The sequence below is a fragment of the Helianthus annuus genome, chromosome 3 (assembly GCF_002127325.2).
Source record: "Helianthus annuus cultivar XRQ/B chromosome 3, HanXRQr2.0-SUNRISE, whole genome shotgun sequence".
Lineage (NCBI taxonomy): Eukaryota > Viridiplantae > Streptophyta > Magnoliopsida > Asterales > Asteraceae > Helianthus > Helianthus annuus.
In genome coordinates, this window is record NC_035435.2 from 128,331,921 (window position 1) to 128,404,009 (window position 72,089).

Sequence of the window (72,089 nt, forward strand, 5' to 3'; positions counted from 1 at the left end):
GAAAACACAGGGCGTTACACAGGTTTTATGGGTGGTGGCCTTGGGAAGGAGTTTTTCACCCTCTCAGTGGCCAGTATCTCGCTCGGTGTTTTGGTGAGAGGGGTGAAACTGTCAGAGTAAGGGGTGGGCCTCTCCCCCAAGGCCTATATGGGGAGTACGAGGGTCGGGCTCTATTGTGCAACATTCTATCAAAAGCAGGTTTTCTGGAATAGGGTGTACCTTTGTCAAGAAGTTTTGCAGTTGGGGTGACTCTTCGGGGTGTGACGTCCGTCTCCTTAGCTTTGCTGATTGTGTCTTTTCCCCTGACAAAGGCTCTGACCCTATCCATGAGGTTGTCGGACGAGTGAGGGAACTCTTCCCCCGGTTTCTCACATAGTTGTGCATGTTTTAGCCCGTTTATGAAACTGTTGATCTTCATGACCTTCGGGATATCCTTAATGTTCATGCTCTCCTTGACAAACCTCTCCATGTATTGGTCTATTCGCTCGTTGTTCCTCTGCCTTATGTGCAGAATTTCATTTGTATTTTTGACCACTTTTCGCTGCTGGCCAAAGTTTCTCAGGAACTTCTCGCTTAGCTCTTCATAGCTGTCAATTCCTCCTGGGGGAAGGCTGTCAAACCACAGCCGGGCTCCTTCCATCAGAGTTTGTACAAACATATGGCACCAAACCGGCATGGGCCACCACCCTAGTTGTCCCGCACCCCTGAAGGCATGAAGATGATCTTCAGGATCTCTTGTTCCGTCATACCGGTCAAATTTTGGAGGCAGCTTTGTTTTTGGGGGCATTGGTGCCTCGGCAATCCTCCGAGTGAACTTTGAGACCTCAGCTAAGTCCCGAGGGAGGTAGGGTTGATCTAAACCATCATCATTTTGATTTTCCTTTTCTTTTTCTTTTCCTTTCGACTTCTTTCCTGTGATGAGATCCTCTCTTTCCTCTGAAGACTTCTGTCGAAGGGCTGTCATGAATGTTTCTAGTGGGTCACTGCCACTGCTCCTGTTTTGAGGGTCTATCCCCTCTTGGTTGGAAGGTGTATCATAGGATAGCCTTTCTCTAAGGCTGCTAAGTTTTTCTTGCCTCTCCAAGTCTTCGAGGCACTTTTTTAACTTCTCCCTGTGCATGGCTACGAAATCTGGAGTGATAGGCTCCTCTCTTTCCAGATTTTCCACCTGATTCTCGTTTCCTTCTTCATGTGTTATATCTTCCACCGTGACCTTGTCATGGTCGATTTGTACCGTCTGGATGGTACGAGAGTTGGGTGGGGTCGTCATGATGTTGTTCGTGAGACAGGCTGCTCTTAACATCGGAGTTTGATGTGGAAACACCGGTCAGGCTGATGTCCCACGGATGGCACCAATGTCGAATACCCAAATTCCTGTGACGTTAGATGGATCTTCGCTGACGTCAAGATGCCTCTGTCTTCGTTACTACAAAAGAATGAACCGTTAGCCTTGTCACGGGGGACCCCGGGGGGGGGGTCTGTGACCAAGCTCCGGCGTGAGAGTAAGTAAACTTTCCGGAGAATGAAAGGAGTTTATCCCGATGAGTATGATCACCGGAATAGTTCCTCTAAGGTGTGAATCTAATAAATGCTTGAGTGTGTTTAATGTGTAAGAATTTTGGTCGGAACCAATGAAGGGAGAGTAAATGAGAGTGTGTTAAATGTATTCATACCTCTTTGTTACCGTTTTCTTCTTCTTATATAAGCATATGACCTTATCTTGCATCTGGGATATTTGTTGGAATGATCCGACGATTTCTGATAATCTTCGGGGGGCTCAGACACATGTCTGACCTCCAACGGGTGGATGATGGCCTCATTTAATACTTCCAGGTGGAGAAGTACAAAGCCAGCCAAGATGCCCTTCACATCGGGCATTAAATGCTTCCCCCTTTTCTGAATCCTAGTTTCCCACTTATATTTACATGGGCAAAGTCTTAATAGAGAAGTAAATTCATCTATGGGCCTCATGTGTTGGGCTTTTATGGTATCAGCCCAAATCGGGTAAATGGAGCGATCCATTGGCCCGTCGTCACTCACAACACCCAATCAAGTTCCGTCATGTCATCAACCATTTTTCCATCACTCACAACCTTTTTTAGTGGCAATGGTCATCACTCACCACCACACCCAACAATTTCCCCCCATCCAACAATTCCCCTCACAAAAATTAGATCATCACGCGTTACAAACTTTTTCCATGTTCCATGCGTTGAAAAATATGGTGGCAATGGAGTTGATCCATGTTCCACGCGTTATACCAAACTATCACGGAGAACAAGGCTCTCGCCCCCAGTCCCCTAAGAAAACCACATTGAATAGATACTCTATTTATATATACAAACATACATAGGATAAGGATCCGTTGGAAACCACCCTTTATTACAAGAACCACGAGAACCAATGTGAACACAACCAAAAATACCTAAAAAATCTAAAAAACACACAATTTATTTCAATAGTTTTTTTTTAAATCGCTATATTCCGTCCCTAAAAAAAATCAAGTAACAATTATCTATGCACATGTGCATATGTATCATTTCTCTGACAAATTTCTTAATACATTACCAGTATTAGACAATTGCAATTTCATTTACACTATCATCCGTAATATAATATTTTTTACATTACCAATATTAGAAATGCACATGTGCATTTATATGTATAAACATGATATAACGTGTTTTTGGAACACTAATTTGAATAAACTTTCTTTTTCATCTATCATATCATCCATGATACACTACCATTACCTCCTAATATCCATAATACACTATCATTACCTCCTACTATTCATAATGCACTACCATTACCTCCTATTATCCATAATACACTACCATTACCTCCTACTATCCATAATACACTACCATTACCTCCTATTATCCATAATACACTACCATTACCTCCTACTATCCATAACACACTACCATTACCAATATGTATAATATTTTCACTTTATGCACATGTACATCAACACCCTTCATTTTATTATATGAGGTGTGTGGATTTTAGAACTTATGATTTACGAAGTTTTTATTTTGTAACGACCATAAAAAAATATGTTACATTTTTTTAGACACGAGAATTTTTATGTAACGATGTAGCTGTCACATTTTTTGTGTCTGATGTGCGTTAGGTGTAATATATTTTTTTGATGTATACTTAAGTCCTTTTTACACTTTTAGCCAAGTTTTAAATTTATAAAACACGATATTCACTAACACTAAACACACATATGGGCAAGTGCACCCATCGTGGACGTAGTATAGTGTTGGTAAGATACCGAGGTCATCCAAGGACACAAGAGCTTTTAATACCGGTTTATCCTCAACGTCTAATCAAATCAAAAAGTGAGAAAAATGTTTTAAACTAAGAAAAATAAAAACTAACTAAATGCTGAAAAATAAAAATAAAATAAAACAGATAGACAAGATGAATCACTTGGATCTGACACGTGTATTAGTATAACCTTTGATTATTTTCGCACTGTTGCACTTATTTAAGAGATTATCTTAGTTATTGTAGTAGGCCCCTCTTTTGAAGGCGACGTTACCCTCAACCCAGTAGTTTGAGTCAGCAAGGATACAATTCTAAAGGGTCAGATTATTGAAAGATAATGAATTAAGTTATTAATGCAAATTATGGTAGGCCCCGCTTTCGGCGGTCACCTTACCCTCGGCTAAGTAGTCTGAGTCAGCAGGGATACAGTCCTAAATAGCCGGGTTATAGTATTAATAGTAGTTAAATTATGAGGGGGTCAAAGAGTTTGGATCCCCGCCATCCAATACCTATGGGCATTGAAGGAGATCCTACTAAATTTGACCCAGGTCCCAAGCAGGACCTCTAAACGCTGAACAAGGGCAAGACCCTTACCAAACCGTTCCCTTAACCCCCGACCAGGTAGCCAACATACCTCCATATAGACCGTGGAGATATGAATGGTGAAAATCTTTTATTTTATATAGACAGTAAAATAATGCCAAGACACCACGGACAAACGATAAGGAAAGATCACCTTCAACATAAGTAACTATTTATTAAAGTCATTAATACAAAACCAAATAAAAAGTGCAAAAGATTAAAAATAAAAAGTATTATACTAAACACTTGTCTTCACCAAGTGATGTAAGAGACTTAGGCAAACATGGCCTTGATTGTCAAGAACTCTTACGATCAATCTTGGATCCCGAGACGACTCACACACTCTACGATGGACAATGGATGATGGTGTTATGGTGGTGGTGGGTGGTGGATGAAGTGTGAGAGAGGTGGTGTGCCAAGGGATGAGTTGGAATGAAACCAAGCACTCCTATTTATAGGCTGAACAGAAGGCTGGGCACGGCCCCGTGTCCGCTGGACACGCCCCCGTGCCCGTCTGACACTCTCTCTCCTCATTAATTGTAATTCGCAATTACAATTAATGCGCCTGCTGTACTTTCACCACGCCCCCGTGCCTGCTGGACACGGCCCCGTGGTGGGCAATGGAAGCTTCTATAAGTTTGTCTTTTATGCTGCTTCTTAGGCACGGCCCCGTGCTGGCTGAGCACGGGGCGTGTTCAGACTTCTGCTTTCTCTTCTTTGCTTTGGAGGATGCTGTTGAGGGTCCGGGCAGTCTACTTTTATTCCTTTTCTTGTATTTATGCTAGAATTAGTTGTCTTTTTGCTTCTTTTGTGAATTTGAGCTCATTTCATCCTGAAAATACAAAAGGAAGACAAAAACACTCTTTTTCCAACATTAGTACTTAAAAAGGGTTAGTTTTATGCCTTAATTGATGTGATTTATATGTTGCATTTTACACACATCAAATACCCCCACACTTGAACTTTTGCTTGTCCTCAAGCAAAACTCTTTAAATGTGGCTTACACTCCCAAATGGAATAGGTAGAAGAGAAAGTTTTTGGCTTGTCATAGAGTGTCGGGAATCCAAGATCTTTGTAAGTTTTATTTTTATTTATTTACAATCCTATTCGTTATGATTTATTTAGAACGTTTCATAGGATAAATTACTTATTCAGGCATAGCATGCCTTATTAAAATTCCATTTATATACAAGTTCACATACCTCACGGGAGATCACTCAACACTCGGCCGAAGGTGTATTTTTTTTAGTGAATCACTCGAGAGCGGCATGGAACTTACGCCTTCCATAGGCTTGCCAAGCAATCAATCCTCCTCCTTTTTAACTTTTTACCTTTGTAAATATCAAGAGGGCTTTTTGGGTGAAGGGTTAGGCTTGGGTTAAAGGTGGGTGGTTGGGTTAGTGGTTAGTAAAAGGGCGAAAATCGTAAAAAGCGTCGGTTTTCGTGACACACCTTGTTTTTAGTGACTCTTTATTTTGAAGTATTTCTCCAAACAAGCTTTTGTATAGCTTTTGTTTGTTTTTGACTTCATCATTTTTTTTTTGGAAAGTCACATAAAATAGCGAGCTTACGAAAAACCGAGCTTGTTACTAAAATAAAGAGTGAAAAATAAAAAAGGGTTTTTGGTGGGTAAAAAGGGTTTTAGGGTAATGAAATGAAAGGTTTAGGCTCAAAGGGGCTAACTAGGGGGATTTTGGGTAGGTGGTAAAAAAAAATGAAAAATAATGGTGTAGAAAGAAAAATATGGTTAGTCCTAATGCCTCCATCACTTACTTACTTGGGTTTAAGTTGGTAAGGACCGGGAATGTATCGTCGTGGCAAGTTCTAGAGTTGTAAGAACCAAGCGGCTATTCACACAAGAAACGAAAAATGAGCATTTAGTCTAAAGATGTATATTTGTATGCTCAATAAAGGCTGAAAACTCACTTTTGTGGGAATGGGTTTTTAATGCGATCAAGTATATATAATCGAATTTTTAACTAGACTTGTTATGCCGTTTCGTAATTTTCTTATGTTGGTTCTTTGTTATCACGACGCTATCGGTTGTAAATTTGTAAAAATATAACCTTTTTAGAACTTGTTATTCCCAAATTAAACCAAGACAAGTAAAAACGAAAAGTTTTTGAAAAAAATTTGGGGTGTTTAGCGGTTCCAATAGAGTTTTGTGTAAGGCTTGTAATTAGGATTTGCAAAATTCAAGGTTTTAGCATCCCCCCCACACTTAAATTACACATTGTCCTCAATGTGTCCCAAAAATAAGATTTTCGGTTGATTAGAATGTGTAAAAGTGGGTTAAAAAGCAAAGATTTATGTTACTGGCAGCCTGGACACGGCCCCGTGTCCACTGGACACGGCCCCGTGGCGAACTGCCAGTAATGAAAACTTACAGAAGATGAACACGGGGGCGTGTCCACTGGACACGGCCTCGTGTCTGGCAAATAATTGCAGGTCAGTAACCAAACAGCAGATCTGGGAGATGAACACGGGGGCGTGTCGGCTGGACACGTCCCCGTGTGGACAGTCTGTAAGCCTGAAAAACAGGTTTTGTCTCCTGGTTTCTCCATTTTGGGTCTGCAAGTGCTAAGGTTTAGCACTCTAACCCTTGCATTGTACCTGTTTAATCACTCAATACCACACCAAGCAAACATAAAACATCCTAATTTACCAACGTCAATTGTCTCCAAGCATAAAGTGAAAGTAAAACGAAAATAAAAAAAACAGTTAAAGAAAGTAAATTGTTCAACAAGCGGCACGCAGGCCGTAAATTGTTCGATAGAGAAGGGTACTTAAACCTGTGGGCTCATCACCAACCTGCCCCTTGTTCCTTCAAACCTCTTACTCCATGTCTTCATCGCTATCTCCACCTCCACCCCCATGTCCCGCCATATACTCCCGGATGCTGCCGATATCATCTTGTATATCGTTGATGTTGCGCTCAATAGCTCCGACCCGGTGGTAGGTGTTGTTGGCGAGATTATAGGCGTTCCTGGTGCACATGAGGTTTTCCTGCAAAAGATCATGTAAACTTTGAAAGTTAGGAAAACCGCCTCCTTGTGAGGAGGATTGACCCGGATCGCCATGGGGTTGGTATTGGTATTGGGGAGGTGGTGCATGAAGAACTAAAGCCTCCTGCGGGTTCCATGCATAACCTTGCGTCCTTTGAAAGCTCACCGTCCCGTCTTCTGCCTCATAAAGCAAGTTCATGGCCGGGCAAATGTGGTAGTCGACTCGTCCCGACCATGGACTTCTTTGAAAGGACCTTGGAATGTTCGTGAAGTGCTTGAAAAGACGGTACACCCATCCCCCAAAGAAGATAGGTGTTGGAGCTCTAGCAAGGCGGTTGAGATGCATGTTTCGCAGTAGGAGATATGGAACATCGAGAGGGTTTTGGTTGTGGACGCAGTGAAGGACAACCAAATCTTTCAACCCCACAACGCCACTACTGTCGTGACGCTGGTTCAGCAAGTAAGTGAGGAGCCTGTGAATGTAGCGGTATAGCGGGTCCCTCAGTTTGGTGCTTTTAGTGCTGCTAGGGTTGTAGATTCCTTCACCTATTTGAGCCCATGCGGCTTGGCGTTCGGTTTCATCCAAGTCTCGTAGCCCCCCAGTATTCTCTTCATTTCCCGATTCTTCTTCACCATATAGCCCTATGATAGATCCAAACTGTGCCATGGAGATTGAGTACGTTGTCCCTCCACATCGAAATGTGACCCCCACATTGTCAAACGGGTCACACCTTGAGTTGAAACAAAAGTACTGTAAAACTCCATTGTGCATTGATGCACCGACCGAAGTCGGGTGTTTAATGCAACTGCAAGTGGCCCTCTCACGATGTTGTTGAATCGGTCAAGTTGATTCACCATGGTTAACAAGTTGGTACATGCCCGCCTAGGGTACTCCTCCGGTCTTGTTTGTAGTATCTCATACCGCGCCCTAGCGTCAAGTTCGCTTGCGTTGAACCTTGTGAATTTTGACATCTGAAAGAATACATTAGAAGTTAGTATGAAACAAGGATATTTGGGGTGAAACTGCAAACAGTGGGCTGGACACGGCCCCGTGTTCAGCGGACACGGCCCCGTGTCCAGGCGTCTGTAACCCAAAAAGTTCATTTTTCGTCCCGGTTTCGAAAACCTGAAAATTTTTAGCCCAATAGTAGCGGTTTCCCCCGAAAATGAAACCCTAAGTGTCGTTTTTTTCAAAACAAACCGTTTACCCTTCCAATTTCGTGTTTTTCGGTTCAAAAACAAGGGTTTGGGGTTTTAGTGGAAAATCGAACGAATCTATCAACAATACATGTTTATTTACTTTCTACTACACTAATCTAAACTAATACTAACAGATTTCATCAAAAATTTGAAGTCCGATCCGGATGAACACGAAGAACCCTAGATTTTTCCCCAATTTTTGATGTTTTAACTACATGCAAGTAACTAATCTAACTACTAAAGATGATAGAATCATACCTTGATGTTGTTAAACTCGGTAGTGACGTCGGAAATCTGCGGAAAATCGCCTGAAACCAGAGCGTTTTCGGCAATACGGGGCGTGTGGAATGAGGTAACTGTTATGAAAAGAGGGTTTTATCCCGACAGTTGCCTCGACACGGCCCCGTGTCCAGCGGACACGGCCCCGTGCCGAGCAAAGTTTTTGAAATTTTTTTTTATGTGCTCGTGTGCATTCCCCTTATTTCCGAAAATGGCTAGAAGACTTACCGGTTTTTAAACGTACACTTACCTGTTCGTAACATGTCGGGTATGAGTTTATTCGTTAACCGTTTGAAGTGAGATCTCCTCTTCCTCATCCTCAATGGATCCTCGGTAGAGTTTTAGCCGTTGGCCATTGACTTTGAATGGTATCCCATTTCGAGTTTTAATTTCTACTGCACCGTGCGGAAAAACATGGGTGACGGAAAAAGGTCCTGACCACCTAGATTTTAGCTTACCAGGAAATAATCGAAGTCGTGAATTAAACAATAGAACTTGATCTCCTACCCGAAATTCATTAGATTTAATATATTTATCATGTAAATTTTTCATTCTTTCCTTATAAATTTCGGAGTTAGAATATGCATAATTCCTTAGCTCGTCTAATTCATTTATTTGACAAAATCGATTTTTACCGGCAGTTTCTAAATCTAAGTTCACATTTTTTATTGCCCAGTAGGCTTTGTGAGCTATTTCTACTGGCAAGCTTATATGGGGTTGTGCCTATAGTGGTTTTATAAGCAGTTCGAAAAAGCCCATAAAGCATCGTCTAATTTGTCGGCCCATTCTTTTTTATTTATTCCTACGGTTTTTTCAAGTATTCGTTTTAAACCTCGATTAGTCACTTCGGCTTGCCCATTTGTTTGAGGGTGATACGCTGTTGAGACCCGGTGATAGACCCCATACCTTGTTAATATTTTTTCGAGTTGATGATTGCAAAAATGGGTACCTCTATCACTTATCAAAGCCTTTGGTGTCCCGAAGCGAGAAAACAGTTTTTTCAGAAATTTTACCACTACTCTTCCATCATTTGTTGGAAGAGCCTCGGCTTCCGCCCATTTAGACAAGTAATCGACTGTGTCACACCCCAACCGATGGCGGAATCATCGGGGCGCGGCACTAGGCGAATCAGATTGCTCAAGAGAATCCATAACAACTATACTGCGATAATATTTATTACATTTGTCATCCCATACTAACAAACAATACAATCACGTAAGTTATCACGGATTTCTTGTCATCTCGAACAATTCAAATCCGACAACCTAGATTTTAGATGCGTTTCTAGACTTCCTAGCTTGATTTGATGTAAACTTCGGCTAAACCTGCAACATACGTTAAAACTTTGTCAATACAAAAGTATTGGCGAGTATACAGGTTTGATATGTGTAGTATGATAGATTGAAAGTGCTGCGAATTTCCACATGCATAAACGTAATACACAACATATATACTCACAAAACTGATACTACCAGCTAAGTCCTCGATGCTCGACTCTTGATGGCATAACTAGACCCCGTCGGGCGAAATAGTACTATACTAGTCTTGGTGGGACGTCACGAGTATAAGTCCTAGCATACATGTACTAGCATCACGTATATCTATGCAAACAGTTATTCGCAAGTGATAAATAGTCCAATTAAATCATTCGTTTGATAAGTTTGGTTGTTATGGAACGTATGTTACACCCAAAATTCGATAAAAGGGGTCAAGTATACTCACAGGGGTTGGTTGTGGATTGAAAGGAGCACTGAGAATAGGTTAGCCTGAATAGTTTGATAACAATACAATGAGTAACGCGGAAAAAGTAAACAGTGAAAACTGGATCGGATAGACCAATCGATCGGACAGCTGTTCGATCGAGTGGGCTGTTCGATTGGTTTGAAAGTCCGTTCGAACATCCATTCGATCGGCCGGCTGGCTCGATCGGCTGGTTCCTTCAAGTGGATTGTTTCTTCCTTTGATGTGAAGGATGTGTTTGTGTATGATGGTTTGTACTACCTTTCAAGTTGGCCGATCGAACAGCTGTTCGATCGGTTAGCCCAACCGGTCGGTTAGCACTTCATTGTTTGCAAGTATGTCACTCGATCGGTTGGCATGTTCGATCGGGTGACATTCCAATGTTTCGAAAAGTCTAAGTGTTTTGAAGTATAGTATCTCATGATTCGAGTAGTAATGATTACAATCGAGTGGCGTAGTCGATCGAACAGCACCTCGTCAATACTACACTTTGTGAGTTGGTGGGTCTAAGTGCTAGTCGATCGGTTAGCCTAACCGATCGGCTGGCTTAGTCGTTCGGTTGGGCTGTTCGATCGAACAGCCTAGCCGTTCGGCCAGCTTCTCGATTCGGTTAACCTTTCACTTATCACTTGGTTATTCCCGTTAATTGTTGATGTTTTAGAGATATTTTGACTACGAGTTGAACCACAAAGCTGAAGTCCCTACTTAGCCTACTGACTCGAGCAGGAATCACCCAAGCTCGGCCAGAGGCGGTTTGGAACTTAGTTTAACGTTTAACCCGAAATCGGTACATCTCTCGGTAGAACCCGAATCTTGAACCATGTGTTTGTTTAGATTGATTTGTAAATCGGTTCAAGTCTCGTGTTCACCTTTTTGAGTGTAAAAGAGTTGAAAGATAGATGAAAACCCATCTTCCAATCCCTTTTCCACCGTGAAATGTTAAGATCTTTGGTAGATTTTAGGTTATTTATGTGGAAATCGGTTAGATCTAAGCTATTCATGGTGGAATGATGTCAAAACTTAGTGTTCTTGAAGAACACCATGATGACATCACCCAAGAACACCTAGATCTTGGTGATTTCATGGATGGAATCCAAGTTTTGAAAGATAGAAAGATGTAGAATCGATTAGTGAACAAAAACGTACAAGGATTAGAGCGAAATATTTACCGGTTTGAGAGAAATCTGAGATTTAGTGAGAAGAAGAGGCTGGTCGGTCAGAGCTTTTCCAAAGGTGGAAAGTTTGACAAGGACAGCCCTATTTATAGGCTTCCAAAAGAGGAAAGGGTTAGCTGATCGAACAGCATCCCTGATCGAGCAGCTGTCCGATCGAACAGCCTGTTCGATCGGCTAGCCTGTTCGATCAGGTTGCCCTGTTCGATCGGCTTGCCTGGTTTTGAGTGTTTCGCGACGATTTTTGATATTTCGAGTTCGATAGTTGAGGAGTAGAGTAGGATAGAGTTTCTATTCAAATTACTTTTAGTCTCAACTACTATATCTAACATACAAGCATCCTTACAACCGTTTCGGGTTCGATTTCTATTGAGTTTGATTCACCTTTGAGTCTTGATTGATTTGATTGATTCACCACACACTTTAACATAAAAGTAAACATGCACAAGTAACACATAAGGCACACACACCCGTATAAAAGTACTAAAATCCCCACACTTGAGTTTGATGATCGATTTGATTAGCTTGATTATTGATTGACTAGCTTTATTGCATTGTTACTTCCTATCATTCACAGTCGGTCGTTAATTCTCAGTTCGATGATCGAGTTACGCGTGCCTTCGAGTGCGTTCTTCGATGTGATGTGCCACAATGATTATCGGGGTACCACTTACTCATATTGCCATCATCGTCATGACGGTTAGAGTCATAGTACTCACCCGATAACCCTCGTTAGCGTTGATTACTCACATTTTGACATCTCACGCTCATCGAGAAGGGTAGTTTAGGCCCTTATTCGACATTGTCGCGAGTGTTATGCCAAAAATAGGTTTGTAATAGCGATAGAATATGCGTAATTATTCGATTGTGCTTCGATTTAGCGATATAATTGATATAGTTACATTATGATCCGAATCTCCGGTGCTAGGCGTAACGAGTGTATCGAGTAGTAACAACGCACAAAGGTGCGGGTTGTTACAGTATCCCCTCCTTTAGGAAATTTCGTCCCGAAATTAATCCAATAGTAGGGTCGTAAGAGTTGATGCGATTGAGAGTAGAGATTATTAGCGTCTAGATAACGAGCGATCGATTATGATTTGACGAGTGAAAACGGAGAGAAGATACGATTCGATTAGTTAAAAGTGATAACACACACAAAAAGCAATTCCATAGCGTTTTAAACTTACCAATACTCGATTAATCTTCGAAGTTATTTAGGAAAATCTCCTCATGGCGCGGCGTTGACTGTATCGATGTCCACCCCAGCGCTATGGGGAGGGTTTTTGTTGGTTGATAATAGGTTGTGAGTTATACGTCTTAAAAGAATCAGGTGGCAAAATAAGTTTTAAGAAAACTTTCCTACAACGTGGGTTCGAGCGGAACTCGACTGCCGAACCCTCGTTCTCGGGAAGATTCCTGTCGGTCATTGCAAAGGTTTTTAAGAAAAGAATTGGACTTATGAAATTTTCATTGGGCACGGAGCCAAACTGATTCAATGTTTTCTCCATGTTGTAAGGAATTTCATTTGTCCAACGGTTTTAGTAAAAATTTTATAGAAATAGGTTTTCCTTAATACTATGGAAAAATAACTTACATCGGGCCCCACGTGGCACCTTCCCACAAAAGTTCGTTAATATGGTTAAAACACTTATATATAGGAAGTACCAGCGGCGTATCCACCATGCTTTACCCATATTAACTCTGTTTCATGAGGCAGTGTCATGCGTGCCGATAAGACACAGATAGAATTTCGATTCCTTTGATCCTAGCGATGAGGTGCTAGACCTAGTTTTGGATAGAAATAAGTTGGATGCAAACCAAGCGTAGGCAGCGGGTGCGAGTAGTCCGGTCGCATAACGCTGATATGGTATGCTTGGTTGGGCAACGAATGACACGATTTTGATTCGAACAAATGAGATTTCGATTTGATTACACACGAAGTTCGCATGGCACGTTTCCACAAGACTTGCTAATATGACCAACACCATGTTTCCATATTAGTTTTATCTTGTGAAGCAATGTCATGCACCCTAACATTACACCACCTGCGATGACTTCCAAGTAACTTTCGAACATCGATAGACAATAGATTTCAACAGATTGATAAGCGACGATTGTTGCGTTGCGAGTGATAGACGATTGATTGAACTGATTACACCACGAATAGTACTAAGGCTAGCCCACACGGCCTTTTTCCACAAAGTCAACTAATATGGTCAAAACATCACCATGTTTCAACCTTGTTAGTTTCGTCTCGTGAAGCGAGGTCTTGTGCGCTAACATGACACGTAGAATGCGTGCATTGATAAGTAATAGCGAACCATGATAAGAGTATCGAGTTGGTGGATTAGGTGCGAGGCGCGTTAAGAGTGGAAGGCGGCGAGTGGTTCTCGATACTCGTCTAGCGAATCCACAATAGGCGATCCACACCAGCTGATAGAAGTTCACACAATTGACAACAACTAGCGTTAAAGATTTCTAGACAAACACATGATGCGATTGCGATTTCGAGCCACTTATCGAATGATTTGATTGCGAGATTGATCCGGCAAAACTGCGATTAAGTTGCGTTCTAGACTTTACGACCAGTCTCGCGTTGCTCCAATTGCTCTTCGGGGTGAACTTACCTAAGTTCATCGATGTGGCAATTTGTGTACGCGGACTTACGAGAAGCCTCGCAGTGATGCGGTTTAGTTTTGTTACGCCTTGTGATTGATGGTAGAGTGTCAAATTAACCATAATAGTATAATAGGTCTAATAACGTCCAACTCCACATGGCACTTTCTTCACGAGGTTTCGGTAGTATGGTAAAGCGTACCCCCGCGTCACCCCTACTACTTATGCCCCGTGCTTTGGTGTCACACTTTGTTGACACGACCAAGACCCTTGACCGTGCTTTGAAACGTTATGGCACTTTCTTCACGAAGTTTCGGTAGTATGGTAAAGCGTACCCCCGCGTCACCCCTACTACTTATGCCCCGTGCTTTGGTGTCACACTTTGTTGACACGACCAAGACCCTTGACCGTGCTTTTAAACGTTATGGCACCATTAGAACTTCACTACGATCTCCGTGCACTGACCAAGGTAATCCCGTGTGCACCCGTGATTAGTTGTCCCTTGCACGTATACCGTAGCTCATTCTAAGAGTGTTATAGGGATAAAATACATAATATAGTACATAGTGCTAGCGTCTAGATAGTGCTCGATTGTAAGAGAAATAGAATCCACACACGATGATATATGAAATAAGTTCCAGAAATGATAGCGATAAGTCGGATTATTACAACAACATTAGGATCAAAATAACGTTGTTGTGGATACTTGCGGAGACGGCGGTTGCTGATGACTTCCTTCCAGGTCACGGTCTTGTACGGCACTGCAACGTATAATGCCCATACCAGTTGCAATTTGCGCAATAGCGACATTTTGCTTCTAGCGGGTGATGATACGTGCATGTGAAACACAGGGGATGAGATCCATTGTAAGCGCGCTTAGACTGAACTGGAACTGATCGGAGAGGTTCGGGTTGCGGCAGTCCAGTTGCTGAAGAGTCTGGGCTCACGGTCTTTCGTTTGCGGCTCGGTTGGGCTTCCTGAGTTGATGCGGCGTCGTCTTCGGATTCGCCTGACGATTTAGCGGAGGCATTGTCGGAGTAATTCTTAGAAGAATCCTCCGAGGAGCTGTCAGATGAACCATCGACCGATTCTCCAAGGGAATCGTCGGATGAGTTGATGAAGATTGCTTGATGAGCTCGTTTGACAGGCTTCTTGGAGAAGAATCCGTTTACGACTCGTTTGCTATTGAGCTCTGCGGCTAGACGGTAGGCTTCTTCGATGGTAGTAGGTTTTGCAACTTTGACAAAATCACCCACACACTCTGGTAAGCCACGAATATACTTCGCGATAGCTTTCTTCGGAGTGTCGACTTGACTTGGGCAGATTATGCTGAGCTGTTTGAACCTTGCTGTATAGCTCGCATTGTCACCTTCGGTTTGCTTGATTTCCCAAAATTCGTTCTCTAGCTTCTGGACTTCGTGAGGGGGACAATATTCTTCCTTCATGAGTTCCTTCAGCTCACCCCATGAGAGGGCGTAAGCTGCGGAGATCCCACGTTTGTTGCGTTCGGCGGTCCACCAATCGAGTGCTCGTGATTGGAATACTCCGGTGGCGCAAGTAGTTTGAAGGTCCTCGGGGCACCCACTCTGACGAAGGGTAACCTCGATGGCATCGAACCATTGGAGTAATTGAGAAACATCTCCTTCACCCGTAAAAGGCATCGGATCACAGGCTTTGAAGTGTTTGTAGAGGAATGCAGATTCCGTCTTGACGTCTTCCGGGGCTCGAGAGTGGCTTTGAGAGTGCACTTGCGCGACAATTTGAGGAATGAGCTTGAGCACTTCCTTGGTCACAATTGAGGAAATCCTCTTATCGGCGCGTCGTTGGGCTCTTCTCCTAGCTACTCGTCTCGAGATCGAGTTGTTGGAAGGCATCTAGACAGAAGGATTCGGAATGAGATTCGATCATAATGATTTTTGAGCTTTTGATGCGATTTGATTCGATCAAAACTCGGTATAGAATTTAATTAAACACATAGGAGCCACATAGGAAAATTCTAGGTTCCTAAATTCTCACATAGTTGATTCGTTTTGTATTTAATACATATATAGATATAGTTGTAGGTTATACATAGATATTGATTCAGAATTCGCGAGGACGCGATGAGAGAAATAGCGTAAGCGAATTCGAGTACTTAGGCGTTTGTTTTGTTGCGATCATTCGGTCTTTGTTTTAGATTGCGATGGCTGTGCAGGTTGTGCGCTTTGTAAATCGAGGTTCGTAAATTCGATAAATCGAGAAATCGGTAAATCGTAAAGCTTAAATTTGAAAACTCATAGACGTAATTGATACCATATACGTAATAGTTTAGATAGAATGCCTTGGGTGTTTAGGCGTTGACTACCCAAGTAACCCGACTATACCCAACAAGTTCGGGCATACGCGTTGACCTAGGGGACTCATGCTTCCACTGGGATGCAGCTCCTGACATTCGTCTCTCTAGTCTTCGCGTAGCCTGAGTAGTTGTTATGGTCGTGACCTTGGTGAGAGCTTTTGTAAACCATTTTATGGAGTGGAACAGTTGATTAAGGTATGGGTTTCACCCCTGTCTTAACAACTTCGTTCCCATTTGTGGTTGTGCTCATCGAATAAATCCGAGAGTTCCACCAGAATTTCGAAATGGAGACCTTTTGTCGAGATGTGGATGTCACTCCTAGCTCAACAAAGAGTTCTCGTGCTAGAAAAATACGCTGAGTGAGTGATCCTATCGAGAGTTATTGGTTTTCACACCTGGTCTCGACTAGATCACTCGGTTTTGTTGTACGAGTAGTTTTGAAAGCATGTGTATTGTGTCAGCCTTAGGAAAGGCTAAGTAACCTTCTAGCCTTAGGAAAGGCTCTTTGTGTGAAGCTGTAGTATGCGGTGTTCACACAATAGTTGTAACTTTTCAACAAATTCGATCGAGAGTAGCAAGTTGGCCCAAACAAACCCTAACGAGTTCGTAAGAGTCGGCCTGTGGGTACTTAGACTATAGACTAGGTCAATTTTCTAAGACATCGACCCGGACTAGGTCGAGTCTCAAACTTTGCCTAATTCCCTATAGTTATGGCTCTGATACCAATCTGTCACACCCCAACCGATGGCGGAATCATCGGGGCGCGGCACTAGGCGAATCAGATTGCTCAAGAGAATCCATAACAACTATACTGCGATAATATTTATTACATTTGTCATCCCATACTAACAAACAATACAATCACGTAAGTTATCACGGATTTCTTGTCCTCTCGAACAATTCAAATCCGACAACCTAGATTTTAGATGCGTTTCTAGACTTCCTAGCTTGATTTGATGTAAACTTCGGCTAAACCTGCAACATACGTTAAAACTTTGTCAATACAAAAGTATTGGCGAGTATACAGGTTTGATATGTGTAGTATGATAGATTGAAAGTGCTGCGAATTTCCACATGCATAAACGTAATACACAACATATATACTCACAAAACTGATACTACCAGCTAAGTCCTCGATGCTCGACTCTTGATGGCATAACTAGACCCCGTCGGGCGAAATAGTACTATACTAGTCTTGGTGGGACGTCACGAGTATAAGTCCTAGCATACATGTACTAGCATCACGTATATCTATGCAAACAGTTATTCGCAAGTGATAAATAGTCCAATTAAATCATTCGTTTGATAAGTTTGGTTGTTATGGAACGTATGTTACACCCAAAATTCGATAAAAGGGGTCAAGTATACTCACAGGGGTTGGTTGTGGATTGAAAGGAGCACTGAGAATAGGTTAGCCTGAATAGTTTGATAACAATACAATGAGTAACGCGGAAAAAGTAAACAGTGAAAACTGGATCGGATAGACCAATCGATCGGACAGCTGTTCGATCGAGTGGGCTGTTCGATTGGTTTGAAAGTCCGTTCGAACATCCATTCGATCGGCCGGCTGGCTCGATCGGCTGGTTCCTTCAAGTGGATTGTTTCTTCCTTTGATGTGAAGGATGTGTTTGTGTATGATGGTTTGTACTACCTTTCAAGTTGGCCGATCGAACAGTTGTTCGATCGGTTAGCCCAACCGGTCGGTTAGCACTTCATTGTTTGCAAGTATGTCACTCGATCGGTTGGCATGTTCGATCGGGTGACATTCCAATGTTTCGAAAAGTCTAAGTGTTTTGAAGTATAGTATCTCATGATTCGAGTAGTAATGATTACAATCGAGTGGCGTAGTCGATCGAACAGCACCTCGTCAATACTACACTTTGTGAGTTGGTGGGTCTAAGTGCTAGTCGATCGGTTAGCCTAACCGATCGGCTGGCTTAGTCGTTCGGTTGGGCTGTTCGATCGAACAGCCTAGCCGTTCGGCCAGCTTCTCGATTCGGTTAACCTTTCACTTATCACTTGGTTATTCCCGTTAATTGTTGATGTTTTAGAGATATTTTGACTACGAGTTGAACCACAAAGCTGAAGTCCCTACTTAGCCTACTGACTCGTGCAGGAATCACCCAAGCTCGGCCAGAGGCGGTTTGGAACTTAGTTTAACGTTTAACCCGAAATCGGTACATCTCTCGGTAGAACCCGAATCTTGAACCATGTGTTTGTTTAGATTGATTTGTAAATCGGTTCAAGTCTCGTTTTCACCTTTTTGAGTGTAAAAGAGTTGAAAGATAGATGAAAACCCATCTTCCAATCCCTTTTCCACCGTGAAATGTTAAGATCTTTGGTAGATTTTAGGTTATTTATGTGGAAATCGGTTAGATCTAAGCTATTCATGGTGGAATGATGTCAAAACTTAGTGTTCTTGAAGAACACCATGATGACATCACCCAAGAACACCTAGATCTTGGTGATTTCATGGATGGAATCCAAGTTTTGAAAGATAGAAAGATGTAGAATCGATTAGTGAACAAAAACGTACAAGGATTAGAGCGAAATATTTACCGGTTTGAGAGAAATCTGAGATTTAGTGAGAAGAAGAGGCTGGTCGGTCAGAGCTTTTCCAAAGGTGGAAAGTTTGACAAGGACAGCCCTATTTATAGGCTTCCAAAAGAGGAAAGGGTTGGCTGATCGAACAGCATCCCTGATCGAGCAGCTGTCCGATCGAACAGCCTGTTCGATCGGCTAGCCTGTTCGATCAGGTTGCCCTGTTCGATCGGCTTGCCTGGTTTTGAGTGTTTCGCGACGATTTTTGATATTTCGAGTTCGATAGTTGAGGAGTAGAGTAGGATAGAGTTTCTATTCAAATTACTTTTAGTCTCAACTACTATATCTAACATACAAGCATCCTTACAACCGTTTCGGGTTCGATTTCTATTGAGTTTGATTCACCTTTGAGTCTTGATTGATTTGATTGATTCACCACACACTTTAACATAAAAGTAAACATGCACAAGTAACACATAAGGCACACACACCCGTATAAAAGTACTAAAATCCCCACACTTGAGTTTGATGATCGATTTGATTAGCTTGATTATTGATTGACTAGCTTTATTGCATTGTTACTTCCTATCATTCACAGTCGGTCGTTAATTCTCAGTTCGATGATCGAGTTACGCGTGCCTTCGAGTGCGTTCTTCGATGTGATGTGCCACAATGATTATCGGGGTACCACTTACTCATATTGCCATCATCGTCATGACGGTTAGAGTCATAGTACTCACCCGATAACCCTCGTTAGCGTTGATTACTCACATTTTGACATCTCACGCTCATCGAGAAGGGTAGTTTAGGCCCTTATTCGACATTGTCGCGAGTGTTATGCCAAAAATAGGTTTGTAATAGCGATAGAATATGCGTAATTATTCGATTGTGCTTCGATTTAGCGATATAATTGATATAGTTACATTATGATCCGAATCTCCGGTGCTAGGCGTAACGAGTGTATCGAGTAGTAACAACGCACAAAGGTGCGGGTTGTTACAGACTGCCACAAGTATATATTTGTTTCCCTTTGAAGACGGGAAAGGTCCCATGAAATCGAGTCCCCACACATCAAAGATTTCACAAACGAGAATGCCATTTTGAGGCATTTCGTTTTTGGAAGAAATATTACCTGATCTCTGGCAGGCATCACATGTCTTTGCAAGGTTTTGTGCATCCTTGTAAATGGTTGGCCAGTAAAATCCTGAATCAAATACCTTTCGTGCGGTACTTGCAGCACCATGATGTCCTCCGTATGGACCTTCATGACAATGACGGAGAATTCTTCGTGCTTCATTACCATGGACACACCTTCGGATGAGCTGGTCGGCACACATTTTGAAAAGATAGGGGTCTTCCCAAAAGTAATGCTTTACATCAGCAAAGAATTTCTTTCTTTGATGATGTGGCCATCCTTTGGTGACTATACCGCTAGCTAGGAAATTAGCGTAGTCGGCATACCATGGCTCTTGTCTACTCTCCATCATTTCCAAGGATTCTGTGGGAAATTTCTCGTTGATTTGCTCGTCTCTGGTCGTTTCCAAAGCTGGGTCTTCTAAGCGTGAGAGATGATCTGCAGCAGTGTTTTCTGCTCCTCTTTTGTCCTTGATTTCGATGTCGAATTCTTGGAGGAGTAGAATCCATCTGATCAAACGGGGTTTTGCGTCTTGTTTCTTGAAGAGGTACCTGATGGCTGCATGGTCTGTATAGACTACAGTTTTAGAAAGAACAAGATAAGAACGGAATTTATCAAAAGCAAACACCACTGCTAGTAATTCTTTTTCTGTAGTTGTATAATTTTCTTGTGCATCATTAAGAGTTTTACTAGCATAATAGATTGGGTGGAAATGCTTTTCTTTTCTTTGTCCCAAGACTGCTCCAACAGCAAAGTCACTTGCATCACACATGATTTCGAAAGGAAATTTCCAATCGGGTGCTATCATGATAGGTGCATTGACTAGCATTTCCTTGAGGGTTAGAAATGCTTGATTGCATTCCTTGTCAAAGATGAAGGGTGCATCTTTTTCAAGTAATTTTGTTAGAGGCCTTGAAATTTTTGAAAAGTCCTTGATAAACCTTCTATAAAATCCGGCATGCCCTAGGAAACTTCTGATTGCTCTTACGGAGGATGGAGGAGGTAATCGAGAAATAGTTTCTATTTTTGCTCGATCAACTTCCATTCCTTCGCTTGAGATTTTGTGACCGAGTACTATTCCCTCTGTTACCATGAAATGGCATTTTTCCCAGTTAAGGGCGAGGTTAGTTTCCTCACATCGGGATAGCATTCGTTCAAGATTATCGAGGCATTGGTCATATGAGTCTCCAAAGATGGAAAAGTCGTCCATGAAGACTTCCATTGTCTTTTCTATCATATCATGGAAAATGGCCACCATACAACGTTGGAATGTTGCAGGCGCATTACATAGACCGAATGGCATGCGTCGATATGCGAAAGTTCCGTAGGGACATGTGAAAGTTGTCTTCTCTTGGTCTTCTGGTGCTATCGGTATTTGAAAGTAACCTGAAAAACCATCTAAGAAACAATAAAATTTATGACCGGACAGTCGTTCTAATATTTGATCAATGAAGGGTAAAGGAAAGTGGTCTTTCCTTGTTGCTTCATTTAATCGCCTATAATCTATACAAACTCTCCATCCGGTGACGGTTCTCGTTGGTATTAATTCATTTTTCTCATTAGTTATTACCGTCATACCTCCTTTCTTCGGGACTACTTGAACGGGACTTACCCACGGACTATCGGAGATAGGGTAGATTAATCCGGCGTCAAGCAGCTTGATGACTTCATTTTTAACCACTTCTTGAACATTGGGATTCACTCTTCGTTGTGGTTGAATTACTGTTTTGTAGTCATCATTCATTAAAATTTTGTGCGTGCACATGGAAGGGCTTATTCCTTTAATATCTACAAGCTTCCAAGCGATCGCGTTTTTGTGTTTTTTAAGTAGGTTGACTAATTTCTCTTTTTCTACGTTACTTAATTTAGATGAAATAATTACAGGTAAACTACCATCTTTGCCTAGAAAAGCATATTCCAAACCTTTAGGAAGTTCTTTGAGCTCAATGGGTGGGTCTTTAGAAGACACCTTATTTTGTGGCTCATCTAGATTAAGAACCTTAAAGGTTTGTTCTATGGCTATCTCTTCTTCGACAAAGTGGTCTTCTTCGTTAGTTGTATCGGGTGGTTCAGCTTCATCTTCAATTAGGGGGTCATTATTGCCAAAAGGATATTTCATTGAACGCTCAAGATCTATGCTCCTTTTGAATGCCCCTAACTGAAGAGGTAGATTGTTGAATTTCCGGTTTTTCAATGCTTTATGAGTTTGTACAAAAGGTTTTCCCAAGACTAGGGGGCGTCATCAAGGATGACGAAGTCGGTTGGGATTACCGATTGATTTGTGTGAACCAAAACATCTTCAACTACACCGATTGATTTTATCACTTTTCGATCGGATAGAAAAATGGGTATTTGAAGTGGAGTAAAATCACTAATACTTAATTTTTCAAAAATGAAGTTAGGCATTATGTTAACACAAAGATCTTTATCAATAGTGATATTACTAATAAATGAATTTTGAAAGAAACATGGAACCGGTGTAATGTTAATTTCAAAAGGGTCTTCTTTTATTAGCGAAGTTTGATCATTAGTTAACTTAACACTCACTATTTCTTTGATTTTAGCACTAGTGTTTAACTCTTTTAAAAACTTGGCATGAGGGGTTATTAAACAATGATTTTCGAAAGTAGGTGACAAGAGATTAATTTCTTCAAAATTAGACTCTTCATGAATTTTAACATTATCGGACTCACCTTTTTCATTGTTTACTCATGTGTCGGTTTTTCATTTTCTTGTTCTTCCATTTTTACATTTTCAACTATCTCTACGTTATTATTACTATTTAATTCTTCTCTTGCGCGGGATTCCTCTTCCCTTGCGCGAGATTCTTTCATGTAACGTTCGATAGTTTTAATGTGTTCTAATATCCTATTGGTCACTTCGGTGAGAGAAAAAGAATTTGGATCCTCAAAGCTTGAATCCGGTTGTTCGATCCTTGGCTCCTCATAATACTCATATGAAGTAGATGGTTCACACCATTGTTCTTCATTGTAAGTATATGACGGATAAGGGTCGAAACTTTGTTCTTCATAGTACTCATATGAGGTGGGTTGTTCACGCCATGGTTCCTCATAATAAGAGTATGAAGGTGGTGACTCATACCTTGAATCTTCAAAGTACGAGTATGAAGGCTCATACCTTGGTTCATCAAAATATGAGTATGAGGGAGGAGGTTCATACCTTTGGTCTTCATAGAATGTGTATGAAGTTGATGGCTCGTACCTGGGCTCCTCATAGTGGTTGTATGAATTGGATGGTTGACATGAGTTATTATATTGAACCGAGCGTGTGTTACGACAATTAGTGCAATAATTACCCCTATAATCATCCTCATCATAGGTGTAGTTGTAACCTCTTGAGTATTGATCCATAAGAATCACTCAACAGACCACAACTGAGTCTCGGGACCAGAAAACAAAAATAAAGATGGAAACAGAGGCTGGACACGGCCCCGTGTTCAGTGGACACGGCCCCGTGTTCAGGGTCTGTATCTGGGCGTTTTAATTAAAGTTACTGGTCACGTTGAGCACGGGGGCGTGTTCAGTGAGCACGGCCCCGTGTTCAGACTCTGTATCTGGGTATCTAACTAAAAATATGCAGCACGGGGGCGTGTTCAGTGAGCACGGCCCCGTGTTCAGGCTACTGTAAATGCAAACTAAACTAAAATGCAGAAAAATGTGCGCGCGTTTTGAAAAGGTTTTGAAAAACTGATTAGGCCGTCGATTTTAAGCTTTCTTAAAATCCTTGTGTCCCCGGCAGCGGCGCCAAAAACTTGATGTGCGTTAGGTGTAATATATTTTTTTGATGTATACTTAAGCCCTTTTTACACTTTTAGCCAAGTTTTAAATTTATAAAACACGATATTCACTAACACTAAACACACATATGGGCAAGTGCACCCATCGTGGATGTAGTATAGTGTTGGTAAGATACCGAGGTCGTCCAAGGACACAAGAGCTTTTAATACCGGTTTATCCTCAACGTCTAATCAAATCAAAAAGTGAGAAAAATGTTTTAAACTAAGAAAAATAAAAACTAACTAAATGCTGAAAAATAAAAATAAAATAAAACAGATAGACAAGATGAATCACTTGGATCCGACACGTGTATTAGTATAACCTTTGATTATTTTCGCACTTTTGCACTTGTTTAAGAGATTATCTTAGTTATTGTAGTAGGCCCCTCTTTTGAAGGCGACGTTACCCTCAACCCAGTAGTTTGAGTCAGCAAGGATACAATCCTAAAAGGTCGGATTATTGAAAGATAATGAATTAAGTTATTAATGCAAATTGTGGTAGGCCCCGCTTTCGGCGGTGACGTTACCCTCGGCTAAGTAGTCTGAGTCAGCAGGGATATAGTCCTAAATAGCCGGGTTATAGTATTAATAGTAGTTAACTTATGAGGGGGTCAAAGAGTTTGGATCCCCGCCATCCAATACCTATGGGCATTGAAGGAGATCCTACTAAATTTGACCCAGGTCCCAAGCAGGACCTCTAAACGCTGAACAAGGGCAAGACCCTTACCAAACCGTTCCCTTAACCCCCGACCAGGTAGCCAACATACCTCCATATAGACCGTGGAGATATGAATGGTGAAAATCTTTTATTTTATATAGACAGTAAAATAATGCCAAGACACCACGGACAAACGATAAGGAAAGATCACCTTCAACATAAGTAACTAGTTATTAAAGTCATTAATACAAAACCAAATAAAAAGTGCAAAAGATTAAAAATAAAAAGTATTATACTAAACACTTGTCTTCACCAAGTGATGTAAGAGACTTAGGCAAACATGGCCTTGATTGTCAAGAACTCTTACGATCAATCTTGGATCCCGAGATGACTCACACACTCTACGATGGACAATGGATGATGGTGTTATGGTGGTGGTGGGTGGTGGATGATGGTGTTATGGTGGTGGTGGGTGGTGGATGAAGTGTGAGAGAGGTGGTGTGCCAAGGGATGAGTTGGAATGAAACCAAGCACTCCTATTTATAGGCTGAACAGAAGGCTGGGCATGGCCCCGTGTCCGCTGGACACGCCCCCGTGCCCGTCTGACACTCTCTCTCCTCATTAATTGTAATTCGCAATTACAATTAATGCGCCTGCTGTACTTTCACCACGCCCCCGTGCCCGCTGGACACGGCCCCGTGGTGGGCAATGGAAGCTTCTATAAGTTTGTCTTTTATGCTGCTTCTTGGGCACGGCCCCGTGCTGGCTGAGCACGGGGCGTGTTCAGACTTCTGCTTTCTCTTCTTTGCTTTGGAGGATGCTGTTGAGGGTCCGGGCAGTCTACTTTTATTCCTTTTCTTGTATTTATGCTAGAATTAGTTGTCTTTTTGCTTTTTTTGTGAATTTGAGCTCATTTCATCCTGAAAATACAAAAGGAAGACAAAAACACTCTTTTTCCAACATTAGTACTTAAAAAGGGTTAGTTTTATGCCTTAATTGATGTGATTTATATGTTGCATTTTACACACATCAGTGTCTGAGAGAAAAGTGTAAGTTGTTACGCCTTTTGTCAGACTGCTACATCGTCTGAAAAAGTACGTTTTGTATCTTTTTAATATCCACAATTGTTCACATGAGATAGATGGTGGAGATGAATTTTTCGTGGTTTTTTAACTAAGGTAGGTTTTCGATCTATCCTTTTCATATATAGAAAAAGTTGAAAATACAAAAGTCCCTTAATGTGCGAAGCGTACGTGACCACCAAATAACGTACGTAATTATGCATATAACGTGCGTAATTAGCCCATGACATTATAGCCTATTGGCATCTTGGGGGTGAGATAAGGCCTTGGGACCATTAGGTCTTGTGTTCGATTCTCACAAGGGGGTTTTTCCCATATTTATCGGGTTTCCTCCTGAACTAGTGTATAAGCATTATTGCCTAGTGGAGATGGATATGATCAGGTGGTTTCGCTGGTGGCACGATGATACTTAAGTGGTCCGTTAGTGATCCAAATTTGCCGTTCAAAAAAACACATGCGTAATTTGATTTTACTCATGCGTGAATTGTGTGACCACATGCGTGATTAGGGGTTTCTCGTGCATGATTTTTGTGTTTGCTCATGCGTGATTTTGTGTTTAACCTATGCGTGATTAGGGTTTGAATATTTTTAATATGTATAATTAAGTTACGTACGCTTCGCACGTTAAGGGGCTATTTTATGTTGGCATATATATTACATTCATGACAAGCATTATAGATAAACAAAGAAGTCAACTGGAGCATCACTTATATGAAATAATAAGCAATCTTAATCACATCATCACATGTTTGTTAAATGATCCAATGGCTTTTTATCATCACATGTTTGTTATATGATCCAATGACTTTTTAATAGCCAAAAATGGCATTTATGATGATATCTCCAATTAAGTGATTTAAACATTTCAAACAGTCACTTTCTTAAAAAAAATAAATAAATAAAAAATTGTATTGTATGGTCTAAATTGCCAATAGCTTTTGACGATTTGTGGAGGATAGTCAGCATGAAAGTGCAATGTGTCCACATCATTCCGATCAATCAATCAAAAGAAATCCGGATGAGTGCCTTAAAACTTTTGGAGACATATGAACTACTTGTGTATTTTGTTAATTATTATATGTATATTTAACTTTCCCGTTATATATGTTAATAATTTACTTCAATTTAAAGTAGGGCTGCAAACAAACCAAACGTTCGGTGAACAGTTCGTGAACCGTTCGGCGGAAAGTTCGTTTGTGTTCGTTCGTTTATTAAACAAACGAACACGAACAAGAAATTTCGTTCGTTTAATTAAATGAACAAACATGAAATGATTTCGTGTTCGTTTGTTTATGTTCGTGAACGTTTGGTAACGTGTTCGTTTGTATTCGATAGTTCATTAGTGTTTTTAGTTTTTATATATTTAAATACTTCAAAATTCTGATAAATTAAATATCTAATAAGCGTTAGTGTATTGCGTTAGTGTATTCTATATTCTGTTCATGAACGATTGTTTGTGTTCATTTATTTCCATTTGTGTTCATGAACATTAGTTTATGCTCATTTGTGTTCGTCAATGTTCGTTTTTGTTCGTTGCCTAAAATTAACAAACAAACACAAACGAACACGAACAAGTTCATTTCCTTAACAAACGAACATGAACATAAAATCTCGTTCGATAAGTGTTCGTGAACGATTCGCGAACACATATATTTCTTAACAAACGAACACGAACAAGAACAAGGTCATGTTCGTGTTCGTTCGGTTCGTTTGCAGCCCTAGTTTAAAGGTTTGTTTCGGTTTCGATTTAAAAGTCTAACACAGCCGCGACGCCATTTTTATATGTTAGTTCTGAATACAATCCATGTACAGTTGCACTACTGCTGTTATCTGAATGACTCCCACACTCCATCCCTGTAGTTACTCTATTTCCTTCCAGAAACTTCATATTCACAGCTCCCGCGTTCTCGACCTTCAAAAAAACGTCCTAATATTATCCTGGCGTTGCAATGTACAAAATTCCCTTACGGATGTTTAAAGATTTAAAGATAATGATGTAACTACATCATGAACATACTCCGTTGTCCAGTTACTTGAGTTTATGTCATCCCACTCGGAAGTCAAAATTCTTTGCATCGCGCTTTTAAGTTTGAATAAGCAGTTAGGGCAAAACCGATACAAGCATACACCACTTGTAGTAGTAGCTGGAGATCTTGAAACAATTTATTCTATGTAAGTGTCGGAATCGAGGTTAGGATGTCGTGTATTGATGTCGGTATCAAACGATTTATTAGCCTTGAACAAACTTTCATTATTGTAAGCTTTGTGATGAATCAGCTCAACAAAATATCGAGCCACATCACATCGTTTAATAACTTTATTGCGGACGAACCAAAAACCATGTCATGGTTAAAGTTCTCATTAACATTGTTCGATACCTATTTTAACAGTTTTATTATATAACTTATTAAATAAGTATTATAAAAATCAAATTTATATCAAACTAAAAACATCAATGTAAAACTCATTTTGATGTATCTAAATTGAGCAGGAAATCCGTAAGGTATTCCGTATTAACCTAAATTTTAATATATGTCAAAACAGTTGAAATTACACATTTGTCCTACCTTAAAACCAACGGCCACTTGAAGAAGTACATGGCCTCTAGAGCACAACAACTACTTGATACGATTTTCAAAGAGAAACTCAACCTTTTCCGGAATTAAAGGGTTTCTCCTTGCAGTAATCTTCAGTTCTGCACCATCCATGAGCATACGCTGCAACACTCGCGCTATGTTCTTCGTGTCATCGATTCCAAGATGATGACTTCCTAACAACGGTATCTTCAGTTCGTTCATCATCGTACGCATTCCAGCAGCCTAAAATCGTTATATTCGCAGCAAAATCAAATCAGTCTTCAACTTATTACACTTCTAAAATTGAGGTTTAGACAGTTGCATACTCACCCGCCTCTTGTAGAAGTTGAGATATACGTCCTTTAAGTTGATCCACTCCATGAAGTATGAAGGCAGCTTCATTTTTGCAACTTTGCATTGCTGGGGTATTTTTGTCTTTATATCCCAGTTCCCACTAGTGCACGTAATCATAAATTCATAGTTAAGTTAGCATTTTAAATTCGAAAAAAAGTAATGTTTGTAGGTTTATACAGCTGTAATATTTAGCATAACAAGCTTATTGGTTCATCAGAAGAGCTATGAAAATACCAGGTTACAAATGCAGCACGACGAAGGGGGCTATCAGGTTCCTTGTTGCACAAGCTATGTTTTTGCATCCATTCTTCGAATTGTGCAATTACTTCGTCAAATGGAATAGCTGTATCATGCCAGACACTGTAGAGCCGTTAGACCAATCGATTTGTCACAGATCATTAACATTAAAGGAGGTTTTAACTTGTATTCTAATTAGTTGCAGATGAGTCATCCACAGTACGTATGATACAAACATACCGGTCAACTCCTAGCTTTCCATATTTTCCTTCAATATATTGATTAATTCTTTCTTCACTCATTTCTGAAGGCCTAACAAACCTGAAGCAGAAAGTCATTACAATTATACATATTAGTAGAAACTCAAACAATGGCAGATTTTAAGCTATGTGATGCAATCCAACATTCCCGAATTGTATAACTACAACATGAATAAGTTAGAACATCCATGTATGAGTTAAAGTTGCAGTAATGAGCAAAAGTTTTAGTCAAAGTTTGCTCACAAGCAGATCACAGCTTTGTTTTCGGTTGCCCAAATGGAGAACTGGAGACATCCCAAAAGGTCACGACAAAGCTCACAGCTTTGTTCCTACAATTACTCCCTCCGAACACACTTAACTGCAGATTTCTCCTCTCATCCACAACCAGTGCGCCAAAAACATGTTTAACTAACATTTTTTACACCTAAATACCAACTAGACCACTAGGTCATGGATTGTTGGTGGTATTTGAGGTCAGGCATCACTTATGATCTAGCATCTCTTCTGTGAACGGAATGACGTGAGATTTTCCTAAAGTGTAACAAAACTTTTGGTTTTTTCACATGGACTCTTAGGCTAATGGGTACAATAAATCCGTAGTACATAGTTTTTATAGCGAATAGCGGACTATAGCAACAAGCTAATGGGTACAATAAATCCGTAGTACATAGTTTTTATAGCGAATAGCGGACTATAGCAACAAGCCACCTATACGCTACGTAGCGATGGCGGCGCTATTTTTATGTTTAGCGATACACTAGAAGTAATTTTTAGAAATATTTTATATGTATAGTATACGCTGTTTTTATATGTATATTTATAGAACAGAAAAAAAAAACTAAAATCCCGCTATTTTATGGTAACCTATAATCCCGCTATTTTCACGCTATGGAGGCGCCAAAATCAGATTGCAGCCTACTGCCGCATCGCCAGGCTAAACGCTATAGCGGGCACTATGCTCGCTATTAACAACAAACACAATATTTTGAAAAAGAAAAATACTTAGGCTAAGGTGTAGAAAATACCTGTGAAAGAAAGCAACAACATCCATACTCCTGGCATCAATCATCAAAACAGGAAACTCAAGAATCTCAACTTTCCCCTCCAAATCAAGCACAAGAAAATAATCCAAATCCTCAGAATGCCTGTTTTTATACTCACCATCATCCACAAAATCCTCCAAACACAAACTATGATTAAACTTCTGCAGGTGACAAGAATCTTGCATCTACAGAAAACAATATTAACCATCAACTGATAATAAATAAATTAAAAAAAAAAATTAACTTAATCAAAAAAAAAAGAGGTAACTTTACCATAGTGCATTTGTCTTGAGTATAATACAAGCACATTGGCTTCCAACGAGGGTTCTTATTAGCGGATTGTTCGGTGGATGGTGAAGTAATTAACGATTCTTTTGAAGATATTGAAGCAGATGTAACGAATCTACGGGTTGGTAAGGCGGGCCGAGAAAGCATAGAGGTGGAACAAGGGGGAAACAAGGCGTTTAAGTTATGGCGGAGAAGACAAACCCTAGAATTCGCCATTTTTTCAAAACCTTCGTACGAAAAGGATAAGTGAGATGATGATTTACAGGGTTTTGTTTGTTGAACTTTTAGGGTTTATTATTAGATGTTTGTGTGGATAATGAAATGCATCAGCCCCTATAGCTCAGTGGTAGAGCGCCAGTCTTGTAAACTGGAGGTCTGTAGTTCGATCCTGCATGGGGGCAATGGTTTTTTTTTTTTTTTTTTGCATTTGTTGAGGAATCACAGAGACGAGAAAATAATAACGGATAAGTACACAGTGGAATTCTGGAATACATAAACATTATTCATTATGTGTTACAGGTGTTTTATACAATGATTAAGGCAACTTAGATAATTAGTTTGCAGAAAGTAAATAAATAAAAGCATTTGTGATTAACTGGAACCATTTTAATCATAAGGATGCCTATAGTAAAAGGACTTTAGTCTGTCAAGAGCTTCATTGAGAGAAGATGGTTCTACAACAAAAGGTATCCTCACCCAATTCTTTAGTCCCACTGTAAGGCCTTCAAAAACCAAAATACATGTTTACTTATAAACGCTTAGGTAGGGGAAGGTTCAAATGAAAACCACTAGTTATCACGAAAACTTGAAAACTAACTAAAAAAACCTAAAAAACATACAAAAAAAAATTTTTTTTTTTTTTTTGCATACCAATTTTCGCTAGTTAAATTATATAAAAAAAAAAGTTTTTTTTGTAGTGGGTAATAGTACACATGTGAATTATTACACATGTGCACTACAAAATTTTATTTATTTATTTATTATTTTTTTTTTTGAAAAGAAAATTTTATATAAAAAAAATAGCGGTTTTAATAAAAAAATTGAAAAAAAAAATTGTGTGCTTTTTAGGCTTTTTTAGTTAGTTTTCGAGTTTTCGCGATAAAAGTGGTTTTCATTTGAACCATCCCCCGCTTAGGTATAGCCGTATAGGTTATAGTTTGTATCAAACAGGTAAACAAGAAACGGGTCAAATGGATCGGCAATGTTGAATGTAGTCCAAAGTGTTTTCAAATGCTTAAAACATCTTCAATTGTTTTATGTAAAAACAATACTACAACAAGAACAACAACCATATCCAGTAAATCCCCCAAATAGCAAGTTAATAGTAGGGTCTAGGGAGGGTGGGGTGTAGGCAAACCTTACCTCCGTCCCTAGGGACAAAAAGGCCGCTTCCAGATAGACCCCCGACACAAGTAACAAGACGTAGACACGGCCACATAACAGACCTAAGGTTGTCAATGGGTAAAACAGTAAGGTGGAAACATAAAGAGAAGTCATAAGACCACAAAGAGCCATAGCTACAGAAAGATAATCACATGCAAATAGGAACTCTAAGCCCCTACACATCAATCAAATTAGGAACCCCCCCCCCATCATCTCTCTCTCTATCTCTCTCTCTCTCTTTCTCTCTCTCTCTCTCTCTCTCAAAAGTCCTTAACCTTAATCCTACGTCTCTATAGACCCCTATCATGTACGATGTCCACAGAGAGGCGCAACTCTACCAAATCATGCCTAATCCGCTCATCCCAAGTAATTTTTGGCCTATCTCTACTCCTCCCCTCCACAGTCAAGGATTCCATTGCTCTAATTGGCGCTATCAACTGTCTCCTCCTGACATGTCTAAACCATCTCAATCTCCCCTCCTGTATCTTATCTGATATACTAGTCACTCCTAACATTTCCCTAAATACTTTATTTCTTATCCGAGCCAACCTTGTATGACTACTCATCCATCTTGACATCCTCATCTCTGCTACTTCCATCTTACGCGCATGTGTCTTCTTGATGGCCCAACGGTCTGTTCCATACAACATAGCAGGTCTAACTGCAACTCCTATAGAATTTCCCCTTTAATTTAGTTGGAAACCTCTTGTCGCACAATACCCAGTGACTACTCTCCACCTACACCATCCAGCATGGATGCGACGAACTACATCACTATATATCTCCCCATCACTTTGTACAAACGATCCTAGATATTTGAACTTAGTTGTCTGCGGAACCATTTGACCGTCACTGGTAATTTGAGTATCGTCTACGTCACCTGCTTCACTAAAATCACAGTAAAGATACTCAGTCTTAGAGCGACTAATCCTTAAACCCTTGCTTCGAAAGCTGCTCGCCACTCCTCTAATCTCTCATTCAAGCACAATTTCTTCTCCACCACTAATACAATATCATCTACGAAAATCATGCACCATGGTACTGTCTCCTGAATCGATCTAGACAACTCATCCAACACTACTATAAAAAGAAACGGACTCAACACAGATCCTTGGTGGAGTCCTACATCCACAGGGGAAAAACTGGCATCCCCTACTGGCATACGAACACTAGTTTTAGTCATAAAATACATATCCCTGATTATGTCTATATACTTCCTAGGAACATTATGATAAAACAGAGCTACAAACGTTAGACGTATAAAGGTTTTCGGTTAGTTCATTTATAAAAGGGAAGCGTTAACGGTGTTAATTTTATGGGGTTAGATTTGTAATTAATAGAAACTCTAACATAAAAGAAACACCACTAACTAGGTTAGTTTATTAGGTTTAGACCGTGTTAGCACAGTTAACAAACTACAAGGGCTAAAGTGCAAAGTCCTGGAATTTATTTTAAAGTTAAAAAGAAAAGGTGGAGAGAAGATTTGAACACGGGTCAAACTTAACAACGCGTATCACAACCACTATGCCACTCACTTGTTTGTGTTATAGCAGGACTTGACTTGTATTTATGTTCATGTTAATTTCGGAGTTGTTCCCTTCATTTTCATAGAACCAGCCCTAGTCACACGAAACTTCTTTGCCAAGACTCGATTTTCGTTGTTTTATCAAGGACTTGATATCATATTATGGGTGGGAGTTGGCTACAAAGTCCATTTTTCCTACAAAGTGTAAAAAGTCATAAAACACTATAATGTCAACCATAAAACACACTCAAACCCCACAAATAACATAGTGAAGATTACTAAAACACCATATTTGTGGGTTTTGTGTTGTGTTTTGGATGATAAGGCTTTAATTATCGAATGACTAATATTAGTGTGTTTTATGTTGATTATCATGTTGTATTTTATATTCATAGTTGTACGATGGTGTGTTTGAAATTTTTAAGGACTGTTAGGGTTTGGATATTGTGTTTTAGTGATATTTACAATGTTATTTGTGGATTTTGGGTGTGTTTTATGGCTGAAATTGTGGTGTTTTATGACTTTGTACACTTTGTAGGAAAATTAACTTTGTAGCCAAACCACACCCTCATATTATACCCTAATTAATCCTAACACTAATATCTGGTGTTATAATGTCCAAATGCATTATCTATTTGCCTAATTATGTTTGAAACCCAATCTCCATTAAAATTATACAAATACCCAATTCTTATATAATGAAATCCTAATACCATAGCAATCCTAGCCGCCACTAAATGATTTATCTCTAAAATGCAAACCCTAGCTTCCAATCCGTATAAACAACCTTTACAACTCGCAAATTTAAACAAGAACGATTATAGGGCTTGTAACTTCAAGTTGTGGGGTGTATTATGTTTCATTAATGCATTATTTCTATAACAACTCTCCTAAAATTCTTAACGCACCATTATATGTCCTAAAATACACCCTGTACACGAAAAACGGCCCGAAATACCTTAATTTCTACAAAAATCAAATAAAACCAATATTATATGTCGCTCGTGGGGCGCGACATCTTCTTCCTGGTCCGTCGCGGGCCGCGACAGCTGGCCACCTGCCCGCACCCCCCTGACGCCACGTGTCGTGATGCGTGTCGAAGCTACCCCTTGAGTCAGCCAAGCTAGGGCCTACCCTAGAGGCTCTCGCGGGCCGCGAAGGCTTAGCCTTCATCTGTCGCGGGGCGCGACAAAGGGCCGAATCAGCACTATAAATAGAGGAGATCGGCTACAGTCTCAAATCGTTCACAATCGATCTCTCTCTCTAAATTCTGAATAGCAATAATAATACCCGGGTATTATACCCACTAAAATAGCGAAGCTCTGCCTCTATATAAGTATCATAACCCCCGGTTACGTATTAGATACTGTAACACCCCAAATTTCGTATGTCATATTTTAATGTTATAATAGCAATATTTTTACGAAAAGAAATGGTAAATATAGATTTTTACCATTTTGAAAGTTTTGTAAATACTAGTAAGTTTAAAACTCTTTTTATGAAAATGAAGTTAACTAAAGGAAAGTAACCAAGTTAGTATGGAAATTACTAATATGAACATACTCTAAAAGATAAAGGATGTGTAAATGAAGGTTATCTATACCTTATAATAAAACAAAACAATCTTAGGCCACATGGCATCTTCTTAAACCATTTATTGCCACCTGGCATTCTCTTAACCCTTATTGAAACAAGTTGAGCGGGATTGCACCACACCATTCATCCCTCTTTTTGGTTGACCGTGATTGATAAGAGATTGCTGGACTTTCCATATTGTTGAAATCAGTTTCCTTCCAATCTTAATTGCAATCACAATAACCACGCTTTTTGTAATAGGCCATTCAGAAAACCCTAAATCTCAAACACAAAAATTATCATCAGGTATGTTTATCTCTATCTTTGATGTTGAAATCCAACAATTTTGGATTCTTTCGCTATAATCGATCTCTAATCTATTATTTACAATCTCCAGACCCCAAGACTTCTTCATCTTCAATCGCGATTGAAAGCAACCAGTCTTTATGGATAAATTGATTGAAAAACTAATTGAATGCCGACGACGAGTTGCGGTGATCAGGTAAGTCGTGTATATCTATTATCTAATCTTAATTCCTCTCTTTCCTGTAACTACACATCATCGTTGTGCTCTCTGTTCGATTTCAAATAACGGAGCTCTTAAACCGTTTGATATCGGTGCTTTCAAAACTAGAAGATTATATGGTTTTGCCATTCTTAGATGAACACAAACGGATCAATTTGACTGTCATCTGCTCTGCTGCATCTTTTGTTATTGACTGCGATGTTACAGGGATCACTCGATATTGTTGATCTTCGTAGTGATAATGGCCACCGCCATGAGACAACTGAGGAATGATATGCTGCCATTCCTTCTGGCATAAATTTTGATATGGTTCTTCACATAATGGAAGGTATTTTTTTTGTTTCATTGTTTACGCTTTGTAATAACTATATTGAATTATTGATGGAGTCACGGAGACATGGACAGTATTATCATCCATTGATTTGTAATGCTTATAATGTACTGTCTGTGTGTTTGATGATAATATTAGGTATTAGTGTAGATTCACTCTATTTTTAAGCGTTTTAAGTTGTTTGATTGAGGTAGCTTTATGAACTTATTAGACCTAAATAATGATCAATAACTACTAACAAGCCTTAGGACATTTGTTATTGTGTCTGGTGGAGATTATCAGTTTTGGTTGCAACAATTTTATCAGGCTTTATTTGCAATGGATTATTAAAGTTTAATTGAATCATTTAAGAAACTGATTACCGATCTCTTTACTGGTTCCAAAGACCATAACTTAATACTTCCATGGTTACAAGTTCGAATGTCGGAGATATTGCAGATTTGAAATAGTAGGTTGCTGGAATCAGATGCAGAAATTTGGAGCTGAATACTTCCATGGATATATTGGTTCCAAAGACGGAACTGGTTAACTACTTGTGTGAACAATGATCTTTTCTGTTGTTGTTTGTTCTTTAATTTCTATTATGAATTTTGTTGTAGCTTTGTAGTTAGGTTATGATGGGGCTTTCTCTATGTCAAATTTTCTTTCAGGCGACAAAGTTACGGGGCTCTCTCTCTGTCATTTTTTCTTTCAGGCGAGAAAGTGAAGATGGCGGTTTGGGGCTCTAACCCTAGATCAGCGACGAAGAGACAAGTGGCGGCGACAGACGACGATGGTGTTAAGGTCGCAAATCCATGTAATCGATAGTTGAATTGGATCTTTATTCTTTAGTTGCGAGACATCTACAGAATACCAATTTGATTAATTTGATTTTTTTTAAATTGATTACGCATGATATTGATAGAGATGGTGGAAGCAAGGAAGAAAGTTGCAAAGATATGTGAGGATTTGACTACGGAAGAGAGGAATTTGTTCTGTTGGATATAAAAATGTGATCGGTGCTTGGAGAGCTTCGTGGATGATTTTGTCATTGATAGAGTAGGAAAGAAGAGTCCAGATGGAATGACCAGAATGCGAAGCGGATTAGGGAGTATCGACTGAATTTTGAATTGGAGCTTGATAATATTGAGTGGCTTATTGGATGGGTGTTTGCACAGGTATATTCACGCCTTCTCTATATGTTAGGGTTGCATTTAGGAAATTTCACTTCTTGCTTTTAGGATAGACTTTTATGCATATAAAGTTATGAACATGTAACATATTCCAATTTAATATGCTACAATTGATTTGATAATCTCATGACGTTGATATCAGTACATTCTTTTTTAAAAGAAACGATGTGCTCTGCGATGGAAGACAATTCAATCGTAGGATACTTAGGAAGAAATAAAATTAGGTGTTTTTTCTTTCATCTTTTAGCTTTAGCAAACCTTTATTTCCTATGTGTTATGTATTTAGTTTTTTTTATTGTTATAAAGAGCTAGGAACTGATACAGGGTTGCGAGTTGCGGGTACAAGACTCTGTAGCTTAAGGTAGTTTTCGCATCATTTTATTCCTAAACATATTTTACATCAGTTATAATCTTAGATTTTGCATGTTAATTTGCTTCTATTCATTTATGCAAGTTTTTGAATGTTTAGCTCTTATATTTGTTCTAATGCTGTGTTGTAGTTTCTGGATGTGGCCATGTGTTTGGTGTATATTGAATATGATTTCGTAAGCTCACGTGTATAGAAAAACAAAATTCTTTGCAATGAACACAATGTACAAATAGTGCAGTTGTCCAATTCTTAAATCCGAGGTCTTTAATCCTTCACGGGCCCATTTGACAGGCTACATTTACACTGTCAATGATTTTCTATATTATGTGTTACTTGATGATATCAATAGGCCCATTTGACTTGCTACATTTTCACTATACATGATTGAACTTCATTTAAATTTTTAATATTATTTTTAAATTCACCTTGCTAATGAAATGCTCCAAATTTGAAGTTAGAATCAGCTGCAATTGAGTTTAGTTGCACTTTCTTGGGGGATTTTTAGAATTCCAAGTCAATTTTAGAGTTGAAAATCAACAATATTGACCTTGAAAGTCAACGTTGAGGTTCTCCCTGAGCAGGTCAAAGAACATATGAGCATGCAGATGAGGATTTAGGCTCAAACACGCATTGAGGAGTTTTCTCTTCAGTTTTTTCAAAGTAGTTATGCATGTTTTGTTTCATTATTAATTCCAAGAATAGCAACTTTATAAGTACCTAATTCCTCAGTTTTTTTCTATGTTTTATTGTACTTGATTAGTCTTAGGGGCATAGCTTATAGGCCTCTTCATGGGTCGTCCGCACCCCATGAAAATTTAGGCCTTTTTCATACGATCAAAGGTTGGTTGCCTTTTTGATACAACCGGTCTTGGGTTCAAGTCCCACAGACGACAGAAGTAAAGAAATTTGTCGTTCAAAAAAAAACAAGAGGGCTCAAGTTCGAATCTAATCTAACCGGGTTTTGTCGTAGTGGGCCTTCTGGCGGCCTTTTGATAGTGGGTTTGGGCTACTTATTTATCTATAATTTTTTGATTTCAGTATCATTTTTATACGTTTGTATTGAAAAAAAAATTCATTACAAAGTTCATCTCAATGCCAGTAGATATTATATGTTTGCGTTAAGCCACCCGCGAAACTCGCAAGATCTTAAACTAGTAATTTGATAAAAAAAAAAATGCTCAGGGTTTTCCCCTGGGGTATGTGCGAACGAGAGAGGGAGAGAGAGCCAAGGGAAATTAAAACCCTAACACCCTAAAATCCATCAAATTGAAAGGGAAAATGAAGGTTAATCGAATGCATGAGCCAAGAACTTTGATTACCTAAGTGAATTTGATATCAAGTAAGTTCAATTTTATGTTTTGGTAAAGTTTGATAAAGTGGGTTGTGGAACTTGTGATTAAGTATGGAATTAAACATGTTTGCTAGATGATATGAACAACTAGGAATGTAAGTTATGCTTGAATCTGTTATGTTGATGAACTTGGGGTAAAAACCCACTTGAATGTCATGAAATGATCAAAGATTTGTGAAATCCTTTAGGCTAATTAGTATGATGTTGATGATTTAAGCAATATGTTGATGAAATTTTTATGAATAATTGATTTAGAACTATATGTTCATGATTAGGATGGTAAATTGTGGAATTAGGGATGTTTATGTTAATCAACGAATGAATTATGGAAATTGTGCTTAAGATGCTTGTACGTTATGCTAAACTAACGATACGCACACAACGTGTTCGACGAAATGCCTAAGTTGGTTTAGTTATGGTTTTATATGAATACTTGATAAGTTGAAGTAACACGTTTATAATAAAGACGTATGTGATTAGTAGACATCATAATATACGGTAAAGAATATGAAAGCAATAAAAGCTAAGTATATGAAATTATGATGTATAGGAACAAAGAAAGAAAAAGGAACAAGGCTATTCAAGGCACAAGAAACGTAAGACCCCGGTAAGTTCTTACGCTTATGTAGAAAGTAGAATTTTATGTTAGTTCTCTTGTAAATAATTATTTGATGTTTTATGTGGGAATCATTAGTAAAAATGCCTTATTACGAATTGATAGTGGAAAAAGGAGAAAAAGTATGTTGACGACCCGTGCAAATGGGTCTAAAGTATGAAAATGATGTTATTCTGGATGATGTATTAAACCTGTAGTTAAACGGGTCAAATAGGATGAAATTGTTATGAAGTTAAGGTAACTAGATGTTGACTTTTGTACGTCAAACTAGTGGAGAAAAATAAACAAGAAAGTAGTAATATGCATGATCCGTGAGAACGGGTCGGATGAAATAAGATGATTTAATGGTGATGGAAGATAAATGGCATGATATTCGTTAAAGCGGAATTGTAGTATGAAAGATTCAAGAAAGATGATGTAAAGATGAAGTGACTCGGTAAAGGGTCAAATAATGCGGTAAAAAAAACTAAATAAGAAATAATAATGTATTAGTAATAATGTTTTATCCGAACTAACATGCAAGTTTATGTTATGGATGTAGGTAAATTTCATGCTTAGAATGGCGAGCTCGGATTCGAACACACCACATCATCCATATATGCACTTCCGGTTCAAGTTATCTTTTGAAATGGGTCAAATAATTTTTGTAATGTAAATGTAAATTTTACGTTTTAGGATGTTCGTAAGTAGTTTGAATTTTAAAACCTTTTTTAGTAGTTCGGACATAACCTTTGTGTTAAGTCTTGTATGGTCACAACTTTTATTTCTTTCGAAAGTGTCGTAGAAGTTTATTTGAATGATGTTTGTTAATAGCAGGGGAATTGTTTATAGTACGAACGGGTCATGCCCAATTTTCGTTAAAAATAGTATGTCATCATTTGTATTTTCGAATGTGAAAAATGTACGCATTACAAGTTGGTATCAGAGCCGAGGTTTAAGGGATTCAAGTATTAGAGTTAAAATACTTGAACTCAAACCGAAAGCTCGAATGAAGGTGTGTTCGTTCTGAAGCGGTGTGCAAGTAAGTAAATTGTAAATTTGATTATGCTTATAGTTAAGAATAAAAAGGGAATTATAGGATTTCGTTTATAAGCTTAGTTTTAAGGTAAATGATGATGTTAAACGGGTCCGTGTTTAAATTACGGACACGTAGGAAAAAGAATTGAGTAAAACGGACTAGTAGAACTATTGATATGGAGTTTTAAAGTTAGTATTTTTAGAAAAGGTTAGAGCTGGGTAGATGCAGCAACTCAGACCGAACACTCTGTGAAAAAGGGGGCGTCACGCTGCGCGACACTCAACTGAAATCACCGTCGCATCGTGCGACAGCGGTCGCGGCCCGCGATAGCTAGAGGGCTATCATTCGCGGCCCGCGAGGAATTTAAATGCTGGCAAATTTTTTTTTTAATTTGTTTGTTTTGAATACGGGACTTGTTTTAAACGGTTTCTAAGGCCTCGTAACCAATGTTTAAGGTAATTTTGATATTAAGAATGATGAGGGAAAGTATACATGAAGGATGAAAAGGTAAATCGTTGCGATCAAAGATTTTGATCTACACGATACGACATGATCGTCGATGACGATAATGCATGAAGTATGAAATGTAAATTGATTGTAGTATGATAAAATGAGTTAATTATGATGAAGGAAAGTGTGAAAAGAAATTTAATGAATGAAATGAATGTTTTATGTAGATGACGGACAATGTAAACGTGAATGATAACGAAACCATGAATATAAGTTGACTAACACGAAGGCTATTAGTTAAAGAACAAGGAATAAGAAGTAAGTGTAAGAATGAATGTATGTTTTGATTAACATGTCTAGAATGTTCGTAATGAAGGATAGTATGGTTTTATGACCTACCGAAATGAATTATTGAAGGCAAATAATGCATGAATGATAAAGAAAAGAATGATACGGTATCTAATAAAGTATGTAATTGTAGATGGCGGGTGCAATGAGTGTAAATGATGATGATAATGATATTACCAATAATGATGGTAAAGATGATGCCCTATGATAAACGGTATGCGGTGTGGTCACGAAGTGACCGTTAGCACCGAGAATGATGAATGGTATGGTGTGGTCACGAAATGACCGTTAACACCAAGAATGATGAATGGTATACGGTGTGGTCACAAAGTGACCGTAAACACCGAGGATGATGAATGGTATGCGATGTGGGCACGAAGTAGCCGTCAACACCGAGGATGATGAAAGGAATGCGGTATGGTCACTAAGTGGCTATTAACACCCGGAATTATGAAATAAAAGCATGATAACCATAATTAAAATGACAAAGGTCAATCAGACGTAAGCATGATGGCATGAAGTAACATTTAATGAAGTGAAAAGTATATATAAAATTAACGAAAGTGTAATAAGTAAGAGAATGAAAGTCATTGAAATATATTAGGCATACTAACATGTTTCCAAAACTATGATGTAGAATATTTATTAAGGCAAATCCAATAGTTTTGTTAAAGTTTTCGAAAATGCAACCTATGATAATTAGGATCCTGTAAATGTCAACCGGGTCATGTCGAAATGTTTCGAAGTAAGAACATATATGATTGGAAGGTTGTGAATGAAGTTTTAGTTGGGTTTATCAACCCTATAATGAGAGATATGTGGTGTGGTCATAAAGGACCGTTAACACCTACCATGAAAGAAAGGAAAGTATAAAAATTTAAAATGTTAGAATGAAGTGAACATGACCACAGAATAAATTTTAATAATGATCTCGAATGATTTAGTAGATGGCTGATGAAAACAAAGAAATTGTTAATAAAATATGTTCCGAATAGCGGATGGTGCGAGAAAGTAAGTAAGAAGGATGAGGGATTCCATTCCCCTATGAACGAAAGGCATGCATGATGTGGTCTGCCGTGACCGATGTTGATGATGATGTACAAGTGGAATAAAAGTTATTGAAACATGATTATGAATACATCAATGTGACTTGAGATGACATGGAAAGTATATGAAGTAATGAATGTAGAAAATGCTTAATGTAGATGACGGACGAAGGAAATACAAACGATAACAAATGACACGGTAGAAAGGAATAAAAGCCATGATTACAGAAGGGGATGGTATGGTCCTAGAATGTAATGAAAGGTAGGAATGATAATTACGATTAAGCTTAGAAAATATTGAACATGAAAGGATGATAGAATTTCAAGAATAGTATGGTCCTAAGGATAAAAAAAATTTGTCAAACAAAAAGTAAATGTTAGTAGAATTAAAATTCTAAAGGAAGATATTTAAGGGGTAAGCATGGATAGAGCCTTAAGAAAGGGTTGAAGACGGATGAAAGTTAGAGTCGTTAGGTGGGAAGGAAAGTATGAAAGCGAATGAGGAGATGCTTTTTCTCCACGTAACTAAAAGATAAGTATAAGCATAACAAGTAAGCGACACAGATAGCCTGGTGGGTCAAGCATAATGTAGGACGAAAAGAACACATACCTATCTATACTATATTATAAAACATTTCTTTAAGGACTTCTTAAAAATTAAGAGGTACAAGAAGAAATGCTTAGGATACAACATACAAATGCATATATTAATTACGTTTTGGGGGGTGAAGTTGTCTTTCTAACACCATCATGAATGCGTTTCAGTTACATTTTGGGGGTGAAGTTTATCAGACTTTTAAAAGACACCGGAGGTAATTAGGGGATTTCAATATGTGGATGATTGAATGCGTTTCAGTTACAGAAACCCCTACAGGCGGAAATCTGACGGGTGGTCCGTAGGACAACCCTTAAGTGCCTTAAAAATATTAAAATCCCATGCTTTACACGTTTAATTGTTTGAACTTGGTAACTACTAGTTGTTTGGACGTGCAGGTGCAAATGGAACTTAAAATTGAAGGAATACGGAGAATAAATGAAAAAATCAATTTTTGGAATTGAAGAATTAAGAGGATAGCATGATAGAGGACGAAATTACGAGAACGTAGGCGAAAACGGTGAAGAAAACGGAGTTGAAACGAAAAAGTTATGCTGAAAACAAGTTTTCAGGCTGAAGCCTGCCGTAAGCTACGGCCATTGGCGTAGCTTACGGCGCTCACTGGCACTTTTTGTCACCGTATGACAGTTTAGAGCCACCGTAAGCCATTCCAAGCCACCGTAAGCTACGGTGGCCACCGTAGCTTACGGCGCTGACCTACGTAAATGTGTAACTTTCACCTTTTAATGCGGATTTATGATGCCCTTTCAAGTCCAATCATTCCCATTCGGTTACATACACTTTGGAGACGAATTTTGGGTGTTCTTGAGAGCTTGAAACAATTTCTAAACATCTTGTTAGTGTTTTTAATTCCTATGAACATTGATATGTATGTGATGATGATTGTCCAAGTCATGAGTGTCTAAACTTATGGTGATCATCTTTGGTTGAAGGTTATGTAAGACTTTGTGCTTGAATTCCTTATTTCTAGAATAACAAACTTTGTCTTTATGATTTATTTGTTATGGTGTGTGTTTGATTGTTTGTAAATTGTTGATTCTTATGTTAATCTAGTTTGAAACCATACGTTCTTGGTGCCGATGGTAATCGAGATATCATGGGTAAAATTAGACTTGGGTAAGGGTTAATTGATCATCGGGTAACAACCTCACGTTCTAGGGATCTGAGTACTTAGTTCCCTTTCATCACTACAAGTAATCACACATGAGCTATGTCTATGTAGTTCTTTCTAGTGAATGATAGCACAAATGTTGAAGCAAACCGGAAACTAAAGATGGTCATTTGTCTCCAAATTGTTTACAAACTCAACTTTCATTTCACAAATTACTTAGTATTTTTAGTTTATAAATCAACCAATCAAACCCACTCTTGAATTTATTTTTCTTTCAATTTAGTTACTTTAGTGAAGTTAGACATACATCGAGATAGCACATTTTCCACAAACTCCCTGTGTTCGATACCCACTTGCCACTATCTATTTAGTTGTTATTGGGATTAAATTTGATTGTGACCACGACATCCCCACACTTACCCGTTGCTTGTCCCAAGCAACCACTTCAAAAACTAATTTTTTAACCATAAGCGACCAATCGTGCAAACCAAACCAAAGTGCCGTCCTTTTACTAGCTTTTTATCAAACCACAAGACACACCCCTCACAAAACTCTCGGTGACAAGAAAAATTAGCAAGTTATGCTAAACCACTCAATGCGTATATGTGTGTGTGTGCGACAATAAGCTTGTATGAAAATCAAGTTGCCTCCTAACCAATATCTAACATGCTTTTGAATCAAAAGAACTTACGGGTTGTAACGGGGCTAGGTGTAAGGGTAGGAAAAGGAATATATATGTAGTGGCGAAGGACTTAACCCGGTCTTTTATTTCACAATGAAACAAACAAAAAAAAAACATGACATAACTTCTATATACAAGACAACTCAACATCACTTCTTTTTTTTTCTTCTTTTTCATTGGTTTTTTTTTTCTCACAAGATACTATAACATGTCTACATACCAATAAAACAACTACTAACATTATAAGACCGGGTTAAGTCGGGTAAACTTTTGGGAAACTAGCTAAGGGGTAACAAACAATCGGTTTTTAGGCACAAAATGGGCAACTAAATGTCCAAACCCCCGCCCCTCTCGCAACCATGCTCATATATTGTAACACCCCAAAAATATTTAGTTCGCTTAGGATAAATGGTCAAAAGTAAATGGGATAGTGTTTAAAATTAAAAAGTAAATAAAATCAAGGGGGCCAAAGTCGTTAACGCCAAAAGCTAGTGTAACATCCCAAATGTGGTTTAACACTAAATAAGCTAAGTCATGGAAGTTCAAAAATTAAACATTTTACAAGTTTCAAGGGGGTAATGTGAAATATTTTAAATTAGTAAGGATTAATTAAGGTTAAACCAAAAAACAATCCCCTGTACGTATGTTGGGATCGACCTAGGGCAGGAGAAAACAAGGGTTTTCCTTGTTCTTGCAAAAACTCACCAATTGACAAGGAGAAATCAAGATTTATTTACTGCATGTTCTAAAATTTCAGCCATCTAAGCATATCTAGTGGAATGGTAAGTCGAATTTCTGAATTTGGTGAATTTTAGAGAAAGGGGTTTCGACCCGAACATGATTCGTGATATGATTTGTGTTGTTTAGATGATAAGGATACTCCCTAGAGTAGAAATCATGCTTGATTTTAGTTAATTGAAAGAAAGCCTCTATAAACCCACTTTGTGAAATTGTGATTATGAATATGAGGATTATAGGAATGATGAACAGATGTAATTTTACATGTAAATCAGCTTGTAGTACCCAAATGCTAGTTAAGTTGATGTAGATTAAAGGAATTGTAAGAAATAGATTGAGTAATGATGATGTATAGGATGGAATAGCAAGTTATGCTTTAAACGTTGTACACTATGCTTTATTAAGGTAACGCCTACTAGGTGCTCGATGAAATGCTTGAATGAGTAGTTATGTGTAAATTGGAAAAATGATGGAATGAAAGTTTGGGTACTAAACGAATGAATGATCATGTTGATTTAGGTGTGAAGGAAGAAGGTTCGAATTCTAAGAAGCCGGAAGGATCACAAGACCGAGGTATGATCCGTTTCATACGAAAGTTTATTTTTTTATTTGTTAGTGATTATATTGAACAACCCTTGTTATAAGAATTATCCTATGTTTTAGTTATTGCGGTGTTAATAAATGAATGGTAAATCCCTTGCGGATTCGTTTATGCTAAAGAAGAATTATGCTAAGTTATGCAAACCGACCGGTTCTTGCAACTAGGTCGAGTAAGGATATGAGACCATCCGTCTAGAACGGGTGGTCATGTAAGCAAAATCGTATGCATAAAGTTCAATCCGTTATACGGATAGAACGAAAGATTTTTAAGTTAAAAGTAATTAACCCGATGTTATCGGGTCGAATGCGAAATGCTTGAATCTCATTATGAGATTGTATGCCATACCCACTAAAATGGGTAATCGAATGCGTATGAGAAATGGAAGTATATAGATGATTGCAATTACCATGTTGGTATTGTGGACTATATAAGTGCCTTTACTAACTTTTTAAAGTTTGATGTTTAATGTAGGTAAATCCTCGACTTAGGCGATTGGACGGCTTGGAACGTGCACACTTGGTTTACGCCCGCCTCACGCTTCCGTTATTAAATCTTTTGGAATGGGATAAGTCTTGGTCATATGTATTTAAGTCTATATAGTATGTTGACATCTTTGTCGTAGGGTAAAACTTGATAGTTGAAGTCATGTCGTGTCCAATGTGGACTTTGTTTGTTTTGGGTTTTTGTCAAGGATGTTTAATGTTGAAGTTTGGTGTGTAAAACAGGTTGTTAATGGTGTTAAACGAATAGGTCATGTCGAAATTTTCAAAAATTTTCCTATTTATTTTGTACGTCGAATGAAGTGGAAATTGGGGCGTAACAAGTTGGTATCAGAGCCTAGGTTTGAGGGATTCGAGCTAGAGTAATAGTGCTTGAACTCAAACCAATGGCTCGCTCGAAAGTGTGCTCGTTCCAAGGTCGCCAACGAGGTAAAACTTTAAATTTCGGTAAACGTAAGTATGCATAGTAAGCTCATAATGTAGATAATGAAGATAAGTATTTTTTTTCATGTTATGAGGGGAGGTGAAACGGGAAATTCCAGGAACCGGATAGCTGGAATCGGCCCGAAAACGCGCTTAAAAGTGCTTAAACTAAGTTGCAGCGAAATCATCCAACGGAAGGCCGTCGCCGACGGGCATCAGGCCGTCGCCGACGCCCCCCCTTTGTGCCGACGCCTTATGTTCCTGCTTACGGTAAAATGTGGCCGACGCCACTTTCCTGGATCCGTCGCCGACGGGGGACTAGACCGTCGCCGACGGCTAGCGGGAGTCTGATTTGCCAAAACTTTTTCAATTATGAAATTTTTAATATTTCGAGTCCCCGAGTTGTTTGTAAGCCTACTTTATAGCTACGTGAGGCCCATGTAAGGCCTAAAAAGGTAGATGTAATCACGGGTAGTGGTTACGAGTTAAAAAAAAAACGAATGTTGATTGCTAGTTTGAAATATATTGAAGTGAATGTAGACTAAGGTACTTGACACGATGAAAATGTTGTTAGTTAAACTCAAACCTTCCATGCTCTTGATCTTAAAAACAATTATGAACCGAGACTTGACTGACAATAAATACATGAGCTTGAAAGGAGTGATAAGGTGATATGTTAAAACTTAAAATCTTTAATTGGGATGCTATACAGTAAGGATAAGAATACTTAAGAACACTCTGTTAATTACTATGCAAGGGCCCGTGTAGTAACACATGGTGCACGTATGTATTTTCTAAGGTTGACTTTATAGCATTACAAATAACAAGATGGAAGCAATTAAGTAAATGAGGTCTTTGATTTCATAAATGTGTAAAATGAAGTGTTTGACTTCATAAGAATGTTAGACCAAGGGTAGACCATTGGATTGGGGACGGACCGCTAATGCTTTCATGGCCCGCTTTGTTTGCCTTGGAAAAAGATAAAGGCTGTCGAATTAGAGATCGGTTACCTGATTCGGGTGTCTCGGGCTCAGTTATTTGGGATTGGTTACGCCAACCGACTTCTCAGGTGGAAGTGGCAGAGCTGCAAGGTTATGAGGTTTTGTTAGCCGGCATGCATGTTTCCGAGGTGAAAGATAAGTGGAAATGGACCCAGAACGCTTCAGGTATTTACTCGACTCATTCGTTCGAGGAATTGTCTTTAGATCCGGAAACGTCGGTTTGTATTATTTCGGCCAAGGTGTGTAGGTGGGTTCCGGCTAAATGTAACATCTTCATTTGGAGGGCGAGATTGGATCGCAAACCGACTAATGTGCGTTGATCAAAAGAAACATTCCGGTGGAATCGAATCTCTGCGTTTTCTGTAATGAGGAGGCTGAATCCGTGGACCATCTTTTCACGGCATGCCCTACCGCCCATCGGGTATGGTGTAGATTAAGCGAGTGGGTCAAAATGCAGCCTATAAAGCCTTCTCTTTGCTGGACATTCTCGAACTGCATAAAAGTTTTAACGGGGATAAAAAAAAAAGCCAAGGATATTGTTCTTGGTCTGATTGTGGTTACTTGTTGGTGTCTTTGGAAAGTCAGAAATGCTAGGATTTTCTCCAATGGCAGAGGTACCGGGGCGACATTTTTAGGGATGTGAAATCTCTTAGATTCTTTTGGTTAAAGAATAGGTCTATCCATTGTAATCTGATCTGGGAAGAGTGGTGCAAGTTCCCTCTGTATATGATGTAATTGGTTGTTTTTTTGGGCGGTCCTGCGTTTTTTCGTCAGGCTGGCCATTTCGTAATAAAGTTGACCTTTAGACAAAAAAAAAGTCTTTGACTTCGTAAAGGAGTTAAAGGAAGTATTTGACTTCGTAAGAAAGTAAAACGAAGTTTGACTTCGTAAGGAAGTAAAACGAAGTTTGACTTCGTAAGGAAGTAAAACGAAGTGTATTGACTTCGTAAAGATTTACATGAAGTCTTTGACTTCATAAGTGAGAATAATGAAGTGTTTGACTTCGTAAGGAGGTTAAATGTTTGACTTATTAAAGTGTGTATGGTCTTTATGACTTACTAAAGTGTGATTTGGTCCTTATGACCTACAAAGTGTGAAAGTATGATTTGGTCTTTATGGCTTGGTAAAAGTGTGTTTTGGTCTAAAGAGTCCATTAAAAGAGAATTGGTCAAAAAAAAAATCTTTGTATAAGATGTTTAGAAGTCTTTGACTTCATAACAAGGTGTGAGTGACTATTTCGTTGTAGGAATCACAAGTGTGAGACTGTGAGTGACTATTCGATATAAGAATAACAAGATGTGGAGATCCTATGGTTGTAAGAGGCATAGTGGGTGACCATCCAGTTATGTGGATTAATCCTCCGTGGTTATTATGTGGTGGTCTTACTGTCTGTGGTGATCTATACGGGTTGAACACCGCGCACTTTGCATGGGATAGCCTACGTAATGGGAATCAAAAGATCTAAATTAAAGACGGTGACCCTAAAGAACAATAAGAAGAAATAGAGACTGTCTCATGTGGGAAAGCGCATTTCATGTGGCTTGGAGTCTCACTCGTAAGTTGAACATAACTCTTTATTTCGAATTACCTACAAATTATATTAATGGTAGATGATTATCTTAATTGATAAGTATAAGTATTTTTTTAAATGATATTAATGAGAAATTAAGTCAGTGTTGTCTGGTAATTCGAATTATGCTAATTACAAGATTGACTGATATGTGAAACGGAAATTTGATAATCTTGAGGTCCAATATACATGTGGATGTACTAAGTATATCGTGACCAAACTATTGTTGAATTTAATCTATACTAAATGAAATGTTAAGGTTTCACATTAGGTGATTGGAATCGAAATAAAGAATAACGATGGTTAAAAAAAATAGTAACAATGGAAGATCACAATTGTGTAAGTGATCTTGGTGGCTAAATATTAAAGTGGGTTCACCTTAAACAAAGGTAAACGCTCCTTGGTATTTAATTATCAAGTAATGCAAATAAGTGTTGTATTCTTACATAAGCTAAATATTTAGATTAATTTTGTTAAGAATTTTAAGGTTTGTGCGCATAGATTGGAGTTAGTATGACGTTAACATGTTACAAAAAAAAAAAAAAAAAAGTCTTATAAGTTCCATGAACCTGGTTGGATGGTTTCCACCTAAAGATTCAAAACCGATTTTTAAGATTATTGGACTTTGACCAATGTACAGTAAGAAGCAATGAATGTGAGACCTGCAAATGATTATTACAATGTGTTAATACTGAATAAAACAATAAGTGGCATGTAAGAAAATTTATTTAGGTGGAGTAAACTTTACATGATCTATATCTTGTTGTAGAATAACCTGCATGTATATTATAAAACTCCTTGTATTAATAAGCTTCAATAAAGTCGCTTAAAGCGGAAGACTTAAAGAGGGAAAGGTTAAAAGGTGTGGCCGATAAGCTAGAAGAAAACTCGACCGGACTCAAAATGAGGTTCGGCCGAATTTGGATACCACGTTTTTGCGAAGTCAAGACTGCGTTACTTGAAGAAGCTCATAAGTCACGATACTCGGTCCACCCCGGGGCTACAAAGATGTATCGAGATTTGAAGACCAATTATTGGTGGCCGGGCATGAAACGCGATATCGTCAAATATGTCGCAAAATGCTTAACGTGTTCTCAAGTGAAGGCGGAACACCAAAAGCCCTACGGAGAATCTCAACCATTGGGGATACCGTTGTGGAAATGGGAAGAACTAATGATGGATTTAGTAACCAAGCTTCCAAGAACGAAAAAGGGGCATGACACAATATGGGTAATCGTAGATCAACTTACGAAAAGCGCCCACTTTCTACCCATTAAAGAAGCCTATTCTTCCGAGAAGATGGCGGAAGTCTACATGAACGAGGTCGTGTCTCGACACGGGGTGCCCGTGTCAATCATCTCGGATCGTGATACTAGATTTACCTCTCGCTACTGGCAAAGATTTCACGAGAGTGTGGGAACGAGATTGCACATAAGTACCGCCTACCACCCTCAAACTGACGGCCAGTCAGAAAGAACCATTCAAACACTTATCGATATGTTGAGAGCGTGTGCTTTAGATTTTGGGGGAAATTGGGATGACCATTTACCACTAGTGGAATTTTCTTACAACAATAGTTACCACAGTGGCATTCAAATGGCACCATACGAATTACTATATGGGAGAAAATGTAGAACTCCCGTATGTTGGGGTGAAGTGGGGCAAAGGGAGCTCGCGCCAAGTGATTTAATAGCAATGACAAATGAAAAGATTGAATTGATTAGGGCTCGTTTGAAAGCGGCCCAGGATCGGCAAAAATGCTTATGGAGACAAGAGAAAACGTCCTATTGAATTTCAAGTTGGAGATTTCGTTCTGTTGAAGGTGTCGCCATGGAAAGGCATAATCCGTTTTCGTAAACGGGGTAAATTAGGCCCTCGGTATATTGGGCCGTTTAAAGTCTTGGCACGAATTGGAAGGGTTGCATATCGATTAGAATTACCGCCTACTCTAGACGGAATTCACAATACCTTCCACGTGTCGCAATTGAGAAAGTGCCTTGTGGATGAAACTGCATTAGTACCTCTCGATGACATTGAGTTAGACGAGGGGTTGAATTATGTCGAAAGACCAATAGCCATCAGAGATGTCAAGGTGAAAAAGCTCCGCAACAAGGCTGTCCGACAAGTGTTGGTACAATGGCAACACCGAAAGGGGTCAGAACTCAGATGGGAAGCGGAAGACGAAATGAGGAGGCACTATCCATTTCTTTTTGGTATGTACACGTTTAAGATTGATATGTCCAGGTTTCGGGGACGAAACCTCTTTTAAGGGGGGTAGACTTGTAACACCCCAAAAATATTTAGTTCGCTTAGGATAAATGGTCAAAAGTAAATGGGATAGTGTTTAAAATTAAAAAGTAAATAAAATCAAGGGGGCCAAAGTCGTTAACGCCAAAAGCTAGTGTAACATCCCAAATGTGGTTTAACACTAAATAAGCTAAGTCATGGAAGTTCAAAAATTAAACATTTTACAAGTTTCAAGGGGGTAATGTGAAATATTTTAAATTAGTAAGGATTAATTAAGGTTAAACCAAAAAACAATCCCCTGTACGTATGTTGGGATCGACCTAGGGCAGGAGAAAACAAGGGTTTTCCTTGTTCTTGCAAAAACTCACCAATTGACAAGGAGAAATCAAGATTTATTTACTGCATGTTCTAAAATTTCAGCCATCTAAGCATATCTAGTGGAATGGTAAGTCGAATTTCTGAATTTGGTGAATTTTAGAGAAAGGGGTTTCGACCCGAACATGATTCGTGATATGATTTGTGTTGTTTAGATGATAAGAATACTCCCTAGAGTAGAAATCATGCTTGATTTTAGTTAATTGAAAGAAAGCCTCTATAAACCCACTTTGTGAAATTGTGATTATGAATATGAGGATTATAGGAATGATGAACAGATGTAATTTTACATGTAAATCAGCTTGTAGTACCCAAATGCTAGTTAAGTTGATGTAGATTAAAGGAATTGTAAGAAATAGATTGAGTAATGATGATGTATAGGATGGAATAGCAAGTTATGCTTTAAACGTTGTACACTATGCTTTATTAAGGTAACGCCTACTAGGTGCTCGATGAAATGCTTGAATGAGTAGTTATGTGTAAATTGGAAAAATGATGGAATGAAAGTTTGGGTACTAAACGAATGAATGATCATGTTGATTTAGGTGTGAAGGAAGAAGGTTCGAATTCTAAGAAGCCGGAAGGATCACAAGACCGAGGTATGATCCGTTTCATACGAAAGTTTATTTTTTTATTTGTTAGTGATTATATTGAACAACCCTTGTTATAAGAATTATCCTATGTTTTAGTTATTGCGGTGTTAATAAATGAATGGTAAATCCCTTGCGGATTCGTTTATGCTAAAGAAGAATTATGCTAAGTTATGCAAACCGACCGGTTCTTGCAACTAGGTCGAGTAAGGATATGAGACCATCCGTCTAGAACGGGTGGTCATGTAAGCAAAATCGTATGCATAAAGTTCAATCCGTTATACGGATAGAACGAAAGATTTTTAAGTTAAAAGTAATTAACCCGATGTTATCGGGTCGAATGCGAAATGCTTGAATCTCATTATGAGATTGTATGCCATACCCACTAAAATGGGTAATCGAATGCGTATGAGAAATGGAAGTATATAGATGATTGCAATTACCATGTTGGTATTGTGGACTATATAAGTGCCTTTACTAACTTTTTAAAGTTTGATGTTTAATGTAGGTAAATCCTCGACTTAGGCGATTGGACGGCTTGGAACGTGCACACTTGGTTTACGCCCGCCTCACGCTTCCGTTATTAAATCTTTTGGAATGGGATAAGTCTTGGTCATATGTATTTAAGTCTATGTAGTATGTTGACATCTTTGTCGTAGGGTAAAACTTGATAGTTGAAGTCATGTCGTGTCCAATGTGGACTTTGTTTGTTTTGGGTTTTTGTCAAGGATGTTTAATGTTGAAGTTTGGTGTGTAAAACAGGTTGTTAATGGTGTTAAACGAATAGGTCATGTCGAAATTTTCAAAAATTTTCCTATTTATTTTGTACGTCGAATGAAGTGGAAATTGGGGCGTAACATATATATAATTAATGAGGTCCAACCCCCCAAATCCCACACTCGCACTCACCTAGACGAGGCATCCTAGAAGTCCCCTATCATCTTCAAAAGCATGTTGACTCTAAGATTTAACAAGTATTCACACACAAGTTCTATTAACACACAACACACACCGCCACTCAAACAATGAAATATCAATAACAATCATGCGTGGCTCAATTCTCACCAAGAAAAGATTAGAAATGGGTGTCGGTGTGTCAAATGGAACAATATCAAGTTTTCAAATTTTTACACTTTCACTTGGATTTGCAAAAAAATTTTGAATTTCTCAAAAATTTCCCCCATCCCCACACTTGGGATACATTGTCCCAATGTATGGTTTTGAGGGAAAGATCGCTTTCAACAAGAACATCCCCAATTGCTTATATATGGTGGCAATGTGGTGTAGTCCACAATGGGTGGATCTCCTACAACTGGCTGTCCCGCATGCCATTGGTCATGCATGCGTCTTTGACGATCATCCAAGTAACGGTTATTTGTTTCTTCTTCACGGGCATATCTATGAGCACGGTTCCATTGCTCATTTCTATCGTAACTTCTTTTAATAGCCCTTTCCGCACTAGCACCCATAAATGTTTGTTGATCAAATAGCACTTGGTTTTGTTCACTCCAATTACCGAATGTGGGTGGTCGCCTCTGTTGAATGATTTGACCCATATCCCCCGAATGGGCCCAATACGGGTCATAAGCTTGTTGTGCATAGTCAAATGCACTACCCACATAACCAGATTGTATGCCAGCTCCTTGAACCCCCGCTTGACCGACACCTCCTACTTGAACATCTACCGTGAAAGTGTCTTCACGATAATCATCATCCCCACTCACTTCATCATCCATTGATTCGGGTTCCTCTTCCTCTCCCGGTCTTAACGGTCTCGCATCCACTTTTAAGGCTCTTCACCTTCTACCATCCGTCTTCAACTTATGAAACCTTTCCAATTCTGTGTAAGTCCAATCCGACCCAAGATTCTTAAGGTCGAATGGTCTAAACCTCTTGTAGGACCCTTTTTCATCTCCTTTGATTGCCCCGTACTTCTTGAGCAATGCCGTAATCAACCGGCAATGAGGTATAATCTTCCTTTCCCCACTATTCTTGCTCAACCAAATGTTGTTTAGTACCAAAAATCGGAAAGGAACCTTGGGTGACCCACGCATCATCATATACAAGATTGGCACTTCTTGAAACCGTACCTCCATCTTGTCACCCCGCCTCGGCATGACATTGTACATGCACAACGTCAATAACAACTTCGCTTCCATTCTTAAATTTCTTCTATATAACTTCCCATGTGTTGTGCCCGGAAGGAAGAGGTAGTCAAGCATATTTTGCCATTGTGGATGTTTAGCGGGCTCATGGTAAAGATCTTTAAGACTTGGGTAGATGTACTCATTGGCCGGCCCATCATCAAACTTTGCTACCCGGCGCAAAGAATCATACGACATCTCTACCTTCACACCATTACACTTCCCAACTAACCGCATCTTATTCGGAGCCTTGAATGGGGGACATTCAAGTGATGCCACCCACTCTTGAATCTGCGTGTCATACATTTTTTTCTTCTCACCATCATAACATTTTGTGACCGCTCCCCAACCCAACGCATTAAACTTTGCTATGATCCCGAATGGAGCAAAATCAGCCTCCCGGATTTCTTTTTCACAAATAAATGCTTCTCCCCTTTGTTTTAGCTTGTTCATTTGTTCGTGAAATAGATCCTCTCTCCATTCCGCGGGTTGGTCTAACAATGAGCCGGTTGTCCAATCCGGCTTTGGCCCCCTTGGCGGTGCATCCTCCTCCGAGTCCGGGTCACCAATCCGAGCCAATCTCCTCCTTTTTTGTTGTGCCGCATCCCCTTGGGAAGAACTTGCAACTCCCTTTCCTTTCCTAGACGCCATGCCTACACACATTCAAAACCAAGCAAACAATTCAAGTTAGTTATTTTTATCCCATCTTCCCCACACTTGCTTCATGCTATAGGTATAGATGTGCAAAAACCCAAAATTTTATTCTTTCAAACAAAATTTTGGCATGATGTCCCCTAAAATCAGAATTTTTCCAAAGAAATCTTCATTAGACATCAACACATTTATACCTATAACACTCAATGGTTCACAAAGTTCTATCTTCTATCTCATACAAGCAAGTGTGTAAGCAAAAACATAATAAAAACTTACAAACCTCAATGTACTTCAAAAAATGAAAGAATTTGCATACCTTGGTGTTGTAGAAGATGAGAATCACTAAAGCTTGAAGTTCACACAAAAACCCCCAAAAAAGCCCCAAATTTCGGCACCTAGGGTTTGAAGTTCGGACCAGAAAACGTGATTTCCTTCCAAAAATCTACCCACAATCGGAATGCTTGTGAAATTTTAGTCACAAACGACCCAAAAATCACTAAAATCGGGCTTGATTTGAGAGATTTATGAAGGTATGAAGGTTAGGGTTCTTAGGTGAAGTGAAGAAGAAGAAGAAGAGAAAAGGTTGTGGTTGGGGATGAATGAAAGAGATGTGTGGTTGGGGTTGTAGTTTTATTATTATTTTTGTTAGATTTTCGGATTTTATATATATATTTTTTTTATATATACACAAAACGACACACAGAACAAGACCCCAAGTTCACTCGACGCCGTACGCTACGGCTCCTTGCCGTAGCTTGCGGTGATATCTGGGCAAATATGGTGTGCCGTAAGATAGGGGGTGTTTGGCGTAAGCTTGTTTTTTGGATGAGGAGCCGCCGTAAGCTACGCCCCCCCACCGTAGCTTACGGCGGGTACTGGGCATAGGGGGGCCGGCACAAACTTGTTTTAAAATTATATTTATTATTTTTTTTTATAATTTTATAATTTCTACTTTTTATGTGTTTTTTTTTTAATTTTAAGAAAAAACTTACCCTACCCCCCGTTAAAAACCCGTGTTGTCCTCAACACTATGTTCGGGAAATTAGTAAAAATTTCCCCACACTTGTTTCGAACACCGGTTTAAACGGGACTTATTCAAAACACACTAAATTAAATTAAATATTTACAAGTACCAAACCTGGGCCTCTTTCACATTTCCTCGTCATCCACCGGGTGTAAAATGTAGCCCACTTTATCTAACTCGAGATTGTTGATATCATTACCTTCCAAGTACGGTTTGAGCCGATGCCCGTTCACCGTTTGTTGCTTGTTTGTTCGTTCGTCTTGAATATCAACATCACCAAACCTTCCCACTCTTCGGACAACGTAAGGACCCATCCACTTGCTTTTTAGTTTCCCCGCAAACAGTTTCAACCTTGAATTATACAACCACACCTTTTGACCCACTTCAAAGTTCTTTTTCTTTATCTTCGCATCATGAACCTTTTTCAGTTTGTCTTTATATGCGGATGCACACTCATAGGCTTGATCCCTTATTTCCTCAATTTCATTCAATTGAAGCTTTCTCGCCCGACCCGCTTCATCGTAGTTTGCGTTTACCGTTTTAATTGCCCAATACGCCCGGTGTGCCAACTCCATAGGCAAATGACATCCTTTCCCATAAACCATCCGATAAGGAGTGGTATCAAGTGGAGTTTTGTAGGCCGTTCGGTAGGCCCACAACGCATCGTCAAGCTTGCTTGACCAATCCTTCCGATCCGTTCTCACCGTCTTCATTAAAATCTCTTTAATTTGCCGGTTGGAAACTTCGACTTGACCACTCGTTTGCGGGTGGTATGGTGTAGCAACGCGGTGGTTCACATTGTATCTCTTAAGCAACTTTCCGAAATTGAAATTTTTGAAATGCGAACCGCCATCACTTATTATCACCCTAGGTACACCAAAACGAGCAAAAATATTAGATTGCACAAACTTACATACAACGGAGTGATCATTGGTCCTTGTGGCAATAGCTTCAATCCATTTCGACACGTAATCAACCGCAACCAATATGTATAAAAACCCATTTGAGTTTGGGAAAGGACCCATGAAGTCTATTCCCCAAACATCAAATACTTCTACTACCAAAATCGGGTGTAACGGCATTTCATCACGTTTCGAAATACTTCCCATTCTTTGACAATTGATGCAATTCCGGGCATACTCACAAGAATCCTTGAAAATCGTGGGCCAATAAAACCCACTAGCTAACACCCGATAACCCGTCTTGTTCCCACTAAAATGCCCTCCACACGCCGATGAATGAGCATGAATCAAGATCTCTAGAACTTCCGTTTCGGGAACACATCTTCGTATCACTTGGTCGGCTCCAATTTTGAACAAGTCGGGTTCATCCCATATGTATTGCTTCACTTGACTAAGAAATTGTTGTCGTCTCTTCCTAGTCCAATGATTTGGCATTGCACCCTTAGCCAAATAATTAACGTAATGGGCATACCAAGGTGCAACATAAGTAGAGACGGCCAACAAGTGTTCGTCGGGAAACCGTTCATTGATTTCACTTGGGTCATCAACACCTTCCAACGGGATTCGGGACAAATGATCCGCAACAACATTTTCACATCCCTTTTTGTCCCGAATCTCAAGATCGAATTCTTGTAGCAAAAGCACCCAACGAATCAACCGGGGCTTCGCATCCTTCTTTTCCATCAAATATCGGACCGCGCTATGATCCGAATACACTATCACCTTGCTCCCCCAAATGTAAGATCTAAACTTGTCCAAGGCATACACCACCGCTAATAATTCTTTTTCGGTTGTGGTGTAGTTGAGTTGCGCCTCGGACAAAGTTTTGCTTGCATAGTATATCACCACCGGCTTCTTATCGACCCTTTGACCCAAAACCGCTCCAATGGTCGTGTCACTAGCATCACACATAATCTCGAACGGTTTTGACCAATCCGGTGGTTGCAAAATAGGAGCCTTCACCAACTGTTCCTTCAAAACATGAAACGCTTGCAAACATTCGTCAGTAAAATCAAAGGGAACATCTTTTAATAATAAGTTACATAAAGGTTTTGTAATTACACTAAAACCTTTAATAAACCTTCGATAAAACCCCGCATGTCCCAAAAAAGATCTCACCCCCTTTACATTCTTTGGTGGGGGTAAAGATGAAATTACCCGAATTTTTGCTTTATCTACCTCCATTCCCCGGTCCGAGATGACATGCCCCAAAACAATACCCTCTTGAACCATAAAATGGCTCTTTTCCCAACTTAGTACCAAGTTTGTCTCAACACACCTTTTTAAAACTTTTTCTAATTCCCTAAGACACGAGTCAAAACTTGGACCAAAAATGGAATAATCATCCATAAACACTTCAAGAGATTCCCCGACCATGTCCGAAAATATACTCATCATACATCTTTGGAATGTGGCGGGGGCGTTACATAGTCCAAATGGCATTCGCCGAAAAGCAAATGTACCATATGGACATGTAAACGTGGTTTTGTGTTGGTCGTCCGGGTGAATAGCAATTTGGTTATATCCCGAATACCCATCCAAAAAACAATAATATTTTTGACCGGAAAGTTTCTCAATTATTTGGTCAATGAAGGGTAACGGGAAATGGTCTTTTGAGGTAGCCGCGTTTAATTTCCGATAATCAATACATACTCGCCACCCGGTTACCGGACGGGTGGCGATTTGCTCACCTTGTTCATCTTTCACTACTTGGATGCCGGATTTTTTAGGCACTACCTGTGTCGGACTTACCCATGCACTATCCGAAATGGGATAAATGATCCCCGCATCCAACCACTTGATTACTTCTTTCTTCACCACCTCTCTCAAATTCGGATTTAACCTTCTTTGTGTTTCACGGGTCGGCTTTGCATCCTCACTTGTAATAATCTTGTGCATCACAATGGATGGACTAATGCCTTTTAAATCGGCTATCGTCCACCCAATCGCCGCCTTATGAGCCTTCAACACCCGCATCAATTCTTCCTCTTGAGCTACCTCCAAGTTGGAAGCAATGATCACCGGTAAAGTGTCATTCTCCCCCAAAAATGCATACTTTAAGTGCTTTGGTAGCTCCTTCAACTCCACACTTGGTGGACTTTCCAAAGAAGGCTTTGTGCCCGAATCGATTTCCACCGGTAATGTATCCGTTTGGTAAGTCCATGGTGGACTTCCTTCCTTTACCGCAAGGGCTTCTTGCTCTTTCTCTTCTACCTCTATCTCACATGTGTGAACCTGCAAAGACATATCACAAACACAAGAACCCAAAATTTCTTCTTCGAACTCCTTCGGGTCATAACCATCTATGAAATCTGCTAAGAAACACTCATCACCATACACATTAGTACCGTTAGTAAAAACATTCAACCTCATTTTTCTATTACCGAATGTCATGTCAACTGTGCCATAACGACAATCAATAATAGCATGTGCGGTGTTCAAAAATGGCCGACCCAAAATAACATTTTGTTGTTGAATTGGGTCCGCGGATGAGTAATCTAGCACAAGGAAATCAACGGGATAATAAAATTCATCAACTTTAACTATAACATCCCGTACGATACCCCGGGGAAGTTTATGAGACAAGTCGGCTAATACAACCGTTGTCTCAACCCGCTTCAATGGACCAAAATCGTATTGGTCATATAACCCCCCCCCCCGGTAGGATACTTACTCCGGCTCCAAGATCCAATAACGCCCTTGTGGTTTGAAAGTTTCCAACTTGAATGTTTATTAGAGGCGTTCCCGGATCTTGTAACTTAGGAGGAAGGTCCCCTTTTAATACCGCACTTACCCGCTCCGTCAAGTCTACCAATTTAGGCACTTTTTGTTGCCTCTTTTGAGTACACAATTCTTTAAGAAACTTGGCATAAGCGGGCACCTGTTTAATAGCTTCAAGTAAAGGAAGATTAATTTTAACTTGTTTGAAAACCTCCCACATTTCCTCTTTTTGAGGACCCCGTTTTGAAATAAAATTTTTTCTACCCGGGTCTAATAAAGCCGAAGGAAACGGTACTTCACTAGACCCCTCACCCTCATTTACTTTTTCGTTTTCTTTAATAATTTCGGGTTTTTCAAAATTGGGTTTTTTAGAAGAAACAATGGGTGGTTCATTTTCTTCCTCACTTTCTTGACCCGTTATATCCTCAACCACCCCATCAACCAAATCCGGTGAAGGATTGGTTTTGTACTCTTTCCCACTTCTCAAAACACTCACATGATGAATATTAACATTGTTACCTCTTGACGTACCATGGAATGGATTTACCTTAGTGTCGCTTGGTAATTGACCTTTACCCTTCTTCAATTCGGACACTTCGGTTGCAAGTTGACCCATTTGAGTGGTCAAAGTTTGGATTGCTTTGTCTCGCGCCTCATCCTTTTGTATGCGAGCATCATCCATTTGGTTCCTCTTTTGCATCTCCGCTTGCATACTCTTCAACATTTCCATCATTTCGTTACCACCCGAAGACCCCCCTTGTTCTTGACCCGTTCGATATTGCCTTTGGTATCCTTGGTTGTTCCCACCTTGATATCCACTTTGATTATTGTAAGGTTGGCGCGAACCATAATTCCCTTGGCTACCTTGAAAGTTCGGGTTTGATTGATTCGAAGGGTTCCCATAACGAAAATTCGGGTGGTTTCTCAACCCGGGGTGATAAGTGTTAGAATTCATATTGAAATTTCTACCACCCCCTCCTTGTCCTTGAACGGCATGAACTTCTTCAAATTGCCCTTCCTCCATTCCTTGGCAATTTTCCGCCGCATGACCTATTTCATTACACAATGCACAAACATCATAAATTTTATTAGAAGTTTGTATGTTACCATCATCAACCGCATGCACTTGTGTTCGGGTAACGGCCGGTCGTGCTCTCCTTGAAGCTTGAGCCTTTCTCTTTGAGGTGATCGCCATTTGTTCCAAAAATTCCCAATCCTCATGCTCATAGTTTGTGCCAAATGTCCCATTTGTAATGGACATCAAATCTCGTGCATCTTCGGCACACAACCCTTCATGAAAGGCGTTCATTAACTCCCAAAGCTCAATCCCATGGTGTGGACAATTTTTAATCATCATGTTCAAACGCTCGAAAGCTTCATGGAACATTTCGCCTTGTTGTTGTTGAAAGCTCCTCAACCCTTTTCTCGCATCATTGGTCTTTTGGGCGGTATAAAATTCGTCTAAAAATGTTTGTTGCATCTCCGCCCAAGTATAAATAGATGCTGAAGGCAAAGTGTAGAACCACTTCTTTGCCTTGTCCTCCAAAGAAAATTGAAATAATACCAACTTGATATCATCGGCCGAAAAACCTTGACTCCCAAGAGTATTGCAAATTGAGTCATAGGCCTCCAAATGGAAATAAGGCTCCTCCGTTGCTAGCCCCTTGTATTTCGGCAAACTTTGTAACGAATTGGTTCTTACTTCAAAAGTTCTCCCTTGGTTGTTATGAGGAATGACCACCGGTGAAGGATTGTGCGTTATCACCGGTCTAAAATGCGCTTCAATACCCCTCGCATTTTCCCTAAGATGCCTCCTTGGCACACCAAATCGGCCTCGTGGACGAACTTGACCCATTGGTCTTTGCATGGGCCCTTGTGGTACCATTGGTTGTTGAATTGGCCTTTGAATTTGCGGTTGCACCTGTTGTGGTCGAACTTGTTGCAAAGGAACCGGACGTTGCAATTGCGGCCCTTGTGGCCTTGGCCTAATATGTTGAGGTATGAGTTGTTGTTGTTGTACCCCACCAACATTTGGAATCACTTGTACTTGGCCTTGCGTATAACCGTACTCCCCTTGCTCTCCATCACCCCCATAACCGTACCCATCTTCATCAAAACCTTCAAATTCCTCATAACCTTCATCATACCCATCTCCTTGAATTCCCGATGATTGCCCAAATGGAATAGTCGAGTATTGGAAACCCGATTGATTTGGTGGTCGATACGGTGTAGCATGGACAATAGACGAAATTGGTGCCATAGTATGGCTCGAATATGACGGACCCGCACCCGGGAAAAAATGGGATAATGGTGGTATAGTAGTGGAAGGGTTAAATGTGACGGTTGGTTCTGCTTGGGTAGTAATGGGCTGTGTGGTGTTGGTTGGTGTAACATTTTGAAGTATGGTGGGTTCGGTAGTATTTGGTGGAATGGTAGTATTTGGTGAGGGTTGAGTGGATGTTGGTATGAATGATGAGGTGAATTCACCCGTAGTGGGTGGTGGTGGTGGTGGATCCATGATGTATCGAAGTGGTGTAATCGGTGTAATTGGTGTTGTTGGTGAACTACTGATTGTATTTTCTCTTAGCAAAATTCTGTTTGCTCGCAAAGTTCGCTCGATTTCCGGATCAAACACTAGTGGTGAAAGCTTGTGAGAGCTTCTAGTACGCATGCACCTGTAAATACCTGCACACTAAACACACCTCGCGTAAACCAGAAAAATAACAAACTCAAAGCAAGAACAAAAATAACACACGTTGCACACTAATCTTTGCAAATCTAATCCCAAGAACATAACGCACATTGGTTTGAGTGGCGGGAAATTTTTGAGAAATTCAAAAATTTTTTGCAAATCCAAGTGAAAGTGTAAAAATTTGAAAACTTGATATTGTTCCATTTGACACACCGACACCCATTTCTAATCTTTTCTTGGTGAGAATTGAGCCACGCATGATTGTTATTGATATTTCATTGTTTGAGTGGCAGTGTGTGTTGTGTGTTAATAGAACTTGTGTGTGAATACTTGTTAAATCTTAGAGTCAACATGCTTTTGAAGATGATAGGGGACTTCTAGGATGCCTCGTCTAGGTGAGTGCGAGTGTGGGATTTGGGGGGTTGGACCTCATTAATTATATATATGAGCATGGTTGCGAGAGGGGCGGGGGTTTGGACATTTAGTTGCCCATTTTGTGCCTAAAAACCGATTGTTTGTTACCCCTTAGCTAGTTTCCCAAAAGTTTACCCGACTTAACCCGGTCTTATAATGTTAGTAGTTGTTTTATTGGTATGTAGACATGTTATAGTATCTTGTGAGAAAAAAAAAAAAAAAAAACAATGAAAAAGAAGAAAAAAAAAAGAAGTGATGTTGAGTTGTCTTGTATATAGAAGTTATGTCATGTTTTTTTTTGTTTGTTTCATTGTGAAATAAAAGACCGGGTTAAGTCCTTCGCCACTACATATATATTCCTTTTCCTACCCTTACACCTAGCCCCGTTACAACCCGTAAGTTCTTTTGATTCAAAAGCATGTTAGATATTGGTTAGGAGGCAACTTGATTTTCATACAAGCTTATTGTCGCACACACACACATATACGCATTGAGTGGTTTAGCATAACTTGCTAATTTTTCTTGTCACCGAGAGTTTTGTGAGGGGTGTGTCTTGTGGTTTGATAAAAAGCTAGTAAAAGGACGGCACTTTGGTTTGGTTTGCACGATTGGTCGCTTATGGTTAAAAAATTAGTTTTTGAAGTGGTTGCTTGGGACAAGCAACGGGTAAGTGTGGGGATGTGACGGGTGGTCCGTAGGACAACCCTTAAAAGGCTTAACATAACGCACATTCTACATTTTATCCGTTTATTTGCGTGAATTAGGTAATCACAAGATGATGTTGATGCAGGTGTTAAAGTGTGCAAGATGCGGGTTTTAAGAAGCTTGAACGGATGCTAGAAGCTGGCATGATCAAGATGTGTGGGAACCAAGGGAAATGAAGGAAACAAGAGCAAAAGGCCACTCAGGGTCGTAACCTACGGCCTCTGCCGTAGGCTACGGTACCCTAACAATTGCCAAAATCATCACCGTAAGACAGGAAAGCAGGGGCGTAAAGGAGTGATGATCACCGTAAGCTACGGCGGCCGACCGTACCTTACGGTGCTATGTTGACCGTTTCTATTAGCTGACCGCCGTAAGCTACGGTAAGCGGCGTAGCTTACGGCGACGACTGACCCAAAAGTGTAACTTCCGCATTAATTGATGTTTTGAAGATATTTTATGGTTACTCATCATGGGTTTCGGTTACAAGCTGGTATGGGACGAATTTGGGCATAAAAGGGGAGACTTGGAAACTTGAGAGGACATCTTTGAACTATCTTTCACTAATCTTTATCTAGTTTTTGTTGGTGAAACTTATGAACACTATTTCCTTTTCAATTTCTTGCATTATGTTTGTTAAAGCCATGAGTGGCTAGTTTCTTGGATGATTATCTTGTGTTGAAGGTTGTGGTAAACTTTTGTGTCTTTTATTTATATTTCTAGAATAACAATTCCTTTCCATTTGAATTGATTGTTATGATGCATGATTGATTGTTAGTAACATGTTGATCTTTATGTTAATCTAGTTTGAAACCATACGTTCTTGGTGCCGTTGGCAATCGAGATATCATGGGTATAGTTAGGTTTGGGTAAGGGTTAATTGATCATCGGGTGATAACCTCACGTTCTCGGAATCTGAGTACTTCGTCCCCTTTCATCACTGCAATTAAACATACATGAACTATGTCTATGTAGTTCTTTCTAGTGGAATGATAGCATAAATGTCGAAGCAAACCGGAAACTAAAGATGGTCATTTGTCTCTAATTTGTTTACAAGCAAACCGGAAACTAAAGATGGTCACTCGTCTCTAATTCATTTACAACCAAAACACTTCCATTTTGCAATTAGATTAGTAGGCTTAGTTTTAAAAATCAACCAATCAAACCCACTCTTGAATTTATTTTATTTGCAATTAGATTAATTTAGTCAAGTTAGATATACACTTAGATAACACATATTCCACAAACTCCCTGTGTTCGATACCCACTTACCACTAGCTACTTAGTTGTAATTGGATTAAATTTGATTGTGACCACGACATCACGTCAAATTTTGGCGCCGTTGCCGGGGAGTAGTGCGCAACGTGTGTTATCTTGTGTATTAGTTTAAAAAAAATAAAAAAAAACCAAAAAGATTTCTTTTTTGTTCATGATTTACACTTGGTAGTTGAGTTGTGTTGTGCAGGATGATAGGGCATTACACAAATTTCAGCTTATTTATGTGTAGATTGTGCGGGGGTCCACGACATCCATGTATTGGTTGCCACGAGGCTCACTACAGGAGGGCACATGGAAAACCGGTGTCTTATGTTTCACAGCTTCCACCTCCATCATACGTTGACGATTATGAATCAGAAATGGAGGATGACTATTATTCATATGGATACGATCGGGACGAGGAAGTTTATTATGAGGCAAGGATGGATAGTCTATGTTTTTGTTGCGGTCGCGATCACACTTATGATTATGATGTGTGCACGATGTATTCAGAAAACCCAAAGTATTGGAATAAAAAGATGATGGAAGCGCGCATCTATAGACCGTATCAGGGATATCGACAATATCATCCCGAAGAATATTCTGAGCCCGAGGGTGTTTATGTTTATGAGACCGAGGAGGAAAAAGAGCTTGCTGTATTGGAAGTAACTTTGTCCCAACTCGAGCAATATTTAGCAACACCCAACCTGTCCGATGAAGACCGAATCAGCTGCTTAGTTTCTAAGTGTCATACTTTAAAATTGAAGATAGAGATAGAAGAACGCCTCTCACCATTACCTGACGATATTAGAGATTATTCTCACATGAAGGAGGTTGTGGAGGATAATACCACACCAATGGGTCCTTTATCTGATGAAGAGTCACTTGTAGATCAGATGATGTGTGCAGATTATGAGGTAGAGCAGGCTGATGGGATGGATATGTGTACCGAACCTCTTCCCATATCAATGATTCAAATTAACAAGTGTGGGGAAGAGGGTTCGAGGAATAAGATGAGAAAGGTGAAACTACCAGACATTAAGGTATATGTCATGAAGTGGACTAGCAAAGCCCGTAGGAGCAGCTTTAACATGCCAAATATACTGACAAATCTATGGAGATGGCATGTAAATTTCCGGGCATTTGTTGGAAATGCTGCGGGTAAGTGTGCATTAAGACCACCATAACGAATATCAGGTATGGTCTGGCTGAAGACCTTTAAACTTAGCGCTCTCGGGAGGCAGCCCGAGGATGTAGAGTATTGTATTTGTATTTTGTTTTGTTTTGTTTTGTTTTGCTTTGTTTGGTTTTGTTTTGGTGTTGTGTTTGTGTTTTGGCAGGTTATTACGTTTCAACCCTCGCGGATGCAATAACTCAAGTGTGGGGATGTTTGGCAACATCCCCGTTGAGATATCGGTGAATCCAAGAGATGTTTATGAACCGGTCCGATTACCGCAGCTGCATCACTACCAACACTGCTGATTTACTAATCAGGTTGTGTCTTGTTCTCATTTTGTGCACCTTTGTATATATTCATGTTTAAGTTTACGGTTGGGCGGTTGGGTGGTGTTTTGATGTGTTTAGTTTATGGGTTGTGAAGGATTGGTGGTGTTTCAAATAATTAGAAAAAAAAAGAAATTTGGGATTTGAGAGTATTAGCGAAAGCTAATGTTTTGGTTAGAAGCGATCTTTCCCTCAAAACCATACATTGGGACAATGTATCCCAAGTGTGGGGATGGGGGGTATTTTTGAGGAATTTTAAAAATTTTTGTGAAGCCAAGCGAAAATTGTCAAAATTTGAAAACTTGATGTTGTTCCACTTGACACACCGATACCCATTCCTAGTCTTTTCTTGGTGAGAATTTGAGCCACATATGATTATTAAAGATGTTTTCTTTGTTTTGAGTGGCTGTGTGTGGCTTGTGTTAATAGAACTTGTGTACGAATTCTTGCCAAATCCTAGAGTTAGCATGCTTGTGAAAATGATAGGGGACCTTTAGGTAGCCTCGTCTAGATGTGTGAGAGTATGGGATTGGTGGGTTGGACCTCATACGTTACATATATGAGCTTGGATTGTGAGGGGTGGGGGTTTGGTCTTTAGAAACCCTTGTTTGAGCCTTATACTATTCGGTTGTGACCCAAACCTACTTCTTACAAAAAAAAAAAAAAATAAATAAATAAAAAAACTTTACCTATTGAGACGACCCGGTTTAGGAATTTAGTTTGTGATTGTTGATGTTCTTGTATATATTGTTGAGTTTTATGTGTTACGAAAAAAATGAAAAAAAAAAGAAAGAAAAAGAAAGAAAGAGAAAAATATGAGAAAAATACAAAAAAAAAAGAAGTATTTAGTTGCAATAGTAGTTGAGAATGTTGAGAAGTTGTGTATATAGTTGATGTTTGCTCTGTTTAGTAGTAGAAATAAAAACCGGGTCAAATCAATTAGCTCTTGCATATATATCCCACCATTTTCCTACCTTTACACATAGCCCCATTATAACCCATAAGTCCTTTTGATTCATAAGCATGCTAGGTATTTGATAGGAGAAAACTTGATTTGTATACAAGCTTATTGTCGCACAATCACACACTTGCATTGAGCGTGTTAGCATAATGTTGCTAATATTACTTGTCACCGAGAGTTGTTGTGAGGGGTGTGTCTTGTGGTATGATAAAAAGTTAGTAAAAGGACGGTACATTTTAGCTTGGTTTGCATGTTGATCGCTTGTGGTTTTGAAATGGTTAGTGAATGAGTTGCTTGGGACAAGCAACGGGTAAGTGTGGGGATGTGACGGGTGGTCCGTAGGACAACCCTTAAGTTCCTTAAAAATATTAAAATCCCATGCTTTACACATTTAATTGTTTGAACTTGGTAACTACTAGTTGTTTGGACGTGCAGGTGCAAATGGAACTTAAAATTGAAGGAATACGGAGAATAAATGAAAAAATCAATTTTTGGAATTGAAGAATTAAGAGGATAGCATGATAGAGGACGAAATTACGAGAACGTAGGCGAAAACGGTGAAGAAAACGGAGTTGAAACGAAAAAGTTATGCTGAAAACAAGTTTTCAGGCTGAAGCCTGCCGTAAGCTACGGCCATTGGCGTAGCTTACGGCGCTCACTGGCACTTTTTGTCACCGTATGACAGTTTAGAGCCACCGTAAGCCATTCCAAGCCACCGTAAGCTACGGTGGCCACCGTAGCTTACGGCGCTGACCTACGTAAATGTGTAACTTCCACCTTTTAATGCGGATTTATGATGCCCTTTCAAGTCCAATCATTCCCATTCGGTTACATACACTTTGGAGACGAATTTTGGGTGTTCTTGAGAGCTTGAAACAATTTCTAAACATCTTGTTAGTGTTTTTAATTCCTATGAACATTGATATGTATGTGATGATGATTGTCCAAGTCATGAGTGTCTAAACTTATGGTGATCATCTTTGGTTGAAGGTTATGTAAGACTTCGTGCTTGAATTCCTTATTTCTAGAATAACAAACTTTGTCTTTATGATTTATTTGTTATGGTGTGTGTTTGATTGTTTGTAAATTGTTGATTATTATGTTAATCTAGTTTGAAACCATACGTTCTTGGTGTCGTTGGCAATCGAGATATCATGGGTAGAATTAGGATTGGGTAAGGGTTAATTGGTCATCGGGTAACAACCTCACGTTCTAGGAATCTGAGTACTTAGTTCCCTTTCATCACTGCAATTAAACATACATGAACTATGTCTATGTAGTTCTTTCTAGTGGAATGATAGCATAAATGTCGAAGCAAACCGGAAACTAAAGATGGTCATTTGTCTCTAATTTGTTTACAAGCAAACCGGAAACTAAAGATGGTCACTCGTCTCTAATTCATTTACAACCAAAACACTTCCATTTTGCAATTAGATTAGTAGGCTTAGTTTTAAAAATCAACCAATCAAACCCACTCTTGAATTTATTTTATTTGCAATTAGATTAATTTAGTCAAGTTAGATATACACTTAGATAACACATATTCCACAAACTCCCTGTGTTCGATACCCACTTACCACTAGCTACTTAGTTGTAATTGGATTAAATTTGATTGTGACCACGACATCACGTCAAAATCCCTTCTCTCTAAAAACGAAGAAAGCTTAATCGTAAAACCCTAATTCAATCTTTCATCTTTGTTGAACTCACCGATGGTGAGGAGTCACATTTGACTTTGACTTATTTTACACAACTTTGTTTGTGAGGAATCGTTGCTGGGAAACAGAAGGGTATCAACATCTCTCTCTCTCTCTGCTAAATCTAAACCCTTGTTACTTTTCTCCGGTTCATCCAGATTACCAATCGCAAAACAGGTAATTTTCAATCACCTTCAGTAATCGTTGATATATCCTTTTCAATCATCTCAGTTTTACCAACAATTTGTTCTTTGTGTTTGTATTAATCCGGTAAGATTTCTTGTAATACCACCACATCTTTTGTTTATATTTTTTGGATTATGATGATTTTAGTTCTATGGATTTATGTGATCAATTTGGGTTGGGTGTTCCATAATGGGGTTGGTCATTTGGAGCAGCAAGAGCTAACCCTAATTTCATCCCCAATTTTACTTTTGTATGCAAGGCTTTTATATACACATTTAAAGCTTATGAAGTTGATTCACATAATATCAGCCCCTAAACCCTTCTTCTTCAGTATTTTCTTGTATAACGTATCCGTTTAATCAGGTATGTAAATTTATTGGCTTATTGAACCCTCGTATATACAAACTATAAACGTACTTCAGTTCATTATGTATAGTTTTTTTAACAGAATATATTGAACAGCAATATGCATGCACTTTTTTGAACATGATATTAAAAAAAGTATTACTTACTTGCTCCGCTAGACCTTAGCATGGACAATTTATTGGCTTTTCTTGATTGATTTGGAGATTCGTTTGCTGTTAGTTGACTTTATCATTTGCTGAACTAAACCATTAAGCTTTTCATTAAAATTCTACACACATTTATGCTTGTTTTTTAACAGCAATTCTGCAGATATGTTTGTATAGGCCTTATTGAATCTTTTATAAATGGAAGAAAGCGGGAGATCTCGGGTTCGGTCGACGGTTTCATGGTAAGTCAAGTCTGATTTTTACTCTCTTTGCAAAAATTCCATCATTTCTATTAGGCGTGCTAAACGGGTCGTGTTTGCGGGTTGGTGGGTTCAACCCGAACCCGAACCGAACCCGAAAATCATATCATACATATTAACCCAAACACGACCCGAAGTTATGTGGGTTGACCCGAACACGACCCGTTCAACCCGAATTTTTTAATTTTTTATGAAAGTAATATATTAAAATTAAAATTTACTTAAAAAACACTAATGTATATAACTCAATTATATTTAAATTATAAAATCTCATGTTAATTTCTCCTTTTAAGTTATAATTATGACATAAAATACCCGCCGTGGGTTCAACCTGAAACTGACCCGAACCCGTTTAGACTAAACCTAAACCCGCGAATTTCGTGTTAGGTTCTTGTCGTGTTTTCGGGTCGTGTCAGAAATTCACACCCCTAATTTCTATCATAAATTCAAGCTAATGTAGTCACGAGAGTTCAAGATTTTGGTTTATTTAGTGTGGCTTTTAAATGTTTGTATTATACTGTCATGCTGAGTGACCTTGAAATCATATGGGGTCTGCATTTTCTGACCCGTTGGACAAGTACAAAAGAAAGGTGGCATCCATCATTGATGATTACTTTACCAATGATGATGTGGCTTTAGCAGGCATCTAAACTCAGGGAACTCGGGCCATCTGAATACAACCCTTATTTGATTAAGAGGTTTGTATCAATGACCATAGATAGGCATGACATGGAGAAAGAAAAGCTCTTTATTCATGTCATCAGTTCTACACAAATCAAGCAAGGGTGTGGATTTTCTTGATTTTTTAATAGGTAAGAGTAAAAAAGAAAAAAAGTAATCCTATGATCATTAGTTGTTTAGAAGAGGCGAATAATAGTAATGTGCAGATGCAAAACACTCATCTCCTGTTCTTTCACCTCTTCATTTTGGGAACCGTTTTCTTGTTTTATTCAGGCTTTTACGTATAGCGTCTGTGTTGGGGGGTAAATCTGACTCTTCATGTGTTTTGAATATTTGGTTCGTGGACAAAAATTAGGAACCGTTTTGTTTATTTAGTTTTTTGTTTGTGTAATACTTTTACTTGTCATGAGCAGGTTTTTCATGTTTTACTCTGTTTGTTGTATAAAGCCCCTTTTCAGGGTATTCATGTCGGGTTGGCAGGTTAAATTGGTGAACCCCGAACGCAGACCATATTATTACTGGTGTCGTAAACACCAACCCTAACCCAAGCACTTTTAATTTTGCATAACCCGTTTATCTAACCGTGCCAAATGAGTTGGCGAGTTTTTTAACGAGTTCATAGGTTAAACTGGCTGCCATATAAACCCGAGTATGATAAGCTATTTAAATTAAAGTCTACTTGACATTTTAACCGCAGATACGGTATTGTTCATTGAGTTTTGGTGATTGTTTTTTTTTGGCGTTTTTGCTGCCTTTGACTTTGTATAGTTGCGAATTATTGATTGTTTGTTGTTATTTTGTTGCAAATGTAGATGAAGTTTTACGCAATTTGCGATCCAGGTTTATTTTTTTGTTTAAATGCAGTTAAATAATTCATGTGCTTTTGAGCAATTTTATGATATAATTAGTGATCTATGTATGCTGGGAGATAAACTTCAAACACTGGTAACTAACCATGAGTTTTTTCGATCATAAACATTGTAAATTTGTAATTTATTATGTCTCCATTTCATGATAACAGTGTACATTTGATTACTTAGGAGTTAAAGGACCATGTCTTAACTTGAGTTTAGATAGAATTGTTCTTAAAAGCTGAGGTGCAGGGCGTTGCTCTATATACAACCAATCAAAGTTTAGATCGAGTTTAGATCGAATTGTTCCTATTATTATGCGTGTTAATACTAACAGGAAGCGCAAACAAGGTCACAAATGTCGATCCCGCTGCAACGCGCGGGTTCCCCACTAGTATATATATATATATATATAAGTAACTTAATAACTTGAAATGTATGGTTAGTAACTTGGAAGGCATAAGTAAATGACTCATAATGCTAGTAAATAAATTATAATATTCATATCAATACAGGAAATAATGG

General features: G+C 39.1%; 1 protein-coding gene, 4 long non-coding RNA genes and 2 other non-coding genes across 8 annotated transcripts in view; 6 read left to right on the plus strand and 1 right to left on the minus strand.

Annotated features, from left to right (window-relative positions):
* Positions 1 to 27,903: 27,903 nt before the first annotated feature.
* Positions 27,904 to 30,425, minus strand: LOC110894463 (uncharacterized exonuclease domain-containing protein At3g15140). Its single transcript, XM_022141691.2, has 6 exons — positions 30,164 to 30,425; positions 29,873 to 30,075; positions 28,828 to 28,908; positions 28,585 to 28,710; positions 28,327 to 28,450; positions 27,904 to 28,239 (listed from the first exon to the last, which is right to left on the minus strand). The coding sequence occupies exons 1-6, from the start codon at positions 30,392 to 30,394 to the stop codon at positions 28,039 to 28,041; spliced, it is 966 nt and encodes a 321-aa protein (XP_021997383.1). The 5' UTR covers positions 30,395 to 30,425; the 3' UTR covers positions 27,904 to 28,038.
* Positions 30,426 to 30,507: 82 nt separating this feature from the next.
* On the plus strand, positions 30,508 to 30,579 carry TRNAT-UGU. The gene has a single exon. It is a non-coding gene; the product is annotated as a tRNA-Thr (tRNA).
* Positions 30,580 to 38,306: 7,727 nt separating this feature from the next.
* On the plus strand, positions 38,307 to 39,755 carry LOC110896514. Of its 2 annotated transcripts, XR_002567955.2 has the most exons (3): positions 38,307 to 38,399; positions 38,962 to 39,018; positions 39,569 to 39,755. It is a non-coding gene; the product is annotated as an uncharacterized LOC110896514 (long non-coding RNA). The 2 variants fall into 2 exon arrangements; XR_002567954.1 differs by lacking the exon at positions 38,307 to 38,399 and having other exon boundaries at positions 38,868 to 39,018.
* Positions 39,756 to 44,953: 5,198 nt separating this feature from the next.
* LOC118479278 lies at positions 44,954 to 46,341 on the plus strand. Its single transcript, XR_002567958.2, has 3 exons — positions 44,954 to 45,080; positions 45,556 to 45,609; positions 46,109 to 46,341. It is a non-coding gene; the product is annotated as an uncharacterized LOC118479278 (long non-coding RNA).
* A 5,355-nt stretch (positions 46,342 to 51,696) lies between these two features.
* Positions 51,697 to 53,084, plus strand: LOC118490672. Its single transcript, XR_004889846.1, has 3 exons — positions 51,697 to 51,823; positions 52,299 to 52,352; positions 52,852 to 53,084. It is a non-coding gene; the product is annotated as an uncharacterized LOC118490672 (long non-coding RNA).
* Positions 53,085 to 61,173: 8,089 nt separating this feature from the next.
* On the plus strand, positions 61,174 to 61,279 carry LOC118491025. The gene has a single exon (XR_004890250.1). It is a non-coding gene; the product is annotated as a small nucleolar RNA R71 (small nucleolar RNA).
* A 7,740-nt stretch (positions 61,280 to 69,019) lies between these two features.
* LOC110894464 overlaps positions 69,020 to 72,089 on the plus strand; it is a 6,991-nt gene continuing 3,921 nt past the window's right edge. Inside the window, exons 1-2 of the long non-coding RNA XR_002566337.2 lie at positions 69,020 to 69,251; positions 69,925 to 70,014. This is a non-coding gene — a long non-coding RNA (uncharacterized LOC110894464). The remainder of the gene's footprint in view (positions 69,252 to 69,924; positions 70,015 to 72,089) is intronic.

Coding starts and splice junctions, on each gene's coding strand:
- LOC110894463 (XM_022141691.2), bottom strand. CDS start 30,394: ATGGCGAATTCTAGGGTTTGTCTTCTCCGCCATAACTTAAACGCCTTG. Junction 30,076..30,163: donor CTCAAGACAAATGCACTATG/GTAAAGTTACCT, acceptor TGTTTTCTGTAG/ATGCAAGATTCTTGTCACCT. Junction 28,909..29,872: donor GTTGTTGCTTTCTTTCACAG/GTATTTTCTACA, acceptor TTTCTGCTTCAG/GTTTGTTAGGCCTTCAGAAA.